Source organism: Salvelinus fontinalis, chromosome 2 (genome assembly GCF_029448725.1).
Source record: "Salvelinus fontinalis isolate EN_2023a chromosome 2, ASM2944872v1, whole genome shotgun sequence".
NCBI lineage: Eukaryota > Metazoa > Chordata > Actinopteri > Salmoniformes > Salmonidae > Salvelinus > Salvelinus fontinalis.
In genome coordinates, this window is record NC_074666.1 from 9,909,439 (window position 1) to 9,981,527 (window position 72,089).

Consider the following 72,089-nt stretch of genomic DNA (forward strand, 5'->3'; position numbering starts at 1 on the left):
TTACATTGCGGATCAGAAACATTTTTAATAAAGATACACTTTTTAAAAAGCCCAGGGGCTTGTTGTGTTGCATTGCATTCTGTTGTGTATTCCAATCTGTTTGCAGTGAGGCAGACATAAGGCTACCAGCCACGCACGCATTGAGGTCATTATTTGTGTAATGTCGTGTGTGTAGGTGGCAGGGAAGTCAGGCGCAGGAGAATCGAACTTGGTATAAATGGAGTCGTGTAATATACTTGACAAAACTCCATAATCAAAAATACAAGATGAAATAAAAGTGAGTAGAAGAACCCGTCGCGCACCAATACATAATACACGAATATACAAAAAATCTCTGACAAGGACATGAGGGGAAACAGAGGGTTAAATACACATGTAAGAATGGGATTGGAACCAGGTGTGAAGGAAGACAAGACAAAAACAATGGAAAATGAAAAATGGATCAATGATGGCTAGAAGACCGGTGACGTCGACCGCCGAGCACCGCCCGAACAAGGAGAGGCATCGACTTCGGAAAAAGTCGTGACAATTTGTGTGGCGCTAAAACGTTCTAATTGTCTATGCGCAGAGTTTGTTCCCTCTCCCCACATAAGAATACGACACATTGCCAAGTTTATTTTCCCTGCCACATGAGAATACGACACACTTTCCCTGGATAGCCAAGCTCAAACAAAAATTGCTAATGTAGGCCTAACCGGAGAAATAGATGACGTTGTACCCATAGTGACTATACCGGATGTATCCCAACCAAAAAACATAGATTACAGGCAATATCCGTGCTGGGCTAAAGGCTAGAGCTTCCACTTACAGGGAACAGGACACAAACCAGATAAAACATTTTTTAAAAGGACTACGTGGGTTACGTGCCCCTGTGCCCCCTATGGGCATGAAGTCTTACTCACTACATCAGCTTGTGTGACTTTGCTAACACAATCAACAGTATGTTAATTAAGAGACCTTTCTTGTCCATCAGTGTTCAGTTTATTTGAAGCATTACTTAATGAGGTCAAGATCAACAAGACTACATTCTCTGTCACATAAGAAGTCAGTTTGTGCTTACGGTTTGTTTATTTGTTTACAACACTGTAATAGACACATGATACCCATGAGGTACAGTCTATTTTTAAATGGAGCCTTATGTGTGAAGCTGAGACCAACAGCCACTGAGAGTGATAAGACATTGAGGAAGACTAGAGCTCTGAAATGTCTGAGTTTGTCTGTGAAAAGCAGCGAAAACATGAGGTAGAGAGAAAGGGTTTCCTCTGTACTATTCTTTATCTGCAGCTAGTGTTTGTTGAGTAAAGGTGCTGTACGGTCATGCTGGGACAAGAGCCTTCCAATCTAGAGACTGTTATGCCTCATGGTCATGGGAGGATTTGTAGGACATTTTGTTCTACGACACATTCTCTCTCTCTTGTTTAACTAATCTTGTGGGGACACAATTAATTCCCATTCCAGATCCTAATTTCCCTAACCCCTAACTCTAAATCTAACCCTAAATCTAACCTTTAACCCCTAACCCTAATTCTTACCGTAACCACTAGAAATAGCCTTTTTCCATGTGGGGACTAACAAAATGTCCCCGGTTGGTCAAATGTTTGTTTACTATTCTTGTGGGAACCTTTGGTCCCCACAAGTATAGTTAAACACGTCCATACACACACACACACACACACACACACATTTATAATGTTGAGAAAGTCACAAATGTGTAGCAAGGATAATTGAACACTTCATTTTATTAGTTTTTTGATTTGGCTCCAGTACATTATGGATCTAGGAAAGGCATCACAGCTAAGAGCCAGAGCAACAGACTTTGATTAATAACCTGTTTTCTATGCAGGACACTGACACTTATGCGGCCTCTTGTCATAATCACAAAGTAAGCAGCAACCACTCCCCCATGGTCAACTTTGTTACCCAAACAGCTCACCATTCATGAAGCACCCACAATGTTTACCATTCAATGTATTCTGGAGCTCCATGGGGACAACACTCCATTCATATGAATAAGAGATTATGCTCTACTGTATTTGAACTGAATACATTTAAGAACAAACTAAGGAGAGACATGTGAGACTGTAATTCAATCTATACGGTTTGTTTGGATGTATTTGTAATAGCAAAACAGAACTGGTATTTTGTGGTTTTCGTGATGCTGTGCGATTGACTGACAACGTCTTGTCTAGGGGAAATGAGTAAGGGGAAAAGGCTATGCTACTCTAGGTGTTTTTCACCTCTTACCCAACACCAATACACTCCCTCCTCCATCCTCACCATTTACAGACCACCTTATGCTAGTCTTGCTTGCCAGAGAATGGCACTTGATAAATACTAGCCTTAGCTTTGCAACACAAAGAACAAACATGTATTGTAATGTTGTACATGAAAGCACCTGAGGGTAGATAGGATTAGATCTTATCGTGAAGTAGGGTACTAACTAACTCATAAACCTAAATTGTATAGCAAGATCAACAACACCTTGGTAACAGGACCTCTATTTGAATACTTTCCCCCTATCATCACACATTCATAGGCTGATAATAGGCTTCCATGACTACGATAGGCATTGTCCAGACAGGCCTACTTTCTGCCGGTCTGGCTTTTCAGCAGCGTTGTGATGATTGCTTGTCACAGGGTATTGTTTCTGCTTGTTCAGCTACATGACTAATCACGCTAAAAAGAACACAAGAGAGCACACGCTGTCTTCCTGCTCTTCTACTGTGTCATACTTCCTCTTACTTGACTAGAAAAGGTTTTCCTCTTTTACCTTCCCAGACGCGGGGCTGTATGACCACAACCCCCATCACCTAGGCCCCAGGATGACACGGCTTGGCTTCGGTCAGCTGATGGAGCTTGTAGCATAGTAGAGTGATGTGTGTGTTATATTGTGTAATCTAGAATCATGTGCCAAGCCTTGTCAAGACCAGAAACATCCACTTTTAGTCATCAGTTTCACTTCTTTAAAAATATATATTTTTGGTTTGTTTAACTTACCTGAACAAATTGCTGTAAATGTACAACATAAAACAATTAAACAAATGTACATGATTGACAATATACACAGCTGTGGTATAATTGTTATTACCTGAGTAGGCCTACTCTACATTTTTCTTTCTTTATAACCTACTGTTTCCTTTTGCACCCACCACAAATTAGTATCGTCTGAGATTGTTTTTGGATAGACAACTGAAGCAAAGAATTACCACTACACCAGCTGGTGTTGATAATATTAGAAACCAGTTTCTCATGGTTTGACACACTGTAATATGCTGTATGCCTATGAAGGAGTACTACGTCCCCCTGCTAGTGGGTCAGCAACACAACATGGACAACAAGTGGAGGGATTTTAACATTGGGTTTTATTCAAAACATATTTTAGGTCCACCAGTGCAAATGACACATGGCACAACAACCCTACAATACATAATAAGGCTGAGGTAGGCCTAATATTTGTCCATGAGGGGTCTCTCAGTTCAGGGATCCAAACAGTAAGACGCTGAAGGGTTGTATCCCAATCATCTAAATTGGACTCCTCTCCCCTATCCTGTCTTGCTAGATCAGCACAGTTCTAGAAGGAGAAACAAATAGGGAAAGAAACTTTAAACTATTAAGATGTAGGCCCAGGTCATTGAAAGACTCCTCCCTACTCTCTCCCCCTGAAGTATCTCTGGTCCCAGATCTGGTTGGTCAGATGGTGGAGGTAAAATACTACTCCGCTTGTTCAAAAGGATCAGCCAGAGAAAAGCACTGCCCCAATTATCTGATCAACCAATCACCTCAACTTCTAAACAACTGGGCATGATATATATATTCCATGATATATACTGCATATCCACCGCTCCATTCATATGATACAAAGATTACTAGCTCAGGTCAAAGGTCGACCCTTGTGGACAAGCAGGTCATGGTGGATCCAGAGAAGGCTCCAGCGCAGCATCACATGCGTGTCTTCTTGTAGATGGCGACATACTCCTGGACGTCTTCAGGGGAGCCCAGGACCACAGGAACTCGCTGGTGGATGTTCTCTGGCTTGATGTCCAGGACATTCATCTCCCCCGTGGTGGCCATGCCTCCAGCCTGCTCGATGATGAAAGACATGGGGTTGCACTCATATAGTAGCCTCAGCTACACAGGACGGAGTGGAAGAGAGACGATGGTTAGTCACTTCAATATATAGAGAGAAATGGTCTAGTTCATTCTACCTTTTATCAGTTTTGGTGGGGCACAGCCAGCACTCTACTTATGGTTACTTGTATGTAACATAGTTTTTTTTTTTCCAAAGTAGATATAACATTTATATGACCTGAGGAGCTCTGTCTCATTCACCTTGCCCTTGGGGCTCTTGACATTGGCAGGGTATAAGAAGATTCCTCCGTACACCAAAGTCCTGTGCACATCAGCCACCATGGAGCCAACATAACGCCCACCATAGGGAGCACTCCCATCCTGGAAACAAAAAGCAATGTACCCAGTGCGACTTACAATAGGTGCATTTAAAAGTAAGTAAGACAACCACGAGGCATATTTCATTAACTGCATTAGTGGCGCAGAATTACAGTTTAAGCCCTTTCAGGTGTATAGTTAGTAAATTACCTCTGGATATTTCTTCTTCTTCAGGTATTCTGTGATGTCTGGGTAGAAGTGCTGAGCATAGCCTTCGTTCAGACTGTAGATCTTCCCTCTCTTCTTGATCTTCACGTCCTTATCTGTCAGGATAAACTCCCCGATAGACTAAAAACATACAAAACAGGGACCTGACTCAGCAACTTCATTGACTTTTTCCACTACACGTTACTTCTATTACTTCTGGAAGTTTGTTTGCACAAAAGCTTTGTTTACCATCCAGCATTAACTTATTTTATGTTCTATAGTAATTAATAACAAGATCAAAGAGCTCCTCATGGATTAACTATAAATCAATGAAGGGCACCTCTCCTGTGTCTCTTCATTGACTATTGGATTTAGATGTGTTTATATGTTCTTTAACTACCGTTTCTTATTTGTTTATCTATTCCATTTTATAGTTTTACTGTAGTGTGTTGTTATTTTAAAATACACTTTTACATTTTTAAAGTTTGATTTTACAGGGTTGAGCATGAAGCAGTTCACCCCTAGGTTTGATTTGAAACTTACAGGGTCGAGCATGAAGCAGTTGACCCCTTGACCTGTGGAGAGCACCATCATGGTGGCGCTGCCGTAGAGGGCATAACCGGCAGCAACGATGTGACGTCCAGACTGCAGCGCGTCCTTCTCATTGGGCTCATCATCTGTTGTCTGGGAGACAAACACGTGGATAGTTGATACCAAACATAACAGAAGAACAGTGAAACAGTAACCGTAACTTTATGGAGAATAAGAACACCTCCTCCCAGCTTCCAACCGCTCTGAAGATAGGAAACACTGTCACCACCGACAAATCCACTATAATTGAGAATTTCAATAAGCATTTTTCTACGGCTGGCCATGCTTTCCACCTGGCTACCCCTACCCCGGACAACAGCACTGCCCTCCCCTCTGCTACTCGCCCAAGCCTTCCCCATTTCTCTTTCTCCCAAATTCAGTCAGCTGATGTTCTTAATGAGCTGCAAAATCTGGACCCTTACAAATCAGCCGGGCTAGATAATCTGGACCCTTTCTTTCTAAAACTATCTGCTGAAATTGTTGCCACCCCTATTACTAGCCTCTTCAACCTCTCTTTCGTGTCGTCTGAGATCCCCAAAGATTGGAAAGCAGCTGCGGTTATCCCCCTCTTCAAAGGGGGGGACACCCTTGACCCTAACTGCTACAGACCTATATCTATCCTACCCTGCCTTTCTAAGGTCTTCGAAAGCCAAGTCAACAAACAGATTACCGACCATTTCGAATCACACCACACCTTCTCCGCTATGCAATCTGGTTTCAGAGCTGGTCATGGGTGCACCTCAGCCACGCTCAAGGTCATAAACGATATCGTAACCGCCATCGATAGGAAACAATACTGTGCAGCCGTATTCATTGACCTGGCCAAGGCTTTTGACTCTGTCAATCACCACATCCTCATTGGCAGACTCGACAGCCTTGGTTTCTCTAATGATTGCCTCGCCTGGTTCACCAACTACTTCTCTGATAGAGTTCAGTGTGTCAAATCGGAGGGTCTGTTGTCCGGGCCTCTGGCAGTCTCTATGGGGGTGCCACAGGGTTCAATTCTTGGACCGACTCTCTTCTCTGTTTACATCAATGATGTCGCTCTTGCTGCTGGTGATTCTCTGATCCACCTCTACGCAGACGACACTATTCTGTATACTTCTGGCCCTTCTTTTGACACTGTGTTAACAACCCTCCAGGCGAGCTTCAATGCCATACAACTCTCCTTCCGTGGCCTCCAACTGCTCTTAAATACAAGTAAAACCAAATGCATGCTCTTCAACCGATCGCTGCCTGCTCCTGCCCGCCTGTCCAACATCACTACTTTGGACGGCTCTGACTTAGAATATGTGGACAACTACAAATACCTAGGTGTCTGGTTAGACTGTAAACTCTCCTTCCAGACCCACATCAAACATCTCCAATCCAAAGTCAAATCTAGAATTGGCTTCCTATTCCGCAACAAAGCATCCTTTACTCATGCTGCCAAACATACCCTTGTAAAACTGACCATCCTACCAATCCTCGACTTCGGTGATGTCATTTACAAAATAGCCTCCAAAACCCTACTCAATAAATTGGATGCAGTCTATCACAGTGCCATCCGTTTTGTCACCAAAGCCCCATATACTACCCACCACTGCGACCTGTACACTCTCGTTGGCTGGCCCTCGCTTCATACTCGTCGCCAAACCCACTGGTTCCAGGTCATCTACAAGACCCTGCTAGGTAAAGTCCCCCCTTATCTCAGCTCGCTGGTCACCATAGCAGCACCTACCTGTAGCACGCGCTCCAGCAGGTATATCTCTCTAGTCACCCCCAAAACCAATTCTTCCTTTGGACGCCTCTCCTTCCAGTTCTCTGCTGCCAATGACTGGAACGAACTACAAAAATCTCTGAAACTGGAAACACCTATCTCCCTCACTAGCTTTAAGCACCAGCTGTCAGAGCAGCTCATAGTTTACTGCACCTGTACATAACCCATCTACAATTTAGCCCAAACAACTACCTCTTTACCTACTGTATTTATTAATTAATTTATTTTGCTCCTTTGCACCCCATTATTTCTGTCTCTACTTTGCACTTTCTTCCAATGCAAACCAACCATTCCAGTGTTTTTTTAGTTTTTATTTTACTTGCTCTGTTGTACTCACTTCGCCTCCATGGCCTTTTTATATTTTATTTATTTATACATATATCTGTTTGCCTTCACCTCCCTTATCTCACCTCACTTGCTCACATTGTATATAGACTTATTTTTTTTCACTGTATTATTGACTATATGTTTGTTTTTACTCCATGTGTAACTATGTGTTGTTGTATGTGTCGAACTGCTTTGCTTTATCTTGGCCAGGTCGCAATTGTAAATGAGAACGTGTTCTCAATTTGCCTACCTGGTTAAATAAAGGTTAAAAAAAAAAAAAAAAAAAAAAAAAAAACTAACTACAGTAGAAACTGGCACACTAATCTGACATACTGAAACAAAGTGTCTAAGAACGAAACAAAATGTGTGGAACAGTTACGGAACGTCTGAGACCGAATATAGAATGCCTTTCGGAAATTATTCAGACCCCTTTACTTTTCCCACATTTTGTAACGTTACAGCCTTATTCTAAACGGATTAAATTAAAACAATCCTCAGCAATTTACAAAGAATACCCCATAATGACAAAGCGAAAACAGGTTTAGACATTTTTGCAAAACTTAAGAGTCCACCTGTGGAAAATTCAATTGTTTGAACATGATTTGGAAAGGTCTTTATAAATGTCCCACAGTTGACAGTGCATGTCAGAGCAAAAACCAAGCCATGAGGTCGAAGGAATTGTCCGTAAAGCTCAGAGACATGATTGTGTGGAGGTACAGATCTGGCGAAGGGTACTGAAAACATTCTGCAGCATTGAAGGTCCCCAAGAACACAGTGACCTCCATCATTCTTTAATGGAAGAAGTTTGTAACCACCAAGACTCTTCCTAGAGCTGGCTGCCCGGCCAAATTGAGCAATCGGGGGAGAAGGGCCTTGGTCAAGGAGGTCATCAAGAACTCGATGGTCACTCTGACAGGGCTCTAGAATTCCGCTGTGGAGATGGGATAAACTCTAGACAACCATCTCTGCAGCACTCCACCAATCATGCCTTTATGGTAGGAGTGGCCAGACAGAAGCCGCTCCTCAGTAAAAAGACACATGACAGCCCGCTTGGAGTTTGCCAAAAGGCACCTAAAGACTCTCAGACCATGGGAAACAAGATTCTCTGGTCTGATGAAATCAAGATTGAACTCTTTGGCCTGAATGCCAAGCGTCACGTCTGGAAGAAACCATGCATCATCACTACGGTGAAGTATGGTGGTGGCAGCATCATGCTGTGGCAATATTTTTCAGTGGCAGGGACTGGGAGACTAGTCAGGATCGAGGCAAAGATGAACGGAGCAAAGTACAAAGAGATCCTTGATGAAATCTTGCTCCAGAGCGCTCAGGACCTCAGACTTGGGCGAAGGTTCACCTTCCAACAGGACAACGACCCTAAGCACACAGCCAAGACAACGCAGGAGTGGCTTCAGGACAAGTTTATGAATGTCCTTGAGTGGCCCAGACAGAGCCCGATCGAACATCTCTGGAGAGACCTGAAAATAGCTGTACAGCAAAGCTCCCCATCTTTAATTTTGAGTGCGACTCCAAATCCAGACCTCCATGGGTTGATAAATTTGATTTCCATTGATAATTTGTGTGTGATTTTGTTGTCAACACATTCAACTATGTAAAGAAAAAAGTATTTAATAAGAATATTTCATTCATTCAGATCTAGGATGTGTTATTTTAGTGTTCCCTTTATTTTTTTGAGCAGTGTATAAAGATTAGCCTACATCATCACACAAAATGTTCCCAAAGTTTAGGGACTGCATCCTGCTTGTGCAAATGCAATAGACGTTAGACAGAGAAGGTTGTAGCCTTCATAATATATAGTGCCCTCAGAAGGTTTTCATATCCTTTGACTTATTCCACATAGTTGTGTTACAGCCTGAATTGCAAATTGACAAAATGTACACAATAACCCCCCCAAAATTGCGCCTGGGCTAGAATAATTCATTATGCCCTTTCTCTTGCATTTCAAAGACTATGGTACAAAAAAAATTGAAAACTGTTTTTTTCCTTCTTTGTATTATCTTTTACCAGATCTAATGTGTTATATTCTCCTACATTCCTTTCACATTTCCACAAACTTCAAAGTGTTTCATTTCAAATGGTATCAAGAATATGCATATCCTTGCTTCAGGTCCTGAGCTACAGGCAGTTAGATTTGGGTATGTCATTTTAGGAAGAAATTGAAAAAAAGGGGGCGGATCCTTAAGAGGAAAAAGTGAAAACCTGTTTTTAGAAATGTGCTCAAATGTATTGAAATTTAAATACAGAAATCTAATTTACATAAGTATTCACACTCCTGAGACAATACATGTTAGAATCACCTTTAGCAGTAATTACAGCTGTGAGTCTTTCTGGGTAAGTCTAAGAGCTTTGCACACCTGGATTGTACAATATTTGCACATTATTCTTTTAAATTCTTCATGCTCTGTCAAGTTGGTTGTTGATCATTGCTACACAGCCACTTTCAAGTCTTGCCAAAGATTTAAGCCAATTTAAGTCAAATGTAACTAGGCCACTCAGGAACATTCAATGTCGTCTTGGGACCTTCTGTTTTAGGTTATTGTACTGCTGAAAGGTGAGTTTGTCTCCAAGTGTCTGTTAGAAAGCAGACTGAACCAGGTTTTCCTCTCGGATTTTGCATGTGCTTAGCTCTATTCCGCTTCTTTTTATTATATATATATATATATATATATATATATATATATATATATGTCCTTACCGATGACAAGCATACCTGTAACACGATGCAGCCACCACCATGCTTGAAAATATGAAGTGTGGTACTCAGTGATGTGTCGTGTTTGCCCCAAACCTAATGCTTTGTATTCAGGATAGAATTAATTTCTTAGCCACATTTTTGGAGTTTTACTTTCTGACTGGGTGTATTGATACAATTACCTGGTGAAGTTATGAATTGCACTTTGGATGGTGTATTGATACACCATCCAATGTGCAATTCATAACTTCACCACGCTCAAAAGGGATATTTAATGTTGGCTTTTTCTCCATTTTTTTCCCCCTTCATCTACCAATAGGTGCCCTTGTTTGCGAGGCATTGGAAAACCTCTGGTCTTTGTTGTTGAATCTGTGTTTGAAATTCACTTCTCGACTGAGGGACCTTATAGGTAATTGTATGTGTGGGGTACAGTGATGAGGTAGCATTCAAAAATAATGTTAACACTATTATTGCACACAGAGTGAGTCCATGCAACTTAGTATGTTACTTGCTAAGCACATTTTTACTGCTGAACTTATTTAGGCTTGCCATAACAAAGGAATTGAATACTTATTGACTCAAGACATTTCAGCGTTTCAATTTTAATACATTTTTACAATCATAATTCCACTTTGACATAATGGGGTATTGTGTGTAGGCCAGTGACACAAAATCTCAATTTAATACATTTTAAATTCAGAGGCAATTTACAGAATACTTTCTGAATGTTTGTTCAAATCGAGGCAGGGTTTTATTTCAGCTGTTCAGAAATATGAGGCAGAGACATACGCTGCCTCACAGTTCAGAATGGGGTGAGTAAAGAGCAAAACATGAAGGGAGCAGGACTGTGAGCAGCAGTAACATTAGAAAAACAAATGTATGCATAAAATAACACATGCGTAGAATGTAATCCGGATCTTTAGCTTTAAGAAAAAGGTTTATGGAGGGGTGGGCTGGGGCGTATTAATTAGCCCTAGTCGGTTGTAATTATTTAGCCTACCCCACCCAGAGTAACCTATATATACACACGGAACAAAAATATAAACACAACATGTAAAGTGTTGGTCCCATGTTTCATGAGCTGAAATAAAAGATCCCAGAAATGTTCCATACTCACAAAAATCTTATTTCTCTAAAATGTTGTGCACAAATGTGTTTACATCCCTGTTAGTGAGCATTTCTCCCTTGCCAAGATAATCCATCCACCTGACAGGTGTGGAATATCAAGAAGCTGATAAAACGGCACCATCATTACATAGGTGCACCTTGTGCTGGGGCCACTAAAAGGCCCCTAAAAATGTGCAGTTGTATCACAATGCCACAGGTGTCTCAAGTTGAGGGAGTGTGCAATTGTGCAATTGTCATGCTGACTGCAGGAATGTCCACCAGAGCTGTTGCCAGAGAATTTAACATTCATTTCTCTACCATAAGCCACCTCGTGTCATTTTAGAAAATTTGGCAGTATGTCCAACCAGCCTCACAACCGCAGACCATGTGTATGGCATTGTATAGGCGAGCGGTTTGCTGATGTCAACATTGTGAACAGAGTGCCCCATGGTGGGTTTATGGTATGGGCAGGCATAAGCAACAGACAACGAACACAATTGCATTTTATCAATGTCAATTTGAATGCACAGAGATACCGTTACGCGATCCTGAGGTCCATTGTCGTGCCATTTCATCTGCCACCATCACCTTGTCTCAGCATGATAATGCACTGCCCCGTGTCACAATGATCTGTACACAATTCCTGGAAGCTGAAACATGACCCAGTTCTTCCATGGCCTGCATACGAATCAAGCCGTGGCTGTCACCCATTGAGCACGCTTGGGATACTCAACAGTGTGTTCCAGTTCCCGCCAATATCCAGCAACTTCGCACAGCCATTGAAGAGGAGTGGGACAGCATGGCACAATCAACAACCTGATTAACTCTATGCAAAGGAGATATGTTGCGCTGCATGAGGCAAATGGTCACACCAGAGACTGACTGGTTTTCAGATCTGTGACCAACAGATGCATATCTGTTTTCCCAGTCATGTAAAATCCATAGATTAGGGCCTAATTAATGTATTTCAATTGACTGATTTCCTTATATGAACTGTAACTTAGTAAAATCTTTGAAATTGTTGCATGTTGCGTTTATATTCTACTTTCTAACATCAGGATATGACATTTATTTTGAAGGACTTTAAATGTATTAACGGATGTTTTAGGTAAGCAATAGATAGGCTACTGTAAAATGTATTTGAATAGAAACATAATATAAATCAATTTAACTAAACTATAATAAATAAATATTAAAGGCCAATATCAGCTTCTTTTCATAAATAATCTCAAACTGCAGCGGTCAAATGATTTGTGCACAGGAGCAGGCACCAACAAGTTTCACATGTGTATTGAGCGTGGGAAATGCACTCCACAAATTAAATATATTGTTTACAGAAAATATATAAATAATACATATAGGAGCAAATCAGACTGACTATCAAGTCACCAAAAGTACAAACATGTTGTATGCACGGAAAGGGTACACCCTGGTGGTCATCGTAATGTAATCCATTTATTATCCCTCCACATTTAATATGACATTACCTTGAATGCATCCATCAAACTAACTAACTTTCACTCGTTTCCAATGGGCACAATATTGATGTTTACCTCGCCTGTATGCTTGTTATTTCCGCAATTTTCGCACAGTGAAGTAATACCCAAACCAGATCAAACCAGACAGACGTATCTGGTTTCAAGTGGCCAAGTCACGTCATGTGATCTAGTGGACGAACTCGAAATCAGACAAGCTCATATTACATCCGTGAAAAGGTTACGACTTCAGCTTTCTCCTCATATGTATGTATATCATTCATGTAAGACAAAAAATGTAGTCATGGAACGTTGCACAAGCCCTGCGCTTTTAAAATGGCTGTGTTCCTATGGGAATTTAACCATGTTTAGAGCGCCACCATTACGTAAAAGATATGCCCCCCCAAAAAATTCCCTACAACAAATGTATTTTTATTTTTGGAATGGCAATTGGTGACAAATGCAGAGTTATTCCATAAAGGAAAGAAAGGAAGGCTCCCAACCACTTGTGTATCTTACAGTTATTTTCTCATTTTGCTCATTTGTAGCTTTGGCAACTGTGTGTTTTCTATCCCTGCTCGCTCCTCTCCCTGCAGGCTTTACAGACGCTCCACATCCCTTGGCTGCAACCCCTTCTAATTTAGTGTACCATGCACGCACAACCCATGTGGAATTCTTGTTCTTCAGCAGCGGTTGGAACTGCTGATCTGTGGTCAAGAACCCAGAGTTCATCTCAGCCTATACTGCCCTTAAGTCCCTTGACTTTTTGGCTCCGATGTTGACATGGATCACCCCAGAGAACACTGCTACTCCAGCTGCTCTCTTCACCTGACTAGGTTCTCTCAGTCTGAGAGCATCTGTTCATTGCCGTGGTGGCACAGTGCTGCTGATTTATCCTAAATGGAAATTCTCTTTACTCCCTCACCTGTCCTTCTCCTTATTTGATTTCCATGCGGTCAATGTCACTTGTCCACTCAAGCTTAACATTGTTGCCATCTATCGCCCACCAGGTTCCCTTGGAGAGTTCATCAATAAGCTTCACACATTGATAAGCTCATTTCCTGACGTTGGCTCAGCGCTCTTTGTACTGTACGACTTCAACCTCCTGACGTCTGCCTTCCATTGATTTCTTTCCCTCCTTGCCTCTTTTGACCTCACCCTTTCCACTCAAGGCAGGCAATACGCATGACCTCATCTTTACTTGAGGCTGTTCGCCTACTAATCTCATGCGCCGTCACAATCTTCTCTCCTATCATCTCTCCCTTTTGCTAAATCGCTCCCTTCTGGTTCTGCCTCTTCGAGCCTACCATCCTCCCTTTCCACAGCCTATTACTTGCACTGTCCTCTTTCCTCCCGGCCGGCCCTCCCCTCCGTGACTCATTGCAACCTTAAATAACAGGGCTGCAGTCAGCTGAGGAAAACTTAACTTCCGGAAGACCTATCATCCTTCACTCCCTCTCTACCATCTCTTCCTCTGATAGAAAGTGGCTTTAGCAGCAGATACATTCTGCCTCTAACCCTAGGAAACTCTTCACCTTCTCCACCCTCCTTAATCCTACACCCCCTCCCGCTCTGCGGACAACTTGGTCAACCACTTTGAAAAGAAGGTTGATGACATCCGCTCAGCCTACTGAATCAACTGGTCCCACTCATACATAACTACCCTACGCCTTGACCTTTTGCTCCCCTCTCACGCCAGAAGAAATCTTACGACTAGTGAAGTCCAGCTGCCCGACAACCTGCACGCTTGTAGATATGGTTATAGAACAGTCTATGACTGGGGTGGCTGGGGTCTTTGACAATTTTTAGGGCCTTCTTTTGACACCGCCTGGTGTAGAGGTCCTGGATGGCAGGCAGCTTAGCCCCAGTGATGTAATGGGCCGTACGCACTACCCTCTGTAGTGCCTTGCGGTCAGAGGCCGAGCAGTTGCCGTTCCAGGCAGTGATGCAACCAGTCAGGATGCTCTCGATGTTGCAGCTGTAGTACTTTTTGAAGATCCGAGTACCCATTCCAAATCTTTTTAGTTCCCTGAGGGGGAATAGGCTTTGTCGTGCCCTCTTCACGACTCTCTTGGTGTGTTTGGACCATTCTAGTTTGTTGGTGATGTGGACACCAAGGAACTTGAAGCTCTCAACCTGCTCCACTGCAGCTCCGTCGATGAGAATGGTGGCGTGCTCGGTCCTCCTTTTCCTGTAGTCCACAATCATCTCCTTTGTCTAGGTCACATTGAGGAATAGGTTAATATTCTGGCACCACACGGCCAGGTCTCTGATCTCCTCCCTATAGGCGGTATCGTCGTTGTCGGTGATCAGGCCTACCACTGTTGTGTCATCTGCAAACTTAATGGTATTGGAGTCGTGCCTAGCCATGCAGTTGTGGGTGAACAGGGAGTACAGGAGAAGACTGAGCATACACCCCTGGGGGGCTCCAGTGTTGAGTATCAGCGTGGCAGATGTGGTGAGGGTAGGTAACAACACCTGGGAGCAGCCCGTCAGGAAGTCCAGGATCCAGTTGCAGAGGGATGCGTTTTGTTCCAGGATCCTTAGCTTAGTGATGAGCTGAGGGCACTATGGTGTTGAACACTGAGCTGTAGTCAATGAATAGCATTCTCACATAGGTGTTCCTTTTGTCCAGGTGGGAAAGGGCAGTGTGGAGTGCAATAGAGATTGCATCATCTGTAGATCTGTTTGAGCTGTATGCAAATTGGAGTGGGTCTAGGGTTTCTGGGATAATGGTGTTGATGTGAGCCATTACCAGCCTTTCAAAGCACTTCATGGCTACGGACGTGAGTGCTACGGGTTTGTAGTCATTTAGGCAGGATGCCTTCGTGTTCTTGGGCACAGGGACTATGGTGGTCTGCTTGAAACATGTTGGTATTACAGACTCAATCAGGGACATGTTGAAACCGTCAGTGAAGACACCTGCCAGTTGGTCAGTAAATGTTCGGAGCACACATCCTGGTAATCCATCTGGCCCCGCAGCCTTGTGAATGTGGACCTGTTTAAAGGTGTTACTCACGTTGGCTACGGAGAGTGTGATCACTGTCGTCCGGAACAGCTGATGCTCTCATGGATGCCTCAGTGTTGCTTGCCTTGAAGCGAGCATAGAAGTGACTTAGCTTGTCTGGTAGGCTCGTGTCACTGGGAAGCTCGCGGCTGTGCTTCCCTTTGTAGTCTGTAATAGTTTGCAAGCCCTGCCACACAAGACGAGCGTCGGAGCCTGTGTAGTACGATTCAATCTTAGCCCTGTATTGAAGCTTTGCCTGTTCGATGGTTCGTCGCAGGGCATAGCAGAATTTCTTATTAGAGTCCCGCACCTTGAAAGCGGCGGCTCTACCCTTTACCCACTTATTGATAAAGCCAGTGACTGATGTGGTGTACTCCTCAATGGCATCGGAAGAATCTCGAAACATGTTCCAGTCTGATAGTAAAGCAGTCCTGTAGTTTAGCATCTGCTTCATCTGACCACTTTTTTTATAGACCGAGTCACTGGTGCTTCCTGCTTTAATTTTTGCTTGTAAGCAGGAATCAGGAGGAGAGAGTTGTGGTTGGATTTACCAAATGGAGGGAGAGCTTTGTCTCTGTGTGTGGAGTACAGGTGATCTAGAATGTTTTCCCCCTCTGGTTGCACATTAACCCCACTAGGATACGTGGGACGCTAGTGTCCCATTTGGCCAACATCCAGTGAAATTGCAGAGCGCCAAATTCAAAAACAGAAATAGTCATTATAAAAATTAATAAATCATACAAGTGTTATACATCGGTTTAAAGGATGAACTTCTTGTTAATCCAACCACGGTGTCAGATTTCAAAAAGGCTTTACGGCGAAAGCATACCATGCGATTATCTGAAAACAGCGCCCAGCAGACAAATCATTACAAACATTTACCAGCCAAGTAGAGGAGTTACACAAGTCAGAAATAGCGATAAAATGTATCACTTACCTTTGATGATCTTCATATGGTTGCACTCAGAAGACTCCCATTTACTCAATAAATGTTTGTTTTGTTCGATAAAGTCCCTGTTTATATCCAAAAACCACTGTTTTGTTTGCGCGTTTTGTTCAGTAATCCACAGGCTCAAACGCAGTCACAACAGGCAGACAAAAAATCCAAATAGTATCCGTGAAGTTCGTAGAAACATGTCAAACGATGTTTATAATCAATCCTCAGGTTGTTTTTAGCTTAAATAATCGATAATATTTCAACCGGACAATAACGTTGTCAATATAAAAAGGTAAACAAGAAAGGCGCGCGCTCTCGGTCGTGCGCATGAAAAACCTCTGGGACACTGTAGGGTCCACTCATTCAGAGTGGTCTTACTCTCTAATTTTTCAGAATACAAGCCTGAAACAATTCCTAAAGACTGTTGACATCTAGTGGAAGCCATAGGAAGTGCAATTTGAGTCCTAAGTCAATGGATACTGTAATGGCATTCAATAGAAAAACTACAGACATAAAAAAAATCCCACTTCCTGGATAGATTTTCAGGTTTTCGCCTTCCGAATCAGTTCTGTTATACTCACAGACATTATGTTAACAGTTTTGGAAACTTTAGAGTATTTTCTATGCATATCCTAGCTTCTGGGCCTGAGTAGCAGGCAGTTTACTTTGGGCAAGCTTTTCATCCGGAGGTAAAAATAGTGCCCCCTACCCTAGTGAAGTTAAACATGTTGATGGAAATTAGGTAGAACTGATTTAAGTTTCCCTGCATTAAAGTCTTTGGCAACTAGGAGCGCCGCCTCTGGGTGGGTGAGTGGTTTCCTGTTTGCTTATTTCCGTATACAGCTGAGTCATTCATTCGAGATCACCTGTTCAAACGACTTAGTAACTTTTTTTTTGAACAACAATATCTCATTTGAACAACTTAGTAAACATTTTTTATTTTTTATTATTTACATTTTTTTTGCCTAGGCCTAGGGGCTTCCGTAGAGGAATAATAACAAAAGAGTCACCAACCTTTCTGTAGATGGCAAAAATGGTTCCAATTGATACAAGACAGTCAATGTTTGACGAGCCATCCAGTGGGTCGAAGCACACAATATATTTTCCCTGTGAAAAAAAAGGACATTGTCACATTGATGTTATAAGACATACCTCAACTTCCATCTGGACCACACACACATCTACCTGTTTCTCTGGCTCCACAATGAGGGCCCTCTCATTCTCCTCTGACACCAGGACACAGGAGGTGAAAGAGGACTTGATCATGTTGATGACCAAGTCATTGGACAGAACATCCAGCTTCTTCACCTGGTCACCGGTCACGTTGGTGCTCCCAGCAATGCCATAGCTGGAGGGGAGGGAGAGAGGAGGAGAGAGAAAGGAGGAAGGGATAGAGAGATGGGCAGGGGGCAGACATGTGAGTAGTAATATCACCACAGTAGGCCTATTTCTGTCACAATTGGAAGGAGGGAGGGACAAGGGTAAAAGTGTTTCTATGATGGCTCTGTGACAGTGGGCATGCAGTGTCTGGTTCAACTCACAGGGCACAGAGAGTGATACCATCTGTTGGCCTTCATTGACTGTCAGTCATAAAGGAAATTCCTGACAATGGAGGACTGTAAAGAAATTCCTGATAAATAGGTAATAGGCCTATACTTCCTCCTAATGAAGACAATAGACATGTCTCAAGAGGAAATAAATGAATAATTTGGGAGTAGCCTATTCCATTACAATAGCTCTGGCTTGCATTTATGAAAACAACATTGAGTCCAAAGAAAGAAACGGATGAACATTGACCCGAGTCGAAGTTGACAACAGTATTACCTGATTAGCTGGATTGTCAGACTCATGCATAATATCCGACTAGGTAAATATTTGATTTAGTCTCCCTACCCGGCATATGGTTGGTTGGTTGTACGGTCCCTGCTATTGATATAATCATTCACTTATTGCCAGTGCTTTGTGATTACCATATAGCACATGATGCAACAAAAATGATCACTGACTGACCATATCACTAGCTAGTTTTCCATCCAATTTGTGACAGATTTTTATGCGAATATTCAAAAATCTGAGATGTTATTTCCATTAAAACAGACTGTTTAAAATGCTGTGCGTGATGACGTAATGCACATATAAATAACTTTCCCTTTAAATTCCCATGTACCAAAAGAAAAATAAGTTAACTGGGTGTCCATCACATTTTAAACTCTACTGATGGTTGTCACAAAAACAGTTTCATTATATAGAAAATGTGCCCATTCTGGTCTTGGCCCATGCACTTTAACCAACAACTCACTGATACAGTGCAGGTAGGCTACCTACATTATGAGATTAATATAGATAAGAGCAATATTGTATTTATTTGTCAAACGGCAGCCAAGCACTGACCATCATGCCACCAGAATAAGACCCTCTATTTTATTGGAAAGGAGTATCAAGCTCATCCCCTTGTACATTCACCACCCTGTGAAGTTTAATAAACTGCATGCTTTCCCAAGTTGTAGTGGGAGGACCACAACATATAATGTAAATCCAAATTTATTTAGATAGGATGGTTACTATATCAATATTTGCACATTAAGGAGTTTACCACTATTTTTGGGGTAGCCTACATGGCAATTCAACCGCAATATGTATGTTATGTGCACTACGTCATCACGCACAGCCTTTTATCAACAACAAGTCAATTTGATGGAAACACATCTCTGGTGGGAGAATAAACATTATTTTCATGTGGCTTTTTAAATATTCGCATGTAAATCTGTCGTCATTTTACATTGTCATTTAACGTACATTCCTACTTTACCCTGTGAGGACCGAACCAACAACGCGCCATGCTCTACCAACTGAGTCACACGGGACCAATTGAATGGACACCAAGACTTTCACATGCATACACAGAAACGTACAGGTTGGCAATCCCAGCTTTTCTGACAGCGGTGGAGATAGCTTTAACGGCTGTGCAGATAGAGTTGAGGAGGGTGGTCAGTTCTCCCGTTCCCTTCGCCTTCCTTCCCTCCTCCTGCACGAATCTCGTGAGGGTAACGACATTAGTATCGAACGCGCCTCGTTCGGACATGGTAACGAACTGTACTGGTTCTTTGAGCTTGTTTGCCGCGCGACGTATTCCTGCTGATTGGGGTACCGGGACAGGTGAGTTCCTCAAAGCCTCACCCTAAAGTTAAAATAGAACTAAAGAGTCGAGAGGGTGTGCAGGTGTTTGAACCAATCACAGTTGGCCTTTCACCGGGAGGGGCGTGGTTGAGCACTGGCTGAGAGGTATAAACAGGTTAGCAAAAATGTTGACCTGGTTCCAAACTGTCCATTTACTCCACCCATTCTCTCTCTAACACGTTTGTGGGATTTCACATCTGAAAGGACCGGTAAGCAATATGTTGATGGCCGCACATGGCCAATGGCCATTCAATATTGTTGCTTTCACCTATCCACATTTGCATTTGGCTTTCAGATTAGTGAACAATTCAGTAGTAAAGGGATGATGCTGGCTGAAATGGAACGAGACTTGTCAGCATGCTATATAGGCCATTCATTGGATAGGCCTAGATGATCCATAAATGGAGAATGCAGATAGTGTGCAGTTACATTTTGAATGAGAGAACTAGTTTTAGTGTAAACCATGAATTACATTTATGTGGGATTATGTACTGTAGGCCTAGCCTACAATGCAATGGGAGGCTATGAATCCAATACTTGTACGAGTGTTATGAGAGAAACCATTCTGTAGCTGGTTTCAGATATTCAGTGTCTCTGGTGTCTGGTGGGGTCTTATATGTAATTTAGTGTTGGGAAACCAGTCTGACAAGTGATGAAAGGTACCAGAGACACTCCACAGAAACCGGGTGCAAAATCTGTCAGGATGAAATTACATACAGGTCAGCACATTGGTATAATAGCCTAGATGATCATAAATCATTCATTATTGAAAATATAAATCAATAATTTTCCATACAACTATTTTATGAGCTGCTGGCTATCAGCCCAGTAAGGTAAGCATGCATTCTGTGCATGCTCCTGAGAAAAGCTGAGTCTAAAGTACAGGGCATAGGTCAATCCAATGTGTTCATTTTGTCGCTGCTCCATTTTTTAAAGATGTTTATCCTTGTGTGTCTGAAATGGTACCCTAATCCCTACATAGTGCTCTACTTTTGAGCCGTATGGGCCATGATCAAAAATAGTGCACTATATAGGGAATAGGTTTCCATTTCATTCAGACACAAACCCTGTGTGTGAAAAGCAATGATGAAAGCTAATGACTAACACAGTCTGGTAAGATCAGTTCATTCGGGTAGGGTTACATGGTTTTATTACGCAAGTTTGGACAAAATGTCTGAGAGGGGCTTTCGCAACAAGAGTTTGATTTGAACTTTGTGATGGAGCCGCAGGTGACAGCTGAGAGCCAATAGCGTGCAAGGATCAAAGACCAGATTCTAGTGGAGTATCTGAACTGTTTTCAAACCTCCTTTGTGTTGCTTTTTCTGTTGTTGACAAAGCCTTCAGAAGAAATATATTCTCGTGTAGTTTTGAGTCTCATGAAAAGGGTTGTACAGCAAGGGCAAGAATGTACGAGCAGCAATGCTGGGGTGAAACTTTTTTTCAATGGTAGAACGTGAATCTATTAAATAAACCTTAAAAATACAATCTTAAATCCATTTTAAACACTTTCCTGAATATTCTTTTTAGGATCTTAAGTGACACATTTGGTGAAGGCCTATCAATATACAGTACATTCCCACATTAGGCCACATAATGTCACTCAGGACTTTGTTATCACTGAAGTTCTATAGCCTAATAACTTGTCATACATCCCAAACCACCACATCGCCCCTACCAACTCGCTCGGAGGCATGACCCAAATATGAGGGTGACTATGGAACGAGATTAGATTTGTTTTTTAAATATATTAGCATACCTTATGGATGCCCGTGCCGCATGGTCACCGGCAATAATAATACTAGGTTAACAGGTCAATATTCTTGTTTCCTCACTGCTCTTTATTCTTTTGGCCACATGAACTGAGAGACTGCCCGATGAAAATCTGGACAAACACATTCAATAAGGCTGATAAATAAGACCAAAAAAAACAAAATACAATATCACATTTTTTATTTGAAATTCTCTTATCGATAGCATTATACTTATAAAAGTATCAACATGAATTTCAAACTTACAAAAACTTAAGTCTAAGACTTAAACCAGGCAGAAAGTGGAGTTTATTTGGGAATCATTTTCAAATTGCTTTCTATTGGCCTCTAGAGAGTTGTGTTAAGGAGCTGTGATATTCACTGATAACAAAACTCTTGGTCAAGACTAGGCCTCCGGGGAGGATTGAGGTCACAGGGCCAAGACAGTTGGTCTGGTCCCAGATTTGTTTGTGCTGTCTTTCCAACAGGACAAGACAGCACAAACAGATCTGGTACCAGGGTATAAGATGGAATGGAATATGCTCAGGCATAACCAAGTCCCCATGGTCTGATTCCTCTCCTGTGTTTGCTCTCATGTCCATATTGTGTGATGACATTGTGTGGGGCTGGTATCACACTGGGAATTAAAGCTCTGAGAGAGGGAGAGAGAAGGAAGCTTATATCAATGGCTCATGTTTCTGTTTGTGGATGTTATTGCAAAATTAGCTCAAATAATAAAATCTTAAATTTGAAGTGTGAATTTTATTTTACTCTAGTAGTCCTAATTTAGACCACTGAGGACACTGATTATAACACTCATGAAGACAAGTTGATTAAATTTTTGGTGGGGAAGTGGGTAGACATGGAAACAGGCCACATACATACAGTATTGCCACTGTGTACAAACGCACACACCACATACAGTACATTCTAAACACAGCTGGAGAAACGGTCTCTTTCAGTTTTTCTCTGTATGCTTAGAGACCGTCGACGACGCCGTGCTGCGTGCTGAACTCCTGGAAGTCCCCAGGGATGGTATCTGTGTAGGTTAGAGGTCAAAGTCAAGTTCTACCAACAGTCAGTTTAATTAAGGATGCCACTTTGGTTGATGAATTTGACTAATTTGAGTTCAAAGCAATTGTAAAAAATAAAATAAAAAATAAATCCAGCACTGAGATGCAGTGCCTAAGACTGCTGCGACACTCGAATAAAGCATGCTGCTTACCATTGCAGCGGTACTTTAGGTTGGACCAGATGATGTTTTCCTGAGAGAAACAGAACACGCCCAGTCGGCCTCCTCTCATGGTGGTGTCGATGGTCACACCAGAGTCAGCCACCAGCTCTGTCCCCTCATAGAAACGGGCCCTGTCCAAACACCCAACATACATTAGCCATTGTTGTACTCCATTGTGTATTAGATGAAGCGATGACATCCCACACACACACACTCTCTCTCTCTATTTTTCTCTCAGCTGTCTTACCTGATGTATCCGACCTGGGGTCGGTGCTGCAGGTACCAACGGTAGGAAACCTTGTCCTTCCAGCCCACATTCCTGGGGTCCTTCCACAGCAGACGCACCTGGTCGTTGGTGTCCCCTGTGTGCCACAGGGAGTTCCTCAGGTGCTCCCCTGGACCTGACTTAGACTTCACAGCCTGGGGATGGGGAGGGAGAGCGAGATGGAGAGAGGAGATAGCGAGGGAGAGAAGGTAATTAAGAAGTAAGTACAAAGAGACAAAGACAGATTTGGCTTAGGGTGGCTCTCCATCAGTGGAGGCTGCTGAGGGGAGGACGGCTCATAATAATGGCAGGAATGGAGAAAATGGAATGGCATCAAACACATGGATGTCATGATATCATTCCACCCATTCCGCTGCAGCCATTACCACAAGCCTGTCCTCCCCAATTAAGGCGCCACCAACCTCCTGTGCTCTCCATAGCACACGTGTGTGTGTGTGTGTTAAATTGTACAGAGCCACCCTAAATACAATCTATCTTTGTCTTTTGTACTTACTTCAAAAACACAATCCCCCACACATACACACACACACACACCTTGAGCTGGATGCCAGGCTCGGCCACTGCTCTAAAGGGTGTGGCCTGCCAGTAGGTCTGCTCAGTCTGTTTCCACATGACCACGTAGAAGGAGGAGGAGTCCTGGTAGCCAAAGATGAAGCCTGCGTAGTCATCGTCAGTCACCGTGTTAACATGGAATGTCCCCTCAAAGTCCACTCCACTGAACGCAGTGTAACCTAGAGAGCAACACACAACAAAAAATTTGCAATAAAATAGGATACGACTTTATACAATACCATATGAGAACATGGTTCGATACCTGATAACGATTTGGAAGTCTTTCTTACCGACAGCAAGTCCAGGGTCACTGTTCATGGTCTGAACAATCTCCATTCCCTGTTTGAGAGATTAAATGTCAGTTATGTTGACAAAGTCAAAGCATTTCTGCCATGTTGAACTTATTGTGTTGTAAGTCCATCCAGTAAATGACCATCTGACCTGATTAAGTACCACCCAGTTGGGGTCAATCTGGGCGTCACCCTCGGGGTCCAGCACCACCGTCTGATAGGCTCTGAAGTCTGTCAGAGTGACCTCAGCGTTCTCTGGACAGTTGTCTATCCTGTCAATCACCTTGTCCTGGTCAAAGTCTGACTCACACACATCTCCAACACCATCATCTGGGAGGAGAGAATACACAAAGGCTTAGAAATGATGCCCAGTAAGGTTCTAAGCATAGACAATACACTGGTAGAGTGGAGAGTTACATTTGAGTCATTTAGCAGACACTCTTATCCAGAGCAACATACAGGAGCTATTAAGGTTAAGTACCTTGCTCAAGGGCACATCGTCAGATTATTCACCTAGTTGGCTCAGATTTGAACCAGCAACCTTTCAATTACTGGCCCAACACTCTTAGTGCATAGGTGCTCACTTTCTTGTGTTTTACTTTCACTTAAAATGTAGTCTGATCCCATACTGTTGGTGTAGTCAACTCTTCTACAGTTGTCACACCATTTACTGTCTGTTTGGCAGGACACAAACTAACACAGAGAGGTGTTGGCCAAAGCACAAACAGACTGGATCACCAGGCAATAGGTTTTAGGTGATGACTCAAGAATTCACATTCAGATTGTCCCGTTGCTAGGCAATTTGTTTGAAGCAGTAAAGTAAATTATTTGAAAGAAATATTAGACTGACTGTTGTCATCCAGCTGGTCGGGGTTGGGCACCAGTCTGCAGTTGTCGGGTCCCGGTGCCAGGAAGTCAGGGATGTTGTCGTTGTCGTCGTCATCGTCACACTCATCCCCCAGGCCGTCTTTGTCTGTGTCCAGCTGGGAGCTGTTGATCACGTTGGGACAGTTGTCCTTGGTGTCCTGGTGACCGTCGCCATCACTACAGACCAGGGGGTGACACACAGGGAGGAGGGACAGAAACGATAGGGTCAGGTCATCACATGAATAGATTTAGCCTGAGAGTTGCTGACAGCAATGGAGTTAACATCATAAACAGATCTGGGACTCAGGCTAGTAGGGAATGGCTGGCAGTTAAGTAACATTGGACTGGCAACCTACTTTATGCACTGTATACTAAAATATGCAGTAAAATAGGAATATTTGTCAAAATAAAGGGATATATTGACTACTGCAATCATGAATTGACTAAAATAAATTAAATCATAAAGTGTATATTTTAAGAGCATACTTTTTCTCAAGTCAAATACTTTTAAAATATGTTTCTCTTGTACCTGTCTTGATTTGTGTCACAAGAATCCCCAACCAGGTCATGGTCAATGTCGGACTAAAATTAGAGCACAGATTTGTAAAAACACTTTTTGACCACTCAGTATAATATTTATCACAGAATAGGACAGTTCAGTTGCTCCATATCCCATTTAATATCTGTAAACTGAACAGGTCTCAGAACCCTAATGGACGCCCGTGGAAGCAGTCTGACCTGGTTAGGATTAGGGATATCAGGGCAGCTGTCACAGGCATCTCCCACTCCATCTCCATCCCGGTCCAACTGGTCCCGGTTCACCACCCGCTGGCAGTTATCAAGGAAGTTCTTCAAGCCTGGAGACCAATTCAATTTGAGTTTGTCAAGTTTGAGTTTGTAAAGTTATCTGACCAATAGTATCCCACCACTCTGCAGAAGTGTTGGTCAAATACATGAGTGCTTCAGCTTCAAGTGGACTCCTTTAGGAGCACTGCTTTGTGACATATGAACACCAGCGATGGCTGTTCTAAATATTTCACATTTAGAACATGTGTGAATCTCTGTTGGATACAAGCAAAAAGTGAACTTTAAGTGTGGCCCATGAGAAAATCATAAAACATGAATTGTATGATTGACAGCTTAACCACTGACGTTGAATCAATGCATTGGGATTTAAAAGCAAACTGCACGTGGTTGATTCTATTTCCATTGATATGCTGTTTCTAATAGTTCACTAGTTGTGCCACAGGGAGGCACTGTTGCATTTGTCATCTGAGTGAACTGTTGAAATATGGTGTGTGTGTGTCATTTCTCATTTATCTCCGGAAAGCAACAGTACTGTGGCTGTAGCATAAAGGTCAAGCCATCTGTAGACAGGGTCTATAAAAAGAAACCGACAGTCATCTACATTATTAAAGAGTGAGGATGATAAAGGCATACTGTATGTTTCTGTTAACTTGAGAGGGGATTTTAGTAATGGGGTCAGGGCAATTATGTATATAAACCCTGGATTGCTGATGCTACTCTATGTACTGGCCAGTGAGAGGCTTTAAAGCCAAAAATCGGGCATATTGACACCCCCCAGAAGAAGCAGTCCTCCATAGGAATGAATGGAACTCTACAGTATTTCAATTAAATGTGTCAAGGACAAAATTACATGTATTTAAAAAATATATTTTAGTGGGGACAGTAACATTAGAATTGTAAAAAAAATAATTATAGATCTTTTTCATGTTAAGCTCATATTCTATAATTTAAAAGTATGCATTAAGGTGTCTGTAATATAATTAACGTGGAAATTAATTAATGAATTTCTATAGCTTCCAAAATCTTTTTTTACTCTAGTGGGGGAATGCCAAGATGGAGGTGCGGTAGCTTCAAAACAGCGCCCCCTGTCAATCATCTAGTATATAAATCATTGGGTCAGGGTAGGGTTGGTGGTACTGTATGTTCAAGGATTCTAGACAAGCGGCTGTTGGAACATACTACTGTGACGGACTGTAGCTACGTGGTAGTGATGTGTCGCTGTACGTACCGTCTCCATCCATGTCATCATCGCAGGCGTCTCCTTTCCCGTCACTGTCAGTGTCCCTCTGATCAGGGTTTTCCACCGTGCGACAGTTGTCACAGGCGTCACCATGGCTGTCCTTGTCACTGTTCCTCTGGTCCACGTTAGGCTTCAGCCAGCAGTTATCCTGCACGGGAGAGGGGCACAGAGGGAATAGGGTCAGTCTGTCCTATCTGGTGAAATCTCCTGTCTTAACTGGTGTCCTGTGTGAATTTAAGTATGCTCCTTCAAATTCTCAGCACAGCACAACCAGAAGAGGACTGACCACCCCTCAGAGCCTGGTTCCTCTCCAGGTTTCTTCCTAGGTTCCTGCCTTTCTAAGGAGTTTTTCCTAGCCACTGTGTTTCTACATCTGCATTGCGTACTGTTTGGAGTTTTAGGCAGGGTTTCTAAATAAGCATTTTGTGACAACTGCTGATGTAAATAGGTCTTTATAAATACATTTGATTTAATTTAATGTGTGTGTGTGTATAGAGGTATAACGTCTACCTGTTCATTCAGAATACCGTCACCATCAGCGTCGGTGTCACAAGCGTCTCCTTGTCCGTCCTTGTCAGCATCCTCTTGGCCAGAGTTAGGAACGCGCATGCAGTTATCCTGAAACAGACAGATTTATTTATTGACCGATTTATGGTGATCACTTTAACAGACACACCATAAAAAGAAGATGGAGGGAGGGGCAAAGGGAGAGGAGGGAGGGGGGGGGGGGTATATCCCAGGATAGATGTATTTCTTGTGTTGTCATGGTTACCTTTTTACAGAGCATATCCTTGCACTTGAGTTTCTCATCAGGGTATCCATCAATGTCTGTATCCTTTCCACATAGGTAGCCATTACCAGCCCAGCCAATCCCACACTGACAGGAGAAAGAAGAGAGAACACTTAAGAGGCAGTGCGTGAGTGTGTTTGCGTGTGTGTGTTTGCGTGTGTGTGTTTGCGTGTGTGTGTTTGCGTGTGTATGTTTGCGTGCGTGTGTGTATGTGCGTGTGTTTGTGTGTGTGAGAGAGAGTTCTGTCAATGGAGGCCAGTTTGTGATCCATAGGACCCCACCTGACAGGTGATGGAGCCGTCTCTTTCTTGGAAACACTGGGCGTTGACATCACAGGGGTTGGTCAAACTGTTACCACAGCTCCTCTCTGGCTTACAGCCCTTCACCTGGTCCCCTGTGTAGCCTGTCTTACAGCCCCCACAGACGTAAGAACCCTACAGGGATAATGTAGGGTAATAGGCAATGAGAGACATAAGAATAAATGTAGTACTTGTAGCAGGCAGTCAGATATTTGGAATCCAGTTAACATTGTTCCCTCCTTGCATTATTGTTTAAATTGAGCGATATTCCGTTTTTTATTCCAGGCTACATCTGTTTGTGCTTCAAGCAATTTCTGTTGTATGAAAACGAAGGTCAGGAGTTGGCTGAAGCAACAAACCGGTCTAGTCGACCACCAGGCTATCAGACAGACAGACACTCAGGCCTTACCGCAGATTTATGACAGAGTAACACACTCAGGCCTTACCGCAGAGTTGTGACAGAGAGAGTTGGCGGTGCACTGTCCATTGTTGGGTTCTTTGCACTCGTCAATGTCATCACAGACCTAAGATGCCGTATAAAGTACAAAACCGGAGATGATTATTATGATACATATCTTGAAAAGGTGTTCCATGATTAGTTATCCTAATAACAATGTCACCGGGTGGGTAGGAGTACATTTCATTAAAATGAATCTTCTGGAATTGTCCATTGACTGAATTGAAACGTTCCTGTCGAAACATTGGTGAATAAATTATTACAACAGACCTACTAGTGTTTGCAGCTTTTTCTTTTACCCAATTAAAAGGGAGACCTTGACTGTATTTGGTGATGTTGACTGACCTGGAGACCTTGACTGTATTTGGTGTTGTTGACTGACCTGGAGACCTTGACTGTATTTGGTGTTGTTGACTGACCTGGAGACCTTGACTGTATTTGGTGTTGTTGACTGACCTGGAGACCTTGACTGTATTTGGTGTTGTTGACTGACCTGGAGACCTTGACTGTATTTGGTGTTGTTGACTGACCTGGAGACCTTGACTGTATTTGGTGTTGTTGACTGACCTGGAGACCTTGACTGTATTTGGTGTTGTTGACTGACCTGGAGACCTTGACTGTATTTGGTGTTGTTGACTGACCTGGAGACCTTGACTGTATTTGGTGATGCTGACTGACCTGGAGACCTTGACTGTATTTGGTGATGCTGACTGACCTGGAGACCTTGACTGTATTTGGTGATGTTGGTTATGTTAACTGACCTGTTTGTTTGTCTGTGCGTAGACCACTCCCACCCCTTCCACAGCCAGACCAGAGTAGCCCAGAGGACAGGCGTCACAGCGGAACCCTGGAGCCGTGTTCACACACTTCACCCCGGGGAAGCATGGGTTAAATTGACACTAGAGAGAGAGAGATGGAAGAAGACGCTTGGTTAGTGTTTCAGAATTATTACAACCATATAAATTCATACAGTAAACACACATGCACCTGAATATAACATACACACACAAACACACCCTACCTCATCCACATCATCACAGCTGAAGCCGTCCCCAGTGTATCCATCAGGGCAGGGTCCACACTCAACCCCGTCCTCCGTCTCAATACACATGTCGCCGCGGAAACAAACGCCTGGGGCACACTTCTGCTTCATGACTTCGCTTCCACCCAGTCCTTCAAAGACACCCAGAGGAAATATATTTTTATGACACTCGTTTCCACAATACCAGTGGTTTCTCATGTATTAGTAATGAATGTGTTACAAGCGAACATACTTCAAACTAGTTTTATTACTAAGGCCCAGTGATTTTCCTCATGGTCAAGAAAAAGCTATTGGTTCAATCTATAAACAACATATAACAGAACTTTAATACATAATTTGTAATATAATGGTGATGGTGGATGTTCTTACCACAAGCCTGGCACTCAGAGATGGTATTTCTGAGAAAAGATGTCTCTTTGACCTTTAGAAAGCAACATAGACATGTTTTGAGTTTTTATGGACTCAGTGGGTCAGGAGGTACAGTTTATTAATAGCTCCCAGATGAGCTTGAGCACTATAGTTACCTGCTGAATGAGGACATCTTTCAGCTCATTTATCACCTTGGTGAGATCAAGCATTTGATTGGACAGCTGCTTTGTGTTGACCCCTGCACGGGAGAGCAGCATTGGAAAATAACATTGGTCATACCAACAGACTTCAGAGGGGGTTCTTGTTCAACCTCAATCTACAGTAACTGTTGTTTTTGTGTGAATTCGAAAGTAGAGACATAGAATACTTATATATATATATATATCACCATTTATTTGCTTCTTGAAAAACAGTTGAGCGACGTTCAAGAAAAAGCCTTTCCTCAAAATGTTTTTGTCTGTGTAAACTAGACAGTACTAGGGAACACACAGGAATAGGAGTTGGTTTATTTTTTGGTTTATTTTTTGTCATAAACCCTTACCCAGAGTCTGCACTGAGTCTCCTTGTTGGTGGCAGTTTTGAAGAGAAGCTACATTCTCAAACGTGTCTCCCACCACTAGTTTCAGCTCCTCCAGCTCTTCCTGTTTATGAAGAAGTCCAACAACAGGGACACATTAGTTGGAACCAGTGCTGAATGCTGATGAAAGGGTTTGATTAGATTAGGACAAGGTGGTTACCAAATTTGTTTCCAGATTTTTACCTGCTGTAGCCAACTCTAATTTTTGATGGACAAGGATTTGGCCAAAGAAGAAACAGACTATCTGGCACCCAGGCTAGGGGGTTATGGTCATATGAATTTGGAAGTAGGATCTAGGAGTAAATAAGTGACATCACTCATAGTTTCCCTGAGTACAAAGTCAACAAAAGCAATGGTTTGGGGAGTGTCTGGGTAGCTCTGGTCAAATGGCTTAAACGGAAACAGACGGACAACCAATCCTCGGTTGAAGGTTCTGTGATTTTGTCTGGTTCTATGAGTAAATAATAACTCTATTCCATATGATGCACTACATTTGAACTGCACCCAATTTGACAATGGTCTAAATAAGTGCTCTATAAAAGCAATAGGTTGCCATTTGAAACAAATCTAATAACATCACCTCTGCTTTGCCCTGCATGCTCTTCAGCTCCACCACACCGTAGCCTGCAGGCAGACCCTGAAACACGGAGGGGAGGTCCCGGACCGTCTCCACCAGCCTGCAGTCCAGGTGTAGCTCCACCCCCCCGGGTCCCTGCTGCATGCCCTTCAGGTGGAAGAGGAGGCGGTGGCGCTGACCGTCTGCCAGCTGGATGTTGTTGAAGGTCACGGAGCTCATCCTCCGATCACTCCTCAGGTAACGCAGCACGGCTGGGAGACAGGAAGAGAAAGAAAAAGAGTTAAAGGAAAAGGACATGAGATGGAAAGGGAATCACAGCAAATGCCTCAATGAAATGAATACACGATGAATACATTAATGTAGAAGCAGAGAGCGAAAATAATGATTTTTAAACAAATTAGATTAAACGAGAGAGAACTAAGGCTCTTTTCACTGTTAGTCTACACCTGTTGTTTACCAAGCGTGTGACAATTAAAATGTTATTTAATTTGACATCGTACAGAAAAGTGCATTCAGCAAGACCAATGTATTATACATCCCTCTCCCCTGAGGCGTTGTGCACCTCATTTCTTTGAGGGGCAAAGGTGACCAGAAATCGATATCTTTGAATTAATAATGAGTAAAAGAAACAATATCTTCTATATTTTCAGTGTACAAGTGGAAAATCTACCGGTTTCAATGGGCCTGACGCCCCTGCCTCTCCTTCCTACCCCTTACCTCTGTTGAGTTTCCCCAGCACGGTGAACTCAAAGTACTTGCTGTTGTCCCGGGGGTTGTACAGGCCGAACACTGTGGTGCCAGTCTTGGGCTGCAGCTTGAAGGTGGTGAGGATGAAAGCCTCATTCACGCCCTGCTCCACTAAGCCGCCCTGCAGCAGGTCTGGCAGACAGTCCGGGGAATTGAGGAGGTCATACACTACAGGGGGAAAAATAAAGTTAAATGACTGTAAAGGGAAATGTAAAGTAAAATAACTGTAAAGGGAAACATAAAGTAAAAATGACTGTAAAGGGAAATGTAAAGTAAAATAACTGTAAAGGGAAATGTAAAGTAAAATAACTGTAAAGGGAACCGTAAAGTAAAATAACTGTAAAGGGAACCGTAAAGTAAAATAACTGTAAAGGGAACCGTAAAGTAAAATAACTGTAAAGGGAACCGTAAAGTAAAATAACTGTAAAGGGAACCGTAAAGTAAAATAACTGTAAAGGGAAATGTAAAGTTAAATAACTGTAAAGGGAACCGTAAAGTAAAATAACTGTAAAGGGAAACATAAAGTAAAAATAAATGTAAAGGGAAACAAAGTATAGTAAAATTACTGTAAAAGGAAACATAAAGTAAAGTGAAATACCTGTGACGGGAAACATAAAATAGAGTAAAATAACTGTAAAAGGAAACAAACTAAAGTAAAATAAAGTAATCTTTGAGGGGAAATAAAGTAAAGTAACAAAGTAAAGTTCTGCTGCTCAGTACAGCAAGAATAAAGACACCTGAGTAGATGAATAGGATGGTCATTGAGCAAGGTGTTTAGGATATATCGGGGGGAAAATGTACATCACTGCTTTATAGACTAAACTGGGCTGGAACATCACAGTGAGTTTGGCTAGCTGGGGAGAAGTGTTACATTGCCTGCCCTGTAGTATACACTTGACCACATTGACCTGAATGGTGAGGATTGCTGAGCTAGAGGTTTTAAAGTGCTGAGAAGATGCTGGTTGTCACGAGAGAGTAGGCTAGTTGTTGATGAGGCAGAATATAAGTTTGGGGTAAAACATTTTCCCTTTTATCAGAATGTATGGTATTTTGATCATTCTTGAGCTAGTAGTTTTGATGTCCAGAGACAATACTTTACGTCAGTAGACTAGGATGGGCTGGAAGATCAAGATCAGAATGAGTTTGTCTCGGTGCAAATAACGTAGTGGGTCTTTTGCTTGACCACTTTTACCACACAAATATGGATAGACTGTACTGAGTGCTCAGGGAGTGAAATGTAGAAGCCACTGAAGAGTTTTGGTACTTGGTATTTTATTAGGATCCCCATTAGCTGTTGCAAAAGCAGCAGCTACTCTTCCCGGGGTCCACACAAAACATAAAACATGACATAATACAAAACATTAATAGGCAAGAACACCTCAAGGACAGAACTACATCAATAAAAAAATATTTTTTAAAAAGGCACAGGTTGTCTATATACCAATACATACACACAAACTATCTAGGTCAAATAGTGGCGCAGAGGTCTAAGGCACTGCATCTCAGTGCAAGAGCCATCACTACAGTCCCTGGTTCGAATCCAGGCTGTATCACATCTGGCCGTGAATGGGAGTCCCACAGGGCGGCGCACAATTGGCCCAGCATCGTCCGGGTTTGGCCGGTGTAGGCTGTCATTGTAAATAAGAATATGTTCTTAACTGACTTGTCTAGTTAAATAAAGGTTAAATCAAATTTTAAAAAAATAGGGGAGGCGTTGTGCTGTGAGGTGTTGATTTATCTGTTTTTTTAAACCAGCTTTGCTGTTTATTTGAGCAATGTGAGATGGAAGGGAGTTTCATACAATAATGTCTCTATATAATACTGTACGCTTTTTTGAATTTGTTCTGGATTTGGGGACTGTGAAAAGACCCCTGGTGGCATGTCTGGTGGGTGGGTGTGTCAGAGCTGTGTGTAAGTTGACTATGCAAAGAAATTGGGATTTTCAACACATTGTTTCTTATAAAAAGAAGAAGTGATGCAGTCAGTCTCTCCTCAACTCTTAGCCAAGAGAGACTGCCATGCATAGTATTGATATCAGCCCTCTGATTACAATGAAGAGCAAGACGTGCCACTCTGTTCTGGGCTAGCTGCAGCTTAACTCGGTCTTTCCTTGCAGCACTCAACCACACGACTGGACAATAATCAAGATAAGATAAAACTATAGCCTGCAGGACTTGCTTTTTGGAATGTGATGTCACAAAAGCAGAGCATCTCTTTATTACGGACAGACCTCTCCCTATCTCTTTACAACCATTGAATATACAGTGGGGAGAACAAGTATTTGATACACTGCCGATTTTGCAGGTTTTCCTACTTACTAAGCATGTAGAGGTCTGTAATTTTTATCATAGGTACACTTCAACTGCGAGAGACGGAATCTAAAACAAAAATCCAGAAAAACACATTGTATGATTTTTAAGTAATTAATTAGCATTTTATTGCATGACAAAAGTATTTTTGGTCTAAACTCCACTCGCCGTGTTTGGAGGAAGAAGAAGGATGAGTACAACCCCAAGAACACCATCCCAACCGTGAAGCATCATCCGTTGGGGATGCTTTTCTGCAAAGGGGACAGGACGACTGCACCGTATTGAGGAGAGGATGGATGGGGCCATGTATCGCGAGATCTTGGCCAACAACCTCCTTCCCTCAGTAAGAGCATTGAAGATGGGTCGTGGCTGGGTCTTCCAGCATGACAACGACCCGAAACACAGAGCCAGGGCAACTAAGGAGTGGCTCCGTAAGAAGCATCTCAAGGTCCTGGAGTGGCCTAGCCAGTCTCCAGACCTGAACCCAATAGAAAATCTTTGGAGGGAGCTGAAAGTCCGTATTGCCCAGCGACAGCCCCGAAACCTGAAGGATCTGGAGAAGGTCTGTATGGAGGAGTGGGCCAAAATCCCTGCTGCAGTGTGTGCAAACCTGGTCAAGAACTACAGGAAACGTATGATCTCTGTAATTGCAAACAAAGGTTTCTGTACCAAATATTAAGTTCTGCTTTTCTGATGTATCAAATACTTATGTCATGCAATAAAATGCAAATTAATTACTTAAAAATCATACAATGTGATTACAGACCTCTACATGCTTTGTAATTAAGAAAATCTGCAAAATCGGCAGTGTGTCAAATACTTGTTCTCCCCACTGTATATGTTTGGACCATGACAGTTTACAATCTAAGGTAACGCCAAGTAATTTATTATCCTCAACTTGTTCAACAGCAACACCATTTATTACCAGATTCAACTGAGGTCTACTATTTCTACCAAATACAATGCTCTTAGTTTTAGAGATGTTCAGGACCAGTTTATTACTGGCCACCCATTCCAAAACAGACTGCAACTCTTTGTTAAGGGTTTCAGTGACTTCATTAGCTGTGGTTGCTGATGTGTGTGTGGGTGAATAATCAGCATACACGAACACACATGCTTTGTTTAATGCCAGAGGATGGTCATTGGTAAAAAAAGAGTAGAGGGCCTAGATAGCTGCCCTGCGGTACACCACACTTTACATGTTTGACATTAGAGAAGCTTTGTGTCAGTGCAGTACATGTTGAGTGTCCTTTTCTATAACCATGCTGCAAGACTGTTGTTTATTTGTTTCCAGAGAAATAGCGTTGTATTTGGTCAAACACAATTCTTTCCAACAGTTTGCTAAGAGCTGGCAGCAAGTTTTATAGGTCTGCTGTAAAAACCAGTAAAGGCTGCTTTACCACTCTTGGGTAGCGGAATTACTTTGGCTTCCCTCCAGGCCTGACGACAAATACTTTCCTCTAGGCTCAAATGAAATATGACAGGAGTGGCTGTAGAGTCAGCTACCATCCTCAGTAGCTTTTCATCTAAGTTGTTAATGCCAGGAGGTTTGTCATTATTGATCGTTAACAATGATTTTTCCACCTCTCCCACACTAACTTTACAAAATTCAAACTTGCAATGCTTTTCTTTCATTATTTGTTTTTTTATGCATGAATACGATGGCTCATTGTTGGCATTTCCTTCCTTTGTTTGCCCACTTTGCCAATGAAGTAATCATTCAAATAATTTGCAACATCAAATGGTTTTGTGATGAATAAGCCATCTGATTCAATAAAATATGGAGTTGAATTTGTCTTTCTGCCCATAATTTAATTTAATGTACTCAAGTTCTTTCCCATGATTCTTCATATTATTGATCTTGGCTTCATAATACAGTTTCTTATTTTTTGTTGTTGAGTTTAGTCTCATCATTTCTCAATTTGCAGTAAGTCAGCCAGTCAGATGTGCAGCCAGACTTATTAGCCACTCCTTTTGCTCCATCTCTTTTAGCCATTCAGTTTTTAATTTCCTCATCAATCCATGGAGCCGTAACAGTTCTAACAGTCAGTTTCTTAACAGGTGCATATTTGTCAATAATTGGAAGAAGCAATTTCATAAATTCATCAAGTGCAGTGTCTGGTCTAATCACATCAGACCAACAAATATTTTTAACATCATCCACATAAGTCACAGCAAAATATTTTGTATGATCTCTTATACACAATTTTAGGCCCAGATTTTGTAACTTTGGCCTTCCTGGGTATAGCCACAATATTGTGATCACTGCATCCAATGGGTATGGATACAAGTTCTACACTATTAGTTAAAATGTGATCGATACATGTGGATAATCTTGTCCCTGTAGTGTTTGATTAATAACCTGAACCAGATTACAGGCACTGGTTACAGTGAGGAGCTTTCTCTTGAGTGTACAGTTAAGCTCAAGATTACAATTCTATTCCAATAAAGTCCCTCCGGGACACAGCAGGCCTCGGGAGGATGTGCCTTGAATCCCTCCCCGCCAGTCTGAGACCGTACATGAATACACAAGTGCCCTAGCAGCCGTCTACAAGGCACACTGTCATGAGGGCACGCACCAAATTGCTCCCAAATGCTTCCAGAAAATTGCTCTCATCTTCTCTCTTCTGTGTGTGTGTGTGTGTGTGTGTGTGTGTGCGTTTCCATCTGTGTCTGTCAGCTTCAGACATCTTTCTTATTTTCTCCTGCCTCTAGTCTTTTCTCCCGTTCCCCCTGCCTGGCCTCAATCTGTTCCAGCTCACCAGGGAGCAGCACGGGTGCTTTTAAAGGTGTGTGGTTAAACGTGACTGGAGCCTCCTTTTCATGCCTTTTCCTGCACTCAATCTCACCTTTACAAACACACTGAGGCCTGGTTTGCAAAAGGCTTCAGCATCACTATTGTCCCGTCACCTGAGGAGGGAGGTTAGGCAAACACTAACAGATAGATCTCTGTATGGTTCAACGTGACTTGGCCTGCAAACTGGGACTGGGGGTGCACCAATAAAACAGTCTAAACAAAGTAACTCTTTTTCTATTCTCATCTGTCTGGTTAGACACACTATACACACTCTCTCTCTTCCATCTGTGTTTCAGACTCAGGGCCATGTGTGTGTCCGGATCTCCTCACAAAGTGCCATGAGAAAGGGTTAGATTTCATCCCCAGAGCCACCGCTTGTCGTCTCATGATCTGTTAAGCTACACAAAACCAAATCCACCTCAAATCCACCTGAACAGCTCACATACAGTATGACACATGTGACATGATCTACCACATAAAGTCAATTGAAGTCATAAAGTGACAGTAAAATCACCTAGTTGCAGTAGATAATAAACAACTGCATTATTGTTGTCTGATATATATATATATTGTGCCTTAATAAAAGTGTCTGCAAAATTGTCTATATTGTATTATTATAAGTCATAACAAAGTTGTACACAAGGCATATGATTGACAATTTACTTAATAAATCCAAACTTTTGTTTGTTTATAGTGAAACCTCATGCAATAATTGCCAATAATTTATATTTGTATGAACTGCTAATGAGTCAAATGTTTACTATTTATCAACGGCGACAACTATGTGCAGTACAGCTGTGAATATATTTAGTAAAATAATATCTCTCACACTCAGTGACAGTTATGGCCTGTACCTCAGTGTAGATGCCATTGTAAAGGCCTGTGTGTTGTGGTGCGTGTGTGTGTTTTCAGACTCCAATACTGCACGCAGACCATTAGTGATTATTCCCATGTGTGTGCTATAGCTGGTACTTTAAATCAGATCCAGACTCCAGACCCCCCCCCCCCCCATCTCAGAGTCACAGAGAGACCAGTGAACCAAGTCAGCCAGTTCGGGCAGTACACTAAACACACGCACACACACACACACTCAATTAATACAGCGGTCACATCTCAGTCATCACCTCTTACTCTTCCTCAGTCTAAAGTCAGTACACAACATTCTTATGAAGCATGTCTTTTCAATCTTCTCACCACACAGGACACAGAGGACTATTTATCAGAACATTTATTCTTACCCAACAGAGTATCAAATGTCATGTCTAGCCCTCTGTGTATTTTGGCTTGAGTGTGAATGAATATGATATTCTCGTTTTACAAAATAAAAAAACATCTGTACAATGGTGATTGCAATCTAAATAAGAGCAATATAGATTTTAGTGTTTACTGATTTTGTTACCTTAAACTTTTTGGGGAAAATGTATATGATATTCTCAATCACAGTGTCTGTTAGATCAATCATTACCTCAGAGCTTCATGGTTCTCGATTGGAATCCTCTGAGGTAGAGTGCTGAGAGCTTTAGTAGACTGATAAAAGACATCTGAAGATGACATCACAGTCGGTCTGTATGTCAACTTAAACTGTATGTCTTTGGCTAAGATCAAATTGTTTAATTTTTACTTTTAGTGGTTGTGTACTGTGATTACAAAGCAATACCTTAAAAGTACTTTGTGGTGCAATTGCATGGTTTCAATAGACTTTAATGGCCACATCAAGATCATATTGGCATCACATTCAGTAATAATTTAAGAAAGTCATTGTCAGCTACACTCACCTGAGCCCTGGGCTCCCACTTCCGAACACAGGTTCAAGATCAGCTGCGAAGCCACGATCAGCGTCGTCCACAGCCCCATTCTGTCCTCTCACTGTTCCCAGACCTGTTTCTCTGGAGTGACTGATCCTTATCAGGCAGAGTGGTGCTCTTGGTCCTCCTGTACTGTTTATTGCCTGGGATGTGTGTGGTGTGTGTAGTGTGTATGGCTCACAGTAGAGACAGAGGTGAGGCTAGGCTGTCATAGTGAGGCACGGAACAGCTGCTGTGTGTGTGTGGCTGACTGGGGGAGGACAGGAGGCTGACTGAGGGAGGAGGAGCAGGGCCGGAGATGGTTTAAGTTTTCTTCAGACAGCCACATGCAGAGGAGTGACCAAAACATTCTCCACCGTATTGGCTCCCATTAATTTGTGTGTGTGTGTGTAGGGGTTCTTCCATGGTTCACGACCTCGTTGTGGGCAGTGAACATTCTGTACTTACAGTAAGCCAGACTAAACAATGTGCAACTTTTTGATCTGTGCCACTCTTCAGACTTTAGCGGGAAAAAACGTGTGTTAATAATACAGCAATAAAGTCGGACTCCTGGCAGTCAGGAGGCATTTTATTGGCACACCTCCTCCTCCCAAACACTGTTAGGGATTCTTTCAGGTTTCAGATGTAACACCTTTCCTCTGCATCCCGGCTTCCTTTTAATCTACAGGCTTTTGACAGGAAATGAGCGATCTGAAACCCAAATCCGAAATTCATTTTTTCAGGAGGAAGGCAGCCCCGCCACTTGGTTTTACTATTAAGCTCAGGGATGGGACTGGAGAAATGTAATGAGCTACAGTACCAGTGAAAAGTTTGGACACACCTACTCATTCAAGGGTTTTTCTTCATTTTTACTGTACAGTGGTGGCCAAAAGTTTTGAGAATGACACAAATATTAATTTTCACAAAGTCTGCTGCCTCAGTTTGTATGATGGCAATTTGCATATACTCCAGAATGTTATGAAGAGTGGTCTGATGAATTGCAAAGTCCCTCTTTGCCATGCAGATGAACTGAATCCCCAAAAAACATTTCCACTGCATTTCAGCCCTGCCACAAAAGGACCAGCAGACATCATGTCAGTGATTCTCTCGTTAACACAGGTGTGAGTGTTGACAAGGACAAGGCTGAAGATCACTCTGTCATGCAGACTGAGTTCGAATAACAGACTGGAAGCTTCAAAAGGAGGGTGGTGCTTGGAATCATTGTTCTTCTTCTGTCAACCACAGTTACCTGCAAGGAAATACATGCCGTCATCATTGCTTTGCACAAAAAGGTCTTCACAGGCAAGGATATTGCTGCCAGTAAGATTGCACCTAAATCAACCATTTATCGGATCATCAAGAACTTCAAGGAGAGTGTTTCAATTGTTGTGAAGAAGGCTTCAGGGCGCCCAAGAAAGCAAGCGCCAGGACCGTCTCCTAAAGTTGATTCAGCTGCAGGATCGGGGCACCACCAGTACAGAGTTTGCTCAGGAATGGCAGCAGGCAGGTGTGAGTGCATCTGCACGCACAGTGAGGCAAAGACTTTTGGAGGATGGCCTGGTGTCAAGAAGGGCAGCAAAGAGCCACTTCTCTCCAGGAAAAACATCAGGGACAGACTGATATTCTGCAAAAGGTACAGGGATTGGACTGCTGAGGACTGGGGTAAAGTCATTTTCTTTGATGAATGTCCTTTCCGATTGTTTGGGGCATCTGGAAAAAAACTTGCCCGGAGAAGACAAAGTGAGCGCTACCATCAGTCCTGTGTCATTCCAACAGTAAAGCATCCTGAGACCATTCATTTTGGGGTTTCTTCTCAGCCAAGGGAGTCGGCTCACTCACAATTTTCCCTAAGAACACAGCCATGAATAAAGAATGGTATCAACACATCCTCAGAGCAACTTCTCCCAACCATCCAGGAACAGTTTGGTGACGAGCAATGCCTTTTCCAGCATGACGGAGCACCTTGCCATAAGCCAAAAGTAATAACTAAGTGGCTCGCGGAACAAAACATCGATATTTTGGGTCCATGGCCAGGAAACTCCCCAGACCTTAATCCCATGGAACTTGTGGTTAATGCTCAAGTGACGGGTGGACAAACAAAACCCCACAAATTCTGACAAACTCCAAGCATTGATTATGCAAGAATGGGCTGCCATCAGTCAGGATGTGGCCCAGAAGTTAACACCGTTCCGCTAGCGGAAACCCTCGCCAACAGCCAATGAAATTGCAGGGCGCCAAATTCAATCAACAGAAATCTCATAATTCAGTTTTCTGAAACATACAAGTATTAGACACCATTTTAAAGAAAAAATTCTCGTTAATCCAACCACAGTGTCAGATTTCAAAAAAGCTTTTCGGCGAAAGCAGAACATATCATTATGTTAGGTCAGCAACTAGTCACAGAAATCATACAGCAATTTTCCAACCAAAGAGAGGAGTCATAAAAAGCAGAAATATTGATAAAATGAATCACTAACCTTTGATATTCTTCATCAGATGACACTCCCGGGACAACGTGTTACACAATACATGTATGTTTTGTTCGATCAAGTTCATATTTATATCCAAAAACCTCAGTTTACATATGGCTTTGCCTCAAACTTCCCGTGAATTTGCACAGAGCCACATCAAATCACAGAAATACTCATAATAAACATTAATAAAAGATACAAGTGTTATTCACAGATTTAAAGATATACTTCTCCTTAATGCAACTGTTGTGTCAGATTTTTAAAAAACTTTACGGAAAAAGCAAACCATGCAATAATCTGAGTACAGCGCTTAACTTCTTGCGACTACAGGGGGTGCTGTTTTCTCATTAGCATAATTGCATTACAGATTAAACTGCTTCCTACTAAATTCTTGCTCGTACAATATGCATATTATTACTATTATTGGATAGAAAACACTCTCTAGTTTCTATAGGCGTTGGAATTTTGTCTCTGAGTGGAACAGAACTCATTCTACAGCAATTTCCCTGACATGGAGTCAGATTTCACACATTTTGGCCCCTGATCTGGAGTCAGTTTAAAGGCCACTGTGAACGCTATCAGGATACGGACACTGCTTACGTCTTCCCCTGGATGCCTTTACGTGATGACGATTTGAATGGTATCGATTGCACAATCACAGCCACTATAAATGGAAAAAAACCTGAAGGTAGGAACTCTTTTCCAGCTGCGTCGGGCGCGCGGTGGACACCGACCTGCTCTTTTTCCAAGCATTAGTGTAGCCAGTAATATTTCTCAGGTCATGTTTTTACTCGTTATAGGAGTTAAAAACATCATAAGGTAGTTAATTTAAACCGTTTTATAGCAATTTATATCCGTTTAGTGCGCATTTTGGGACATTTATTTCTGAGACACTTTGAAGCGCCGGGCAGGTTTCCAGTTCATGCCGAACGCAGTTGGCATTTCCACATGGCAAGAGGACAGCTTTCGACCAAAAGACGATTAGACCCAAGAAAGGATTCTTTGCCCAAGATTCTGATGGAAGAACAGCTCAAAGTAGGAACAATTTATTATGATAAATCGTGTTTCTGTCGAAAAATGTTAATGCTTATGACGCCATCTTGTTAGACGTAGCTTCGCTTGGCGCAAACTGTATTGAAAAGTAAGGATAATTAAAAAAATGTAAATCAGCGATTGTATTAAGAATTAAATTGTCTATCAATCGCTGTCCACCCTATATTTTTTAGTCACGTTTATGAGTATTTATGTATACGACTAGATCACTGTCTAATATGGCGCACGACATTGTCTGACCAGCTGGGCAACTTTTGTCATTGTTTAACCATGATTTTGGTGGCTAAATATGCACATTTTCGAACAAACTGTATATGTATGTTGTAATGTGATGTTACAGGAGTGTCATCTGAAGAATTCTGAGAAGGTTAGTGAAAAAATTAATATATTTTGGCGATGTTTACGTTATCGCTCTCTCTGGCTAGAATCAATGCTCTGGTAACGTTTGCATATGTGGTATGCTAATATAACGATTTATTGTGTTTTCGCTGTAAGACACTTAGAAAATCTGAAATATTGTCTGTATTCACAGGATCTGTGTCTTTCGATTAGTGTATGCTGTGTATTTTTACGAAATGTTTGATGATTAGTAATTAGGTAAACACGTTGCTCTATGTATTTATTCTAGTCCATTTGTGACGGTGGGTGCAATTGTAAACTATGATATCTACCTGAAATATGCACATTTTTCTAACAAAACCTATCCTATACCATAAATATGTTATCAGACTGTCATCTGATGAGGTTTTTTCTTGGTTAGTGGCTATCAATATCTTAGTTTAGCCGAATTGGTGATAGCACCTGATGGAGTAAGAAACTGATGGAGTTAGAAAAGTGGTGTCTTTTGCTAACGTGGTTAGCTAATAGATTTTCATATTTTGTCTTCCCTGTAAAACATTTAAAAAATCGGAAATGGTGGCTTTATTCACAAGATCTGTATCTTTCATTAGGTGTCTTGGACTTGTGATTTTAATGATATTTAGATGCTACTATTTAATTGTGACGCTATGCTAGGCTATGCTATTCAGTGTGGGGGGGGTGGGGGGTGCTTCCGGACCCGGGGTAGATACTCGTGAAAGGTTAAGAGACCAACACAACCCAAGAAGATATCCACCATGTTGGAGTCAACATAAGTCAGAAATAGCATTATAAATATTCACTTACCTTTGATGATCTTCATCAGAATGCACTCCCAGGAATCCCAGTTCCACAATAAATGTTTGATTTGTTCCATAATTTATGTCCAAATTCCACCTTGTTGTTCACGCGTTCAGTACACAATCTAAACTCAAGACGCGCGGGCAGGTCCAGGCAAAAGTTCAGACGAAAAGTCATATTACAGTCCGTAGAAACATGTCAAACGAAGTATATAATCAGTCTTTAGGATGTTTTTAACATAAATCTTCAATAATGTTCCAACCGGAGAATTCCTTTGTTTTTAGAAAAGCACTGGAACAGAGCTCGCTCTCACGTGAACGAGCGTCACGAGCTCAAAGCATTCTGCCAGACCTCTGACTCATTCCCCTCTCGTTCGGCCCCAGTTCACAGTAGAAGCATCAGACAAGGTTCTAAAGACTGTTGACATCTAGTGGAAGCCTTAGGAAGTGCAACATGACCCATATCCCACTGTATCTTCAATATGGAATGAGTTGAAAAACGACCAACCTCAGATTTCCCACTTCCTGGTTGGATTTCTTCTCAGGTTTTTGCCTGCCATCTGAGTTATGTTATACTCACAGACATCATTCAAACCGTTTTAGAAACTTCAGAGTGTTTTATATCCACATCTACAAATAATATGCATATATTAGCAACTGGGACTGAGTAGCAGGCAGTTTACTCTGGGCTTGCTTTTCATCCAAATGTGAAAATGCTGTCCCCTATCCATAACAAGTTAATTGACAGCATGCCAGGGCGGATTGCAGAGGTCTTGAAAAAGAAGGGTCAACACTGCAAATGTTGACTCTTTGCATCAACTTCATGTAATTGTCAATAAAAGCCTTTGACACTTATGAAATGTTTGTAATTATACTTCAGTATTCCATAGTAACATCTGACAAAAATATCTAAAGACACTGAAGCAGCAAACTTTGTGAAAATGTACATTTGTGTCATTTTCAAAACTTTTGGCCACAACTGTAGAATAATAGTGAAGACATCAAAACTATGAAATAACTCATGTGGAATCATGTAGTAACCAAAAAAGTGTTAAACAAATGAAAATATATTTTATATTTAAGACTCTTCCAAGTAGACACCCTTTGCCTTGATGACAGCTTTGCACACTCTTGGCAGGGATTTCAAGTCTATGTAAATAGGCAGCAGTCTCTGTGTGCTAGTTTTGGCTATTTAATAGTCTGATGGCCTTGAGATAGAAGCTGTTTTTCAGTCTCTCTGTCCCAGCTTTGATGCACCTGTACTGACCTCGCCTTCTGGATGATAGTGGGGTGAACAGGCAGTGGCTCGTGTGGTTGTTGTCCTTGATTATTTTTTTGGCCTTCCTGTGACATCGGGTGTTGTAGGTGTCCTGGTGGGCAGGTAGTTTGCCCCTGGTGATGCGTTGGGCAGACCGCACCACCCTCTGGAGAGCCCTGCAGTTGCAAGCGGTGCAGTTGCCGTATCAATCGGTGATACAGCCCTACAGGATGCTCTCAATTGTGCATCTGTAAAAGTTTGTGAGGGTTTTAGGTGCCAAGCCAAAGTTCTTCAGCCTCCTGAGGTTGAAGAGGCGCTATTGCACCTTCTTCACCACACTTTCTATGTGGACCATTTCAGTCAGTGATGTGTACGCTGAGGAACTTGTTTTGTTGACGTTGAGTGAAAGGTTATTTTCCTGGCACCACACTCCCAGAGCCCTCACCTCCTCCCTGTAGGCTGTCTCGTCATTGTTGGTAATCAAGCCTACTACTGTTGTGTTGTCTGCAAACTTGATGATTGAATTGGAGGCGTGCTTGGCCACGCAGTCATGGGTGAACAGGGAGTACAGGAGGGGACTGAGCACGCACCCTTGTGGGGCCCCAGTGTTGAGATTCAGCGAAGTGGAGTTGTTGTTTCCAACCTTCACCACCTGGAGGCGGCCCGTCAGGACGTCCAGGATCCAGTTGCTTAGGGCGAGTTTCAGACCCAGGGCCTCCAGGTTGATGATGAGCTTGGAGGGTACTATGGTGTTTGAATGCTGAGCTATAGTCAATGAACATCATTCTTACACAGGTATTCCTCTCGTCCAGATGGGATAGGGCAGTGTGCAGTGTGATGGCGATTGCATCGTCTGTGGATCTATTGGGGAGGTAAGCAAATTGAAGTGGGTCTACGGTGACAGGTAAGATAGAGGTGATATGATCCTTGACTCGTCTCTCAAAGCACTTCATGATGACAGAAGTGAGTGCTACGGGGCGATAGTCATTTAGTTCAGTTACTTTTGCTTTCTTGGGTACAGGAACAATGGTGGCCATCTTGAAGCATGTGGGGACAGCTGACTGGGATAGGGACTGATTGAATATGTCTGTAAACACACCAGCCAGCTGGTCTGTGCATGCTCTGAGGATGCGTCTAGGAATGCCGTCTGGGCCGGCAGCCTTGCGAGGATTAACACCCTTAAATGTCTTACTCAAGTTGGCCACGAGAAGGAAAGCCCACAGTCCTCAAAGCGAGCAAAGAAGGTATTTAGCTTGTCCGGAAGCAAGACGTCGATGTCCACGACGTGACTGGTATTCCTTTTTTGTAATCCGTGATTGTCTGTAGACCCTGCCACATATGTCTTGTGTATGAGCCATCGAGTTGCGTCTCCACTTTGTCTCTATACTGACGTTTTGCCTGTTTGATTGCCTTGCGGTGGGAATAACTACACTGTTTGTATTCTGCCATATTCCCAGTCACCTTGCCATGGTTAAATGCGATGGTTTCTGTTTGAGTTTCTGCCTATAGGAAGGGTGGAGCAAAATGGAGTCGTGGTCAGATTTGCCGAAAGGAGGGCGGGGGAAGGCCTTGTAGGCATTGCGGAAGTTGGAGTAACAGTGGCCGAGTGTTTTAGCAGCGCGAGTACTACAGTCGATATGTTGATAGAACTTCGGGCAGCCTTTTCCTGAAATTTGCTTTGTTAAAATTCCCAGCTCCAATAAATGCAGCCTCAGGATATGTGGTTTCCAGTTTGCATAAAGTCCAGTGAAGTTCTTTGAGGGCCGTCGTGGTATCGGCTTGAAGGGGAACATACACGGCCATGACTATAATCGAAGAAAATTATCTTGGGAGATAATACGGTCGGCATTTTATTGTGAGGTATTCTATGTCAGGTAAACAGAAGGACATGAGTACCTACCTGTATGTTGTCACAATTACACCATGAGTCGTTAATCATGAAACATACACCCCCGCCCTACTTCTTCCCGGAGAGATATTTATTCCTGTCTGCGTGATGAACTGGGAACCCAACCGGCTGTACCGACTCAGACAGTATATCCCGAGAGAGCCATGTTTCCGTGAAACAGAGTGTGTTACAATCCCTGATGTCTTTCTGTAAAGAAACCCTTGCCCTGAGCTCGTCAACTTTATTATCCAGAGAGTAAACATTAGCGAGTAATATACTCGGAAGTGGTGGGTGGGGTGCGCACCGCAAGTTGGACTAGAAGACCACTCCGAGTATCTCTCCTCCGCCGATGTTGTTTTTGGTTGGCTTCTGGAATCAGTTCAATTGCCCTGGGGCGTGCGAACAAAGGATCCGCTTTGGAAAAGTTGTATTCCTGGTTGTAATACTGGTAGTGCTGGTGAGTTACCGCCGCTCTGATTTCCAATAGTTCTTTCCGGCTGTATATAATAACACAAAAGAAATTCTGGACTGACAATGTAAGAAATAATACATAAAAAACGAAATACTGCATAGTTTACCAAGAGCTCTTGGTAAACTATGCAGTATTTCGTTTTTTATGTATTATTTCTTACATTGTCAGTCCAGAATTTCTTTTGTGTTATTATATACAGCCGGAAAGAACTATTGGAAATCAGAGCGGCGGTAACTCACCAGCACTACCAGCGGCTAGCTAGGTGTTCACTGCGGGAGTTTGGAGTAGCGAAGTACTTGGAAACCACATATGCCTTGAAATCTCAAAATGTAACAAGCCTCCATGCTCTTAAGTCACAAGAAAAACACAAAAAATGAGAAAAACAAACATGATTAAGCCTCCGGTTTGTTCATCTCTGCCAAATGTGACAAGTAGTTTGGTGCCAGATAGTGTGACGACCTCCGGCTGTGTGTTCCGGACTATCTTGCGGTATGTTGGCACCAGTGACTGTGTTGGGCCCAGTGACTGTTGGCCCCAGTGACTGTGCTGGGCTTGTTAAAGCCTAGCATTTCAGCCCAACACAGCCCAGCATTTCAATGAATGATATATAAACATTGATAATTGAAGAAAGAACTTCATGAGCTCAGTAAAACTGTCTTATCCCGCCAGAGAGGACTGCCTTGCTTCTAGCTAGAAGTGTGTTTTTTGTTTGTGTTTTTTTTGTGACTTAAGAGCATGGAGGCTTGTTACATTTTGAGATTTCAAGGCATATGTTGTTTCCAAGTACTCCGCTAGTCCAGACTCCCGCAGTGAACACCTAGCTAGCCGCTGAAGAAACTCATGACTAAGAGTTGTAGCACAGATGGAGATAGGAAACCAGGAAATGTATCTATAAGAAGTTGTAGGTTGTACTGCTGCTGTGTTGCATAACAAGAAGCTAGATGTGTGGTCAGGAGTGCATTCTTCATTGATTCAGTCTTAAACTGAAGTCTGCTCAAGATGTCTGCAGCAGTGCAAAGCTGCTCTATTTTTTAAAATATAAATATGAACTTTATCGAACAAAACATACATGTATTGTGTAACATGAAGTCCTATGAGTGTCATCTGATGAAGATCATCAAAGGTTAGTGATTCATTTTATCTCTATTTCTGCTTTTTGTGACTCTTCTCTTTGACTGGAAAAATGGCTGTGTTTTTCTGTGAATAGGCACTCACCTAACATAATCGTTTGTGGTGCTTTCGCCATAAAGCCTATTTGAAATCGGACACTGTGGGATTAACAAGAAGTGTATCTTTAAAATGGTGTAAAATATTTGTATGTTTGAGGAATTTTAATTATGAGATTTCTGTTGTTTGAATTTGGCGCCCTGCACTTTCACTGGCTGTTATCGATCCCGTTAGTGGGATCTCAGCCATAAGAAGTTAATTAAATGGACAAACAGAAGGAGCTAGATAGAAGCTTCATCAGCAGACAGCATTGAGAAAGTGAGACATAGTTTCTGTACTCAGATACCACATGTGTTTTGTGTGGTCACTTGCATGTCTCTTCAGTCTTTTGGTGTTTTCGGTGTGGACTCCATCTAAGTAGTTGACAGAGATTCTGTAGGACACCCACAGACTAAACCCTCCTCTGATTGGTTGAGTTATCACAAAGGCCTTCCACAGAAGTGAGGTTCTGGATCAGCGAAAGGCACCAGTGTGATAGGCTAAGCATAGAATTAATTATTGGACAGCCCACATCCGTTTGCTGGAGACCCTGGACTGAGTCACGTCATAGTGTGGTTGGTGAGCTCAGACTGAACCCGGTAACTGGGTTTGTATCAACCCAAACCCCAGAGACAGACAGGCTGCTGCTATTCTTAGACTGGAGACAGATGTGAAATAGTGTAGCTCAGGTTTTGTCATCCCTAAACCCCTTTTCTTATCCCTACAGTATGTCCCTTTTTATCAAGCGTTAGCCTACACACATATACACACACGCAGTACAGTACGTCTTGCTGCTATTGTACTGTATAGTGTCATTACTCTGTGATGTGTTGTGATGTTGTGTTGTGATGGGGATGTTCTCAAATGAATGAAGTTGCACAATTGTATTCAGTAGCAGTGAGGAGAGTTTATTCATCTTCTAATTAGACTAAGATATGTATCAGAGCTTAGGCTGGTCCAGTGGAGGGAAGGCAACTCCAAACCCCAAATTACAGCCTCCACATTTGGCTTTTCTCCGTCATTTCTCCGTCATCTGAAGCCAAAGGCTTAATAGTCCTCCCACATCCTATGGGATTGTGGGTATTTGTCTTTAAACATATGAGCCAATTTGTTTCTAGAATGATCTTCTAAGGCAGTCCAGGTAAGAATAGAAGTTGACTTACTTGAGTTAAGCCCCTAGGTGCTATGGTGAGGAGGATCTCATCCATCTTACTCTGTCTGTTTAGGTTCCAAGTTTTTCCAGGTCGTACCAGTCGAAAGTATGAATTATACAAAGCTTAATTTTTTTGAGGGTCAAAAGAAGACTGGAAAATATATTCTCAGCCAATGTATGTAAATTAGGATTTTAAAATGTAATGCATTCGGTATTACTGATGCAGATTTATTCCATCTTTTGCTGTAATTTTAGGAGGCTGTCTGAGAAAAAGGCTAGTGTAACCTGAGAATAAACCTACCTAACCTGAGGCAGGTCTGCTCTTAGCCAAGGATAGGACACATTCCAGACAGATCATTTATCCTTTATATGTAGGTGACCTGACCAGGAAAAACTCTGGAAAAACTCTGGGTCTTAGTTATAGCCTAGAGTTTTTCCTGCACTGATTACATGGTCAGGAAACATGTCTGGTCCTACATGATTGCTTTATGTCCTGTAAGCGACCAATAGGATTCAGTTTAGATAATTAGTATTTTTTTTTTATTTTTTTTTATTTAACCTTTATTTAACCAGGTAGGCAAATTGAGAACACGTTCTCATTTACAATTGCGACCTGGCCAAGATAAAGCAAAGCAGTTCGACACATACAACAACACATAGTTACACATGGAGTAAAAACAAACATATAGTCAATAATACAGTGAAAAAAAAATAAGTCTATATACAATGTGAGCAAGTGAGGTGAGATAAGGGAGGTGAAGGCAAACAGATATATGTATAAATAAATAAAATATAAAAAGGCCATGGAGGCGAAGTGAGTACAACACAGCAAGTAAAATAAAAACTAAAAAACACTGGAATGGTTGGTTTGCATTGGAAGAAAGTGCAAAGTAGAGACAGAAATAATGGGGTGCAAAGGAGCAAAATAAATTAATAAATAAATACAGTAGGTAAAGAGGTAGTTGTTTGGGCTAAATTGTAGATGGGTTATGTACAGGTGCAGTAATCTATGAGCTGCTCTGACAGCTGGTGCTTAAAGCTAGTGAGGGAGATAGGTGTTTCCAGTTTCAGAGATTTTTGTAGTTCGTTCCAGTCATTGGCAGCAGAGAACTGGAAGGAGAGGCGTCCAAAGGAAGAATTGGTTTTGGGGGTGACTAGAGAGATATACCTGCTGGAGCGCGTGCTACAGGTAGGTGCTGCTATGGTGACCAGCGAGCTGAGATAAGGGGGGACTTTACCTAGCAGGGTCTTGTAGATGACCTGGAACCAGTGGGTTTGGCGACGAGTATGAAGCGAGGGCCAGCCAACGAGAGTGTACAGGTCGCAGTGGTGGGTAGTATATGGGGCTTTGGTGACAAAACGGATGGCACTGTGATAGACTGCATCCAATTTATTGAGTAGGGTTTTGGAGGCTATTTTGTAAATGACATCACCGAAGTCGAGGATTGGTAGGATGGTCAGTTTTACAAGGGTATGTTTGGCAGCATGAGTAAAGGATGCTTTGTTGCGGAATAGGAAGCCAATTCTAGATTTGACTTTGGATTGGAGATGTTTGATGTGGGTCTGGAAGGAGAGTTTACAGTCTAACCAGACACCTAGGTATTTGTAGTTGTCCACATATTCTAAGTCAGAGCCGTCCAAAGTAGTGATGTTGGACAGGCGGGCAGGAGCAGGCAGCGATCGGTTGAAGAGCATGCATTTGGTTTTACTTGTATTTAAGAGCAGTTGGAGGCCACGGAAGGAGAGTTGCATGGCATTGAAGCTCGCCTGGAGGGTTGTTAACTCAGTGTCAAAAGAAGGGCCAGAAGTATACAGAATAGTGTCGTCTGCGTAGAGGTGGATCAGAGAATCACCAGCAGCAAGAGCGACATCATTGATGTAAACAGAGAAGAGGGTCGGTCCAAGAATTGAACCCTGTGGCACCCCCATAGAGACTGCCAGAGGCCCGGACAACAGACCCTCCGATTTGACACACTGAACTCTATCAGAGAAGTAGTTGGTGAACCAGGCGAGGCAATCATTAGAGAAACCAAGGCTGTCGAGTCTGCCAATGAGGATGTGGTGATTGACAGAGTCAACAGCCTTGGCCAGGTCAATGAATACGGCTGCACAGTATTGTTTCCTATCGATGGCGGTTACGATATCGTTTATGACCTTGAGCGTGGCTGAGGTGCACCCATGACCAGCTCTGAAACCAGATTGCATAGCGGAGAAGGTGTGGTGTGATTCGAAATGGTCGGTAATCTGTTTGTTGACTTGGCTTTCGAAGACCTTAGAAAGGCAGGGTAGGATAGATATAGGTCTGTAGCAGTTAGGGTCAAGGGTGTCCCCCCCCTTTGAAGAGGGGGATAACCGCAGCTGCTTTCCAATCTTTGGGGATCTCAGACGACACGAAAGAGAGGTTGAAGAGGCTAGTAATAGGGGTGGCAACAATTTCAGCAGATAGTTTTAGAAAGAAAGGGTCCAGATTATCTAGCCCGGCTGATTTGTAAGGGTCCAGATTTGCAGCTCATTAAGAACATCAGCTGACTGTATTTGGGAGAAAGAGAAATGGGGAAGGCTTGGGCGAGTAGCAGAGGGGAGGGCAGTGCTGTTGTCCGGGGTAGGGGTAGCCAGGTGGAAAGCATGGCCAGCCGTAGAAAAATGCTTATTGAAATTCTCAATTATAGTGGATTTGTCGGTGGTGACAGTGTTTCCTATCTTCAGAGCGGTTGGAAGCTGGGAGGAGGTGTTCTTATTCTCCATGGACTTTACGGTGTCCCAGAACTTTTTTGAATTTGTGTAGCAGGAAGCAAATTTCTGCTTGAAAAAGCTAGCCTTGGCTGTTCTAACTGCCTGTGTATATTGGTTTCTGGCTTCCCTGAAAAGTTGCATATCACGGGGGCTGTTCGATGCTAATGCAGAACGCCATAGGATGTTTTTCTGATGGTTAAGCGCAGTCAGGTCAGGAGAGAACCAAGGGCTATATCTGTTCCTGGTTCTAAATTTCTTGAATGGGGCATGCTTATTCAAGATGGTGAGGAAGGCATTTTTAAAAAATGACCAGGCATCCTCTACTGACGGGATGAGATCAATATCCTTCCAGGATATCCCTGCCAGGTCGATTAGGAAGGCCTGCTCGCTGAAGTGTTTCTGGGAGCGTTTGACAGTGATGAGTGGAGGTCGTTTGACCGCTGACCCATTACGGATGCAGGCAATGAGGCAGTGATCGCTGAGATCTTGGTTGAAAACAGCAGAGGTGTATTTTTAAGGGCAAGTTTGTTAGGATGATATCTATGAGGGTACCCGTGTTTACGGAATTGGGGTGGTACCTGGTAGGTTCATTGATAATTTGTGTGAGATTGAGGGCATCAAGCTTAGATTGTAGGGTGGCTGGGGTGTTGAGCATGTTCAAATTTAGGTCGCCTAGCAGCACGAGCTCTGAAGATAGATGGGGGGCAATCAGTTCACATATAGTGTCCAGAGCACAGCTGGGGGCAGAGGGTGGTCTATAGCAGGCGGCAACGGTGAGAGACTTGTTTTTAGAGAGGTGGATTTTTAAAAGTAGAAGTTCAAATTGTTTGGGAACAGACCTGGATAGTATAACAGAACTCTGCAGGCAGTCTTTGCAGTAGATTGCAACACCGCCCCCTTTGGCCGTTCTATCTTGTCTGAAAATATTGTAATTGGGGATAAAAATGTCTGAATTTTTGGTGGTCTTTCTAAGCCAGGATTCAGACACGGCTAAAACATCCGGGTTGGTAGAGTGTGCTAAAGCAGTGAACAAAACAAACTTAGGGAGGAGGCTTCTAATGTTAACATGCATGAAGCCAAGGCTATTACGGTTACAGAAGTCATCAAAAGAGAGCGCCTGGGGAATAGGAGTGGAGCCAGGTACTGCAGGGCCTGGATTCACCTCTACATCACCAGAGGAACAGAGGAGAAGTAGGATAATGGTACGGCTAAAAGCTATGAGAATTGGTCGCCTAGAGCTACTAGAGCAGAGAGTAAAAGGAAGTTTCTGGGGGCGATAAAATAGTTTAAAGGAATAATGTACAGACAAAGGTATGGTAGGATGTGAATACAGTGGAGGTAAACCTAGGTATTGAGTGATGATGAGAGAGATCTTGTCTCTAGAAACATCATTGAAACCAGGTGATGTCATCGCATATGTGGGTGGTGGAACTGATAGGTTGGATATGGTATAGAGAGCAGGGCTAGAATCTCTACAGTGAAATAAGCCAATAAACACTAACCAGAACAGCAATGGACAAGGCATATTTACATTAAGGAGAGGCATGCTTAATCGAGTGATCAGTAAGGGTCCAGTGAGTAGAGGTTGGTTGGGGTCGTGGCGATCCAGACAGCTGGCCGGGTATATGGCTATCGGTAGCAGCATAGGATGGAGGTCTGTTTGTAGATACCTCGTGCGTTTCCGTCGGTAGGTTCCGTGTAGTGGGGTTTTGTTCAGATAGCAGCCGATAGGACAGCTAACGATTAGCGGGCCTCAGGTGAGCGTTCAGGTAACGTCGGGACGGATTTGCCGGTTGGATAAATCCCTCGGGCAGATAACGTCGGCAGTCAGTCGTGAAGGCCCGGTGGGGTTCCGTATCTGCAGCAGCAACAAAAGAAACGGGTCCGGATGGTGATGGAACTCCTCAGCTGGCTAGCTCCAGCATGATTTGAGTTTGCTCCGGGGTCGACGTAAGCCAATAGTCACACGGTATGCAGCTAGCTAGCTGCGAAATCAAGGTGCAAGTGTCCAGAGCCTGCGGTTGGAATCCGGGGAAACTGGGAGAAAAAAAGTCCCGGAATGCTCCGGTCCGAGTCGCGTTGCACAAAAGTGCCGGTAGATTATCGAGCTAAAGGAATAGCTGATGACCGCAAAACGTGGGCAGCTGAAACACCAACGCTAGCTAGCAAACCGGCTAATTTCGGGGCAGCTACAGATTAGCTTCTGGCTAGCTATCGGAGTAGCTTCTGGTTAGCTATCAGGCTAGCTTCTGAATTAGCCCCTGGCTATCTTCCACGATGGATTTTCAGATTGAGGTAAATATTACTTATTGTAATTGGTGAAGCGGGTTGCAGGAAAGCTTTTGTAGTTGAGTTCTTGGATAATAAAATAAATAAAAGATATGTGAAGAAAATGTGTAAATATATATATATATACAGGACACGACAAGACAATACGGAAAAGACGTCTGAACTGCTAAGCCACCTTGGAGAGTATGCTGTCATACCCACACCTTTTCCATTTGCTTGGCCATAAAGTCTATCTACCAATCAATGAAGTTGTCTGTGAAATCACTCAAAATGTTCTCCACTGTGGACAAGTGGAGAAATTATACTTTTCCTAGACGCGTAATTATTGCACAAGGTGTACCTACCAAGGTACTCTCAAAACAACTACAGGACATGTGAGGGGAAATGTATAATTTCTAAAACAACACAGCCTTTTAGTGCCCACTGAAATTCTCAGTAAGGATTGTCCAAGACTAGCTAATGGAGGCCCCCTCAGTGGTAAGAGGACCCAGGTAATGCTCTTACCAGATGGACCCATCCAGTCAGTCAGCCCACAGACTAGCCAGCAGCTGTTCCACTAACTTCACACAGGCACCATTCAGCACTTACATCACTTTCCACCACCCTCGACCCACTCACCCACTCACCCACTCACCCACTCTCTCTCTCTCTCTCTCTCTCTCTCTCTCTCTCTCTCTCTCTCTCTCTCTCTCTCTCTCTCTCTGTCTCTCTGTCTCTCTGTCTCTCTGTCTCTCTGTCTCTCTGTCTCTCTGTCTCTCTGTCTTTCTCTCTCTCTTTGTCTTTCTCTCTCTCTTTGTCTTTCTCTGTCTTTCTCTGTCTCTTTGTCTTTCTCTGTCTCTTTGTCTTTCTCTGTCTCTTTGTCTTTCTCTGTCTCTTTGTCTCTTTGTCTTTCTCTGTCTCTTTGTCTTTCTCTGTCTCTTTGTCTTTCTCTGTCTCTCTGTCTTTCTCTGTCTCTCTGTCTCTCTCTCTCTCTGTCTTTCTCTCTCTCTCTCTGTCTTTCTCTCTCTCTCTCTGTCTTTCTCTCTCTCTGTCTGTCTTTCTTTCTTTCTACCATCTTGTTGTCTTTCTCTCTCTTTCTTTCTTTCTTTCTTTCTACCATCTTGTTGTCTTTCTGTGTATTTCTCTCTCTTGGCCATCTCTCTCTCTCAATTTCAATTTAAGGGACTTTATTGGCATGGGAAACATACGTTTGCATTGCCAAAGGAAGTGAAATAGATAATGAACAAAAGTGAAACAAACGATAAAAAATGAACAGTAAACATTATACTCACAGAAGTCCCAAAAGAATAAAGACATTTCAAATGTAGTATTATGTCAATATACAGTGTTGTAACGATGTGCAAATAGTTAAAGTATAAAAGGGAAAAAAATAAACATAAATATGGGTTGTATTTACAATGGTGTTTGGTCTTCACTGGTTGTCCTTTTCTTGTGGCAACAGGTAACAAATCTTGCTGCTGTGATGGCACACTGTGGAATTTCACCCAGTAGATACGGGAGTTTATCAAAATTTGATTTGTTTTCGAATTCTTTGTGGGTCTGTGTAATCTGAGGGTAATACGTGTCTCTAATATGGTCACATTTGGCAGGAGGATAGGAAGTGCAGCTCAGTTTCCACCTCATTTTGTGGGCAGTGTGCACATAGCCTGTCTTCTCTTGAGAGGCAGGTCTGTTTGTGTTTGTGAACAGAGCCCCAGGACCAGCTTGCTTAGGGGACTCTTCTCCAGGTTAATCTCTCTGTAGGTGATGGCATTGTTATGGAAGGTTCGGGAATCACTTCCTTTTAGGTGGTTGTAGAATTTAACGGCTCTTTTCTGGATTTTGATCATTAGCGGGTATCAGCCTAATTCTGCTCTGCATGCATTATTTGGTGTTTTACGTTGTACATGGAGGATATTTTTTGCAGAAATCTGCATGCAGAGTCTCAATTTGGGGTTTGTCGCTTTTTGTGAAATCTTTGTTGGTGATCGGCACCCAGACCTCATAACCATAAAGGGAAATGGGTTCTATAACTGATTCAAGTATTTTTTTGCCAGATTCTAATTGGTGTGTCAAATGTTATGTTCCTTTTGATGGCATAGCAGGTCCTTCTTGCCTTATCTCTCAGATCGTTCACAGCTTTGTGGTAGTTACCTGTGGCGCTGATGTTTAGGCTTTGGTGTGTATAGTTTGTGTGCAAATGTATTTGTGGTCCTGGCGACTGGACCTTTTTTGGGACACCATTTTATTTTTGTCTTATTGAGATTTACTGTCAGGGCCCAGGTCAGACAGAATCTGTGCAGAAGATCTAGGTGCTGCTGTAGACCCTCCTTGGTTGAGGACAGAAGCACCAGATCATCAGCAAATAGTAGACATTTGACTTCAGATTCTAGTTTTGGTGAGGCCGGGGTCTACAGACTGTACTAGTGCCCTCACCAATTCGTTGATATATATATGTTGAAGAGGGTGGGGCTTAAGCTGCATCCCTGTCTCAGCACAAAGACAGGTGAAACAGATCAGGGCGTGACAATGCTATTTATTGGGGTCAAATCTTTTTCCACTTTTGTGCATTGGGGTGATCAGTCCTTGGTTTCAAATATTGGGGAAGATGCCAGAGCTAAGAATGAAGTTGAAGAGTTTATGTATAGCCAATTGGAATTTGTGGTCTCTATATTTTATAATTTCATTCAGGATACCATCAACACCACAGACATTTTTGGGTTGGAGGGTTTGTATTTTGTCATGTATTATTCAATGTAATTGGAGAATCCAGTGGGTTCTGCTAGTCTTTAATTGTTGATTCTAAGATTTGTATTTGCTCATGTATATGTTTTTGCTGTTTGTTATTTGTTAAAGGGACAAAACTGAGATGGCGCCGGAGGGGATGGCTGTCGTTTTATGGGCTCCTAACCAACCGTGCTATTTAGTTTTTTCCCCCCGCATTGTTTGTAACTTATTTTGTACACAATGTTGCTTCTACCGTCTCACATGACCGAAAATAGCTTCTGGACATCAGAACAGCGATTACTCACCTTGAACTGGACGAAGAATTGTTCTGTAATGAGTCGGACGAGAGGGATTTACTCCAGACACCCATCAAGGCACTCATCCCCATCACCCAGGAGAAAGAGACAGAGATATCGCGGAAGAGGGTTGGGGTGCCTTGTAAGGATCCGGCGACGAGTGGCTAATCTGCCTTTACCATCGGTACTATTGGCCAACGTACAATCATTGGATAATAAAGTGGACAAACTACAAGCACGTATATCCTAGCAACAGGACATTAAAAACTGTAATATCTTATGATTTACCGAGTCGTGGCTGAACAACAACATGAATAACATACAGCTGGTGTGTTATACACCGTATCGGCAGGATAGAACATCAGCCTCTGGTAAGACAAGGGGTGGCGATCTATGTATATTTGTAAACAACAGCTGGTGCACGATATCGAAGTCTCAATGTTTTACTTGCCTGAGGTAGAGTATCTCATGATAAGCTGTAGACCACACTATCTAACTAAATAGTTTTCATCTGTATTTTTCATAGATGTCTACATACCACCACAGACCGATGCTGGCACTAAGAGCTGTATACCGCCATAAGCAAATAGGAAAACGCTCATCCAGAGGTGCCGCTCCTAGTGGCTGGGGACTTTAATGCAGGGAAACTTAAATCTGTTTTACCTAATTTCTACCAACATGATAAATGTGCAACCAGAGGGGAAAAAACTCTAGACCACCATTACTCCACACACAGAGACCTTTACTCCACATACAAAGCTCTCCCTAGCCCTCGATTTGGCACATCTGACCATAATTCTATCTTCCTGATTACTGCTTACAAGCAACAATTAAAGCAGGAAGTACCAGTGACTCGGTCAATAAAAGTGGTCTGATGAAGCAGATGCTAAGCTACAGGACTTTTTGCTAGCACTTCAAAAGACTGGAATATGTTCTGGGATTCTTCCTATCAGTCACTGACTTCATCAACGTGTTGTTAACTACCCTTACCATCTGGGGGCAGCCCGTCAGGAAGTCCAGGATCCAGTTGCAGAGGGAGGTGTTTAGTCCCAGGGTCCTTAGCTTAGTGATGAGCTTTGAGGGCACTATAGTGTTGAACGTTGAGCTGTAGTCAATGAATAGCATTCTCACATAGGTGTTACTTTTGTCCAGTTGTGAAAGGGCAGTGTGGAGTGCAATAGAGATTGCATCATCTGTGAATCTGTTGGGGCGGTATGCAAATTGGAGTGGGTTTAGGGTTTCTGGGATAATGGTATTGAAGTGAGCCATGACCAGCCTTTCAAAGCACTTCATGGCTACAGATGTGAGTGCTACTGGTCGGTAGTCATTTAGGCAGGTTACCTTAGTGTTCTTGACCAACAAAATAGCACAGTTGGTTAAGAGCCCAAAAAACGTCAGCCATCCCCTTCAGCGCGATCTTTTTCGTCGTAGATTGTTCTCTCTGCTACGGTACCGGAGCGCCAAGTCTAGGTCCAAGAGGCTTCTAAACAGCTTCTACCCCCAAGCTATAAGACACCTGAACAGCTAATCAAATGGCTACCCAAACTATTTGCATGTCCCCCCTCTTTTACGCTGATGCTACTCTGTTTATTATCTATGCATAGTCACTTTAATAACTCTAACTACATGTACATATTACCTCAATTACCTCAACTAACCGGTCCCCCCGCACATTGACTCTGCACCGGTACCCCCTGTATATGGCCTCGCTATGGTTATTTTACTGCTGCTCTTTCATTATTTGTTACTTTTATTTATTTATGATTTCTTTTTATTTCTTAGTGTTTTCCAGTTTTCCCAGAAGTGCTTAGATTCTATGGATTCTTCAATTACATTGAGCTGATGACGTGCTGTTCCTCCTTTCTCCGTAGTGTATTTCTGTATTGTTTTAGTTATTCACCATAGTCAAGGCTCAGATTTTCTTGGTCTCTGTTTTTGGTTGGATAGGTTTCTTAATTTCTTTCTTAGGTTTTTGCATTCTTCATCAAACCATTTGTCACATGGATGACGCTGGAAAGATGAAGCAGGTACGGGGAGTAAAACATTTAATAAATAACGGACATGGAACGAGACAGGAACAGCGTCAGCAAACAGATAACACAAACAAAAGACAATTAATGCATCAGCAGGGAACAGAGCTGGGGAACTGACAAATATAGGGGAGGAAATAAACAGATGAGTGAGTGAGTCCAGGTGAGTCCAATATCGCTGATGCACGTGACGAGGGAAAGCAGATGTGCGTAATGGATGATAGGAGTGCGTGATGCAGAGCAGCCTGGCGCCCTCAAGCGCCAGGGGGGGAAGAACGGGAGCAGACGTGACACCATTTGTCATTGTTGTTCATTTTCTTAGGTGGTCTGCTTGAAACTGTGAACCATCAGATCCTCCTCTCCACCCTCTCCGAGTTGGGCATCTCCGGCGCGGCCCACGCTTGGATTGCGTCCTACCTGACAGGTCGCTCCTACCAGGTGGCGTGGCGAGAATCTGTCTCCTCACCACGCGCTCTCACCACTGGTGTCCCCCAGGGCTCTGTTCTAGGCCCTCTCCTATTCTCGCTATACACCAAGTCACTTGGCTCTGTCATAACCTCACATGGTCTCTCCTATCATTGCTATGCAGACGACACACAATTAATCTTCTCCTTTCCCCCTTCTGATGACCAGGTGGCGAATCGCATCTCTGCATGTCTGGCAGACATATCAGTGTGGATGACGGATCACCACCTCAAGCTGAACCTCGGCAAGACGGAGCTCCTCTTCCTCCCGGGGAAGGACTGCCCGTTCCATGATCTCGCCATCACGGTTGACAACTCCATTGTGTCCTCCTCCCAGAGCGCTAAGAACCTTGGCGTGATCCTGGACAACACCCTGTCGTTCTCAACTAACATCAAGGCGGTGGCCCGTTCCTGTAGGTTCATGCTCTACAACATCCGCAGAGTACGACCCTGCGTCACACAGGAAGCGGCGCAGGTCCTAATCCAGGCACTTGTCATCTCCCGTCTGGATTACTGCAACTCGCTGTTGGCTGGGCTCCCTGCCTGTGCCATTAAACCCCTACAACTCATCCAGAACGCCGCAGCCCGTCTGGTGTTCAACCTTCCCAAGTTCTCTCACGTCACCCCGCTCCTCCGCTCTCTCCACTGGCTTCCAGTTGAAGCTCGCATCCGCTACAAGACCATGGTGCTTGCCTACGGAGCTGTGAGGGGAACGGCACCTCAGTACCTTCAGGCTCTGATCAGGCCCTACACCCAAACAAGGGCACTGCGTTCATCCACCTCTGGCCTGCTCGCCTCCCTACCACTGAGGAAGTACAGTTCCCGCTCAGCCCAGTCAAAACTGTTCGCTGCTCTGGCACCCCAATGGTGGAACAAACTCCCTCACGACGCCAGGACAGCGGAGTCAATCACCACCTTCCGGAGACACCTGAAACCCCACCTCTTCAAGGAATACCTAGGATAGGATAAAGCAATCCTTCTGTCCCCCCCCCTTAAAAGATTTAGATGCACTATTGTAAAGTGGCTGTTCCACTGGATGTCATAAGGTGAATGCACCAATTTGTAAGTCGCTCTGGATAAGAGCGTCTGCTAAATGACTTAAATGTAAATGTAATGTAAATGTTTAGATTTGATAGGAAAGCTGAGAGGTCAAATATCCTATTTAGGTTTTCTCCTACCAAGTTTACGCCTTCACTATTGCAGTGAAACATTTTGTTGAGGAAGTTTTCTAAAAAGGTTTGAATTTGTTGTTGCCTAATTGTTTTTTGGTAGGTTTCCACACTACTTTCCTTCAATCTATTGTAAAACTCAGCAAAAACAGAAATGTCCCTTTTTCAGAACCCTGTCTTTCAAAGATAATTCGTAAAAATCCAAAAAACTTCACAGATCTTCATTGTAAAGGGTTTTAACACTGTTTCCCATGCTTGTTCAATGAACCATAAACAATTAATGAACATGCACTTGTGGAACGGTCGTTAAGACACTAACAGCTTACAGACGGTAGGTAATTAAGGTCACAGTTATGAAAATGAGGACTGCAGATGTGGCCAGGGCAATAAATTGCAATGTCTCTACTGAGAGATGCCTAAGATAGGGCTACAGGGAGACAGGACGGACAGCTGATCGTCCACGCAGTGGCAGACCACGTGTAGCAACACCTGCACAGGATCGGTACATCCAAACATCACACCTGCGGGACAGGTACAGGATGGCAACAACAACTGCCCGAGTTACAGCAGGAACGCACAATCCCTCCATCAGTGCTCAGACTGTCCGCAATAGGCTGAGAGAGGCTGAACTGAGGGCTTGTAGGCCTGTTGTAAGGCAGGTCCTCACCAGACATCACTGGCAACAACGTTGCCTATGGACACCAACCCACGGTCGCTGGACCAGACAGGGCTCTTCACTGACGAGTCGCGGTTTTGTCTCACCAGGGGTGATGGTCGGATTCGCGTTTATCGTCGAAGGAATGAGCGTTACACCAAGGCCTGTACTCTGGATTGGGATCGATTTGGAGGTGGAGGGTCCGTCATGGTCTGGAGCGGTGTGTCACAGCATCATCAGACTGAGCTTGTTGTCATTGCAGGCAATCTCAACGTTGTGCGTTGCAAGGAAGACATCCTCCAAACTCATGTGGTACCTTTCCTGCAGGCTCATCCTGACATGACCCTCCAGCATGACAATGCCACCAGCCATACTGCTTGTTCTGTGTGTGATTTCCTGCAAGACAGGAATGTCAGTGTTCTGCCATGGCCAGTGACGAGCTCAGATCTCAATCCCATTGAGCACGTCTGGGACCTGTTGGATCAGAGGGTGAGGGCTAGGGCCATTCCCCCCAGAAATGTCCGGGAACTTGCAGGTGCCTTGGTGGAAGAGGGGGGTAACATCTCACAGCAATAACTGGCAAATCTGGTGCAGTCCATGAGGAGGAGATGCACTGCAGTACTTAATGCAGCTGGTAGCCACACCAGATACTGACTGTTACTTTATAGTTTGACCCCCCCCCCCCCCCCCTTTGTTCAGGGACACATTATTCTATTTATTTTAGTCACATGTCTTTGGAACTTGTTCAGTTTGTCTGTTGTTGAATCTTGTCATGTTCATACAAATATTTACACATGTTAAGTTTGCTGAAAATAAACGCAGTTGACAGTGAGAGGACGTTTCTTTTTTTGCTGAGTTTATTTCTATTATTCATTTCCTTTGGCTTTGATGCCCCATGATTCAGTATTGCTCTGTTCAAGTTGACTGTGGTTTTTCTGTGATCTCATAGGTGTGTCAGTGGGCTGACTGTGAATGCTCTGGGAGACTCTGGGTTGAGGTCAGTGATAAAGTAGTCTACAGTACTACTGCCAAGAGATGAGCTATAGGTGTACCTACCGTAGGAGTCCCCTCAAAGCCTACCATTGACTATGTACATGCCCAGCGTGCGACAGAGCTGCAGGTATTGTTACCCATTTTTGTTATGTTGTTGTAGTTGTGCCAAGGGGGGCATATGGGGGAGGGAATGCTGTCACCTCCAGGTAGGTGTTTGTCCCCCTATGTGCTGAGGGTGTCAGGTTCTTGTCCAGTTCTGGCATTTAGGTTTCCTCAGACATGTCCCTGGGCCTGAAAATGATTGATTTCCCCCTCCAGGATGGAGAAGCTGTCTTCATTAAAGTATGGGGATTCTAGTGGGGGGATATAGGTAGCACACAGGAGGACATTTTTCTCTGAGATAATTTCCTTTTTACATGTGTCTAGAAATTCAAATGTTCCTGTTTTGATTAATTTAATAGAGTGAGTTAGGTCTGCTTCATACACAATTAGCATACACCTTGATTCCCTTCCCTGTTTCACACCTGGTAGTTTGGTGGATGGGACTACCAGCTTCCTGTAACCTAGAGGGCAACCAGTGGGTCCATCTCCTCTACACCCATGTTTATTGTAGGATGACAATGTCTGTATTAATAATTTCTTTGGTGAAGTCCAGGTTCCTGCTCTTTAGGCCAAAGGCCGATGACCTCAGTCCTGGAATATTCCAGGATGAGATAGTGAAGGCTTTGTGTTCCATAGTGTCCAATGTTGTTAGTCGTGTGGTTTGGCCTCCACAGTAAGTGTGAGCAGAGCCTGCTAAGCATCTGATACATGTCTCTCTCTCTCTCTTGTTCCAAAAAATCATCTTTCATTCTGTTCTTTGCATAGATTAAAGCTAGAGTCCTTAATTGAAACAATAACAAAGCGCACACCAAACCTCTGTTTGGTAAAAGGCTGAGGGATGGGCCTGGAGAAATGTAGCCACACTCAAATTCATAGCGAGAGCTATGGATGCAAGGACTGATCATCCATGATATCAAAATTATAGTTTTAACCATGTTTTATACAGTCTTTGTTTACATATACGTTGTTTACAAATATTTGTGTAAAAACAGCTTATTTCGGGTTCTGGTGGGGTACGACAGTTGAACTAAGCTCACAATGCATTTCTAAGTTAAATTCCTCAAGAATAAATGGGTAAATATTATTAATTTATAAGTCCAAAAAGTTATGTAGCAATGAAGGATTCTAGCTTTAAGGCCTACGTCAAAGAATTGTATTTGGCCCAAGATGTGAGGACAAAACACACCTTTGCTTACCTGCCATTACTTCCTTACAGTACTGTACATTGTCTTACAGTGTATGTGTGTTTGTGTGTGTGCGTGCGTTTGTGTGTGTCTCCATCCCATCATTCATTCTAAGCCTATGATGAATAATGTCTCATTGAGCCAAGCATGTCTGGGCTGGATGAGTCTAGTCCACCAATGAATTCAAATGGGAAATGGCACAGTAGTACACTGTAGTCCTTGTCAGTCCACAGGGCATATGACTGACTACTGCTGGGAAGAGAGTGGAAATAGGAGGAGAGAGTAGACGCCATATGGAAACTATTATGACGTTGGTTTCACAATCTGGCTCTGATACACACACACACACACACACACCATTTTGACACTGGTTAATCGGTCCACAATCTGGCAAAGCTGTCTTTACGTGTTTGGTTGCATGTCGGGGGGAAAACCACACACCAGAACAACCCAGTAGCAACACAAAGGAATCTCTTTCATCCTTATGTTCACCTTGGTGTGTTAACGGGGAACAGTCTCTGCTGTGATCAAAAGAAACTTAGTCAAACGTGTGGGGGAATATTGGTGTTGATGTGAGTTAGAGAGTCATAATGGTGTGTTGTCTTGACACCCACCAGTGTGCTGAAGGCTGGTATCACTGAGGTGTTGGTTGTCTCTCTGGGTAGACCATATTCAGTTGACATATCGTTCAGGATTCAGGACAGTGTTTTTTATAGTGTGTGTAGTAGGGATTATATTGTGTGTTGGGGTGGAATTAGGGTGGACGCGTGGGACATGATGTTGTTTCCATAGAGTTCACAAAGTTAAATCATTTGAATTCAAGGATTTTACTAGAATCTAGGATTCCCAGAAGTACTTTCTCCCCCAATGTGAAGTTGATAGTTTGTGAAGCCGTGCGTGGGAGTGAGGTCGGTTGCATATCAGACAGTGTGTTATTGTGCTTTGGCCGCTTGTGTAGTATGAGTGTGATGGTGCTATGAAGTATATCGTTCCTTATGATAAATTATTATGTATATTGTTATTTATGATAAATGATGAGGTATATTGTTCCTTATGATAAATTATGAGGTATATTTAAGCTATAAGGCCCGAGGAGGTGTGGTATATGGCCAAAATCCCAAAGCTAAGGGCTGTTCTTAGGCAGGACGCAACGTGGAGTGCCTGGATACAACCTTTAGCCATGGTATATTGGCTATATACCACAAATCCCTGAGGTGCCCTATTGCTATTATAAACTGGTTACCAACGTAATTAGAACAGTAAAAGTAATGTTTTGTCTGACCCATTGTATACGGTTTGATATATCACGGCTGTCACGACTCTCCTTGTTCGGGCGGCGATCGATGTCACCGGCTTTCTAGCCATCGCCGCTCCATTTTTCATATATCCATTTGTCTTGTCTTGTTTCCATACACACCGGGTTTTCACTCTCCCTTCCCAGGGAGTATGATGGGACAGCAGCACAGTGCCAGGGATTCCTGTTACAACTCGTCTCTTGTCTCACAGGAAGAGCGCTGGAGTGGGCAAACGCCGTGTGGAGAGAAGGTGACACGGCTCCAGACTACTTCGAGGAGTTCACCCGTCACTTCAGGGCCGTCTTCGACCATCCACCCGAGGGCAGAGCGGCGGGGGAGAGGCTCTTCCATTTGAGACAGGGGACGAAGAGTGCCCAGGACTTCGCCCTGGAATTCCGGACCTTGGCCGCCGGAGCAGGCTGGAACGACAGGGCCCTCATTGACCATTATCGATGCAGCCTACGAGAGGACGTCCGACGTGAGCTGGCCTGCAGGGATGCCACCATTTCCTTCGACCAACTGGTTAATTTGTCCATCCGGTTGGATAACCTGCTGGTCACCCACGGACATCCAGAGGGGGCTCTGTTGGTTCCATCGTCCAGCACCCCCGCTCCGGTGCACATGGAGTTAGGAGGGGCTGTCATAGGGAGACTGGAGGAGGAGCCATCACGTGCGCCATCTGTGGCCGCAGAGGACACACTGCCGGTCGATGCCGTGTTGGTTCCTCTCGGAGTCGAGGCAACAGGCAGGGCACTCTGGCGTCACCCCAGGTGAGTTTGCACCACACTCATCCAGAGTCCTCTGTTGATCAACTGTTTGTGCCTGTTTGTTTCCTTGAGTTTTCCCCACATTTCCAGCATAAGGTGCTCGTCGATTCAGACGCAGCGGGGAATTTTATCGACAGAGCATTAGCCATTAGGTTAGGATCCCTATTTTTCCCATAGTTAGACCCCTCCTGGTACACGCTCTAGATAGTCGACCATTAGGGTCCGGGCTAATCAAGGAGGCCACCATCTCCTTGGCCATGGTTATGCAGGGGAGTAATGAGGAGATAATCAGTCTCTTTCTCATTGACTCTCCTGCGTTTCCTGTGGTACTAGGCCTTCCTTGGTTGGCTCTGCATAACCTCACTATTTCCTGGCAACAGAGGGCTCTCACGGGGTGGTTGCGAGAGTGCTCAGGGAGGTGTGTAGGGGTTTCTGTTGGTGCTACCACGGTGGAAAGTCCAGACCAGGTCTCCACCGTGCACATCCCCCCAGAATATGCCGATTTGGCTCTCGCCTTCTGTAAAAAGCAGACGACTAAATTATCGACGGGGGGATTGTGCGATAAATCTCCTGGCAGACGCTGCGCTTCCCAGGAGTCACGTGTATCCTCTGTCCCAAGCGGAGACGGTGGCTATGGATACATATGTCTCTGAATCCCTGCGTCAGGGGTACATTCGGCCCTCTACTTCACCCGTCTCCTCGAGGGTCTTTTTTGTGATGAAGAAGGATGGAGGTTTACGCCCGTGCATTGACTAGAGGTCTCAATCAAATCACAGTGAAGTACAGTTACCCGCTACTGTCACGTTCCTGACCTGTTTTCCTTGTTAGTTAGTTGGTCAGGACGTGAGCTGGGTGGGTAGTCTATGTTATGTGTTTCTATGTGGGGTTAAATGTGTTGCCTGATATGGTTCTCAATTAGGGGCAGGTGTTTGACGTTTCCTCTGATTGAGAACCATATTAAGGTAGGCTGTTCTCACTGTTTGTTTGTGGGTGATTGTTCCTGGGTCTGTGTCTGTCGCACCACACGGGACTGTTTCGTTTTCGTTCGTTTGGTTAGTCTGTTCCAGTTCGCGCGTTCTTCGTGTTAATTTGTAAGTTCTCATGTTCAGGTCTGTCTACGTCGTTTTGTTGTTTTGTAATCTTTCAAGTGTTTTTTCGTGTTCGTCTTTGCTTTAATAAATCTTCATTATGTCTTCATACAACAATGCGTTTTGGTCCGATCCCTACTCCTCCTCTTCAGACGAAGAGGAGGAGAGAAACCGTTACAGCTACCTCTTATCGCCACAGCGATTGAGTCAATGGATGGGGCGCACTTCTTCACGAAACTGGATCTCAGGAGTGCGTATAACCTGGTGCGTATCCGGGAGGGAGACGAGTGGAAGAAAGCGTTTAGTACCACCACAGGGCATTATGAGTACCTCGTCATGCCGTACGGGTTGATGAATGCTCCATCAGTTTTCCAATCCTTTGTAGAAGAGATTTTCAGGGACTTGCACGGGCAGGGTGTAGTGGTGTATATCGATGACATTCTGATTTACTCCGCTACACGCGCCGAGCATGTGTCCTTGGTGCGCAAGGTACTTGGACGACTGATGGAGCATGACCTGTAGGTTAAGGCTGAGAAATGCTTGCTCTTTCAGCAGGCCGTCTCCTTCCTAGGGTATCGCATTTCCACATCAGGGGTGGAGATGCAAAGTGACCGCATTGCAGCCGTGCGTAATTGGCCGACTCCCACCAATTACAACCAGAGATTTATCTGGGGTTTTGGCCAGGTTTCTGCGCCCATTACCTCACTGCTGAAGGGGGGTCCCGTAAGGTTGCAGTGGTCGGCTGAGGCGGACAGGGCTTTTGGGCCACTAAGAGCTCTGTTTACTTCGGCTCCAGTGCTGGCCCATCCGGATCCCTCTTTGGCATTCATAGTGGAGGTGGATGCGTCCGAGCCTGGGATAGGAGCCGTGCTCTCACAGCGCTCGGGCACGCCACAGAAACTCCGCCCCTGTGCTTTCTTCTCGAAGAAGCTCAGCCCAGCGGAGCGTAACTATGATGTGGGGGACCGGGAGTTGTTGGCTGTGGTTAAAGCGTTGAAAGCGTGGAGACATTGGCTTGAGGGGGCTAAACACCCTTTCCTCATCTGGACTGACCACCGCAACCTGGAGTACATCCGGGCAGCGAGGAGACTGAATCCTCGTCAGGCAAGGTGGGCCATGTTCTTTACCCGTTTTGTGTTTACCCTATCCTACAGACCAGGTTCCCAGAATAAGGCGGCAGACGCACTGTCCCGGCTGTATGACACAGAGGAGCGGCCCATGGATCAGACTCCCATACTCCCGGCCTCCTGCCTGGTAGCGCCGGTCGTGTGGGATCTGGATGCGGACATTGAGCAGGCGTTGCGTACAGAACCCGCTCCCCTCCAGTGTCCCTTTGGGCGTGTGTACGTTCCGTCTGCTGTCCGTGACCAGTTGATCTCTTGGGCCCACACGTCTCCCTCCTCTGGTCATCCGGGGATCGGTCGGACGGTGCGCTGTCTGACTGGGAAGTACTGGTGGCCCACTTTGGCTAAGGACGTGAGGGTTTATGTCTCCTCCTGCTCTGTGTGTGCCCAGTGTAAGGCTCCGAGACACCTGCACAGAGGTAAGTTACATCCCTATGTCAATGTATTTCATAACGGATCTTCCTCCCTCACAGGGAAATACCACGATCCTGGTCGTTGTGGATCGTTTTTCTAAGTCCTGTCGTCTCCTCCCTCTGCCTGGTCTCCCTACGGCCCTACAGACTGCGGAGGCCCTGTTTACACACGTCTTCCGGCAGTACGGGGTGCCTGAGGATATAGTGTCGAATCGGGGTCCCCAGTTCACGTCGAGAGTTTGGAAGGCGTTCATGGAACGTCTGGGGGTCTCGATTAGCCTTTCCTCAGGTTTTCACCCCGAGAGTTACGGGCATGTAGAGAGTCAACCAGGATGTGAGCAGGTATCTGCGGTCCTATTGCCAGGACCGGCCGGGGGAGTGGGCAGCATTTGTGCCCTGGGCCGAGATGGCACAGAACTCGCTTCGCCACTCCTCCACTAACCGCTCCCCTTTTCAGTGCGTATTGGGGTACCAGCCGGTTCTGGCACCGTGGCGGAAGCTGGGTCCGCGGTTTGTGGGGCCATTTAAAGTCCTGAGAAGGGTGAACGAGGTATGTTATAGATTACAGCTTCCCTCTGATTATCGTATTAACCCCTCATTCCATGTGTCTCTCCTCAGGCCCGTGGTGGCTGGTCCGCTCCAGGAATCTGAGATGCGGGAGGTCCCTCCGCCCCCTTTGGACATCGAGGGGGCCCCGGAATACATCGTTCGTTCCATCCTGAATTCGAGGCGTCGGGTGGGGGGCCTTCAGTACCTTGTGGAGTGGGAGGGCTACGGGCCGGAGGAGAGGTGCTGGGTTCCGGTTGCAGATGTTTTGGATCCTGAACTGCTGCGGGAGTTTCAACGTCGCCGGCCGGATCGCCCTGCGCCTCTTCCTCGAGGCCGGTGTCAAGGGGGGGGGGGGGTACTGTCATGACTTCCGCCGAAGTCTGCTCCTCTCCTTGTTCGGGCGGCGTTCGGCGATCGACGTCACCGGCTTTCTAGCCATCGCCGCTCCATTTTTCATATATCCATTTGTCTTGTCTTGTTTCCATACACACCTGGTTTTCATTTCCCCAATTAAGCTACTTGTATTTAAACCTCTGTTTCCCATCATGTTTTGTGTGTAATTGTTTCATGTTGCTGTGGTGTCTTTTTATGAGCTTTTCTTTTGTTATGTTACGTGTTTTTTGAGCGCATTTGATTTATATTGTGCTCTCGTTTTGGAACTTTAATAAAGTGCGCCTGTTTACATCACGCTACTCTCCTGCACCTGACTTCGCATCTTTTACACAGGCTGACAACGGCTTTTAGCTAATCAAAATTCAAGGTTCATACTACCCGTTTTTCCAATGTTCCTTATAATAAATGATGAGGTATATTGTTCCTTATGATAAATGATGAGGTATATTGTTCCTTATGATAAATGATGAGGTATATTGTTCCTTATGATAAATGATGAGGTATATTGTTCCTTATGATAAATGATGAGGTATATTGTTCCTTATAATAAATAATGAGGCATGTTGTTTCTTATGATAAGGTAAATTGTTCATTACAATAAATGGATCACAGAGAGGAAAAGTGAAGGAACCAGGGGTTGGAACCGGTTCAGGGAACAAAACCGTACTTTTTCAAGGGACGAAAAATGGAACCTGGAACAAAAGTGATTCAAACTGTTCCCGGATAAAAACTGTTATTTTAAAGCATGGGAACCGCTTAATAGCGTTATGTTAAGTTCCAGGCATTTTTTTGTAGTTCCACAACAAAGCACCTTTGCAAAGCCCTCACTCTGTCACTCACAAACTTTTTCCAGTGTCTGCCTGTAAGCTGAAAATCTTTACTTGTGTGTGTTTAGGCTACCTGCCCCTCCCCCTCTGAAGCATAGGCTACTGTACTGACGTTACAAGCTTGATTCAGAAGATAGGGAGAGACATTTTGAATTAGAGAAGAATGGATAACATTTTTCAATGCTAGCTAAGGACTAGGCCTAGTTATCACGTTTGACATTGGATTTATTAACTAAAAAAAGCAAAGACCTGTTTTTAATTCTGGTGCTGCTTTGCACACACAAGCACGTTAGCTAGCTAGCTCAAAGGACATTCAAAGTTTCTCCATAGAAGCCACTCTTCCTAGGTATAATTATGTGGATCTAATTCACATAATGCATGTCATAACAAGATGCCCTGCGCTTCAAGCCTCCTCCTGAACCCTCTCTTGATCTCTCCCCACCTGCAAAATTTCAGTCGCATCTTGCGCCATAGGCTACACTTCTCTGTCCATCACGCATGTAAACAACTAGCTTTCCTGCTCTATCCGCACTGATTGGTGAAGTCATTTCATGAGCTAAATGTAAATGACTGTTAATTTCACAGGTTAAAAAGGAACAATGTAAACCTGTACTTTTTGGGGTTCTAACCATTTCAGAACTTTATTTTTTAATTATTTTTTTTTTTTCTGGTCGGAGCAGTGGAACGAAACCCAAAAAATGGTGGTTCTGTACAGAACGAAACGATTGGAAAATAATTTGGGTTCCAACCCTTTGAATGAACACGTGGGGAAATGCAATTCCTTGAGCGGAGCTTGGTGTAATCTGGTCGCCTTGTTTGAATGTTAAGTCATGGATATGACATGCCAATTTAAATGCATTCCTTCGTTCGGCCCAGGCCGTATGAAACTGGAGTCTCTATTTCCTGTTTGGCGGGAAAGAGAGGCTGAAAGATAATGCCTTTTACAGAGAGACATACTTCCCACTCTTTCTGAAGTGGAGGTTCAGGAAATGAATGGATTTCTTCCAGGGAGGGAGGGGGGGGGGGGTCTCTGTACCACCTGTGGGAGCCAGATTCTTGCTGTGTGAACTGGTTTTGGGTGAGAGGGGTGCAGGGTGGATCACTGTAGAAGATGGCAGGTAGCCTAGGGGTTAAGAGCATTGGGCTACTTAACGACAGATCCCTGGTTCGAATCACCAAGCCGATTAGGTGAAAAATATGTTGATGTGCACTTGAGCAAGGCACTTAACCCCAATTGCTCCTGTAAGTCACTGGATAAGAGCATCTGCTAAATGACATGAATGTAAACATAAAAATCTGCATAGACCTCCCCTTCAAATCCACTTGTGTTTCTATAACATTATAGATGAATTTGACCAATTACAATCAACCTAGCGCTTGTTCTTTAATGCATGTGTAAAATGTTGTGTAAAAGCAGTACAGAACACAAGGCATGCCGTGTGTTTGTGTGTGTAACCATATGTGTTTAACCATGTGGCCATGTGTGTCTGCATGTGTCTGTTTGAGAATGGAAACCAGGTGTTTTTGTGCTCTTCCAACAGCAGTATGTACAATAGCAGTTGCACTGTCAGCTAGCAGTGTGACCCCAGCAGGAGCCTTCACATCAAACACCCTGCTGATGGATGAAAAACCCATTTTGTTGGGCCAGGGCTCAGAGCAAATGGGAGCAATTTACCTCAGGCAGTAAAATAGCACTCCACTCCCCCGGCCCGACCCAGCCAAACCCCGTTATTTTATATGAGATGTTAAATGGGGTAAGGGGGCATGCGTTACACATGGTCGGTGTTCGGTTCATGGGAAAGCTGCAAGTGTAAAAGTCTTGACTGATTTCATGACAGCACACGTAAAAGAGTTAAGGTCTGAAGGGATGTCCGGGGGACTGAGACAATAAAAGGTTTA

The 72,089-nt window shown here is 43.6% G+C and overlaps 2 protein-coding genes and 1 long non-coding RNA gene across 3 annotated transcripts in view; all 3 read right to left on the minus strand.

Annotated features, from left to right (window-relative positions):
* Positions 1 to 134, minus strand: part of LOC129811557 (uncharacterized) — a 4,491-nt gene extending 4,357 nt beyond the window's left edge. Inside the window, exon 1 of the long non-coding RNA XR_008752903.1 lies at positions 1 to 134. This exon is cut by the window's left edge and continues 335 nt beyond it. This is a non-coding gene — a long non-coding RNA (uncharacterized LOC129811557).
* Positions 135 to 3,329: 3,195 nt separating this feature from the next.
* LOC129811562 (fructose-1,6-bisphosphatase 1-like) lies at positions 3,330 to 19,711 on the minus strand. Its single transcript, XM_055862971.1, has 7 exons — positions 19,419 to 19,711; positions 17,692 to 17,854; positions 17,521 to 17,613; positions 5,137 to 5,277; positions 4,597 to 4,734; positions 4,330 to 4,449; positions 3,330 to 4,128 (listed from the first exon to the last, which is right to left on the minus strand). The coding sequence occupies exons 1-7, from the start codon at positions 19,586 to 19,588 to the stop codon at positions 3,940 to 3,942; spliced, it is 1,014 nt and encodes a 337-aa protein (XP_055718946.1). The 5' UTR covers positions 19,589 to 19,711; the 3' UTR covers positions 3,330 to 3,939.
* Positions 19,712 to 21,616: 1,905 nt separating this feature from the next.
* Positions 21,617 to 38,755, minus strand: LOC129811600 (thrombospondin-4-B-like). The gene is made up of 22 exons (XM_055863040.1): positions 38,447 to 38,755; positions 31,536 to 31,733; positions 30,822 to 31,069; positions 30,206 to 30,305; positions 29,820 to 29,902; positions 29,665 to 29,716; positions 29,275 to 29,426; positions 29,015 to 29,152; positions 28,243 to 28,320; positions 27,779 to 27,931; positions 27,480 to 27,584; positions 27,218 to 27,325; positions 26,696 to 26,855; positions 25,399 to 25,517; positions 25,190 to 25,242; positions 24,644 to 24,837; positions 23,945 to 24,123; positions 23,794 to 23,842; positions 23,486 to 23,682; positions 22,913 to 23,085; positions 22,657 to 22,796; positions 21,617 to 22,470 (listed from the first exon to the last, which is right to left on the minus strand). Exons 1-22 carry the CDS (start codon positions 38,523 to 38,525, stop codon positions 22,409 to 22,411), a joined length of 2,820 nt encoding a protein of 939 aa, XP_055719015.1. The 5' UTR covers positions 38,526 to 38,755; the 3' UTR covers positions 21,617 to 22,408.
* Between the last annotated feature and the right edge of the window lie 33,334 nt (positions 38,756 to 72,089).

Coding starts and splice junctions, on each gene's coding strand:
- LOC129811562 (XM_055862971.1), bottom strand. CDS start 19,588: ATGTCCGAACGAGGCGCGTTCGATACTAATGTCGTTACCCTCACGAGA. Junction 5,278..17,520: donor TTTTTGCCATCTACAGAAAG/GTTGGTGACTCT, acceptor TTTGTCTCCCAG/ACAACAGATGATGAGCCCAA. Junction 4,450..4,596: donor AGAAGAAGAAATATCCAGAG/GTAATTTACTAA, acceptor TTTTGTTTCCAG/GATGGGAGTGCTCCCTATGG.
- LOC129811600 (XM_055863040.1), bottom strand. CDS start 38,525: ATGGGGCTGTGGACGACGCTGATCGTGGCTTCGCAGCTGATCTTGAAC. Junction 25,518..26,695: donor TGATGACATGGATGGAGACG/GTACGTACAGCG, acceptor ATTGGTCTCCAG/GCTTGAAGAACTTCCTTGAT. Junction 23,086..23,485: donor AGCCTGGCATCCAGCTCAAG/GTGTGTGTGTGT, acceptor CCCCATCCCCAG/GCTGTGAAGTCTAAGTCAGG.